The 69,683-nt window shown below is 44.1% G+C and overlaps 5 protein-coding genes across 8 annotated transcripts in view; 3 read left to right on the forward strand and 2 right to left on the reverse strand.

The window, feature by feature from the left end:
• Positions 1-1,644: 1,644 nt before the first annotated feature.
• On the reverse strand, positions 1,645-7,796 carry klhl34 (kelch-like family member 34). Its single transcript, XM_088921455.1, has one exon. The coding sequence runs from the start codon at positions 4,206-4,208 to the stop codon at positions 2,460-2,462; it is 1,749 nt and encodes a 582-aa protein (XP_088777581.1). The 5' UTR covers positions 4,209-7,796; the 3' UTR covers positions 1,645-2,459.
• A 2,047-nt stretch (positions 7,797-9,843) lies between these two features.
• smpx (small muscle protein X-linked) lies at positions 9,844-24,321 on the reverse strand. Of its 3 annotated transcripts, none has more exons than XM_088921457.1 (5): positions 24,071-24,321; positions 17,690-17,751; positions 14,283-14,369; positions 12,982-13,115; positions 9,844-11,896 (listed from the first exon to the last, which is right to left on the reverse strand). In XM_088921457.1, exons 2-4 carry the CDS (start codon positions 17,726-17,728, stop codon positions 12,990-12,992), a joined length of 252 nt encoding a protein of 83 aa, XP_088777583.1. In that variant the 5' UTR covers positions 17,729-17,751; positions 24,071-24,321; the 3' UTR covers positions 9,844-11,896; positions 12,982-12,989. The 3 variants fall into 3 exon arrangements, with proteins under 3 accessions (XP_088777583.1, XP_088777585.1, XP_088777584.1); XM_088921459.1 differs by lacking the exon at positions 24,071-24,321 and adding an exon at positions 23,354-23,481; XM_088921458.1 differs by lacking the exon at positions 24,071-24,321 and adding an exon at positions 22,472-22,759.
• A 2,808-nt stretch (positions 24,322-27,129) lies between these two features.
• mbtps2 (membrane-bound transcription factor peptidase, site 2) lies at positions 27,130-38,858 on the forward strand. Its single transcript, XM_088920929.1, has 11 exons — positions 27,130-27,370; positions 28,108-28,256; positions 28,888-29,026; positions 29,560-29,663; positions 30,428-30,555; positions 31,671-31,789; positions 33,687-33,867; positions 34,499-34,593; positions 36,488-36,683; positions 36,954-37,029; positions 37,593-38,858. The coding sequence occupies exons 1-11, from the start codon at positions 27,296-27,298 to the stop codon at positions 37,813-37,815; spliced, it is 1,485 nt and encodes a 494-aa protein (XP_088777055.1). The 5' UTR covers positions 27,130-27,295; the 3' UTR covers positions 37,816-38,858.
• A 3,534-nt stretch (positions 38,859-42,392) lies between these two features.
• sms (spermine synthase) lies at positions 42,393-62,962 on the forward strand. Its single transcript, XM_088921460.1, has 11 exons — positions 42,393-42,576; positions 47,175-47,295; positions 49,378-49,465; positions 50,368-50,432; positions 51,044-51,219; positions 52,569-52,723; positions 52,991-53,080; positions 53,725-53,839; positions 54,345-54,424; positions 55,756-55,871; positions 58,323-62,962. Exons 1-11 carry the CDS (start codon positions 42,531-42,533, stop codon positions 58,351-58,353), a joined length of 1,083 nt encoding a protein of 360 aa, XP_088777586.1. The 5' UTR covers positions 42,393-42,530; the 3' UTR covers positions 58,354-62,962.
• A 4,043-nt stretch (positions 62,963-67,005) lies between these two features.
• phex (phosphate regulating endopeptidase homolog, X-linked) overlaps positions 67,006-69,683 on the forward strand; it is a 19,949-nt gene continuing 17,271 nt past the window's right edge. For both annotated transcript variants that reach the window (XM_088921461.1, XM_088921462.1), the window contains exons 1-2: positions 67,006-67,473; positions 69,312-69,377. In XM_088921461.1, the coding sequence (XP_088777587.1) occupies positions 67,350-67,473; positions 69,312-69,377 (190 nt within the window). In that variant the 5' untranslated portion in view covers positions 67,006-67,349. The remainder of the gene's footprint in view (positions 67,474-69,311; positions 69,378-69,683) is intronic.

The raw sequence follows: 69,683 nt of genomic DNA on the forward strand, positions 1-69,683 counted from the left end.
ATGAGAATGGTGAAAGCCCATCACACTACTGATGTCATGGTCCACACAATGTGTTGCACATGAGATCACATGGTGCTCTGTAATGTGGGACAGACTATGGATTCTCTGTTGCGTAAAGCAATTGAGCTAGCTAATGCTGATAAAGGTCATTAAACGTATTGTACCTTGTCTTTCATTTCCTTGCACAAGCTGGCCAAGATTGCTGTAGATCAAGATATATTTGTAAGGGCAGGAATAGAGCCTTAGAGCACCATGCAGAGAATGGAACAAATGTAAAGGGCTATAAAGCATGGCTAAAGTCTAGGTTTGTAATTAGAAATTTAACAGTGCCTGTACCCACATGGCTAACATCACTAGGAGTACTGTAAGTACTATTTCGAAGCACTAACTCCTACCTAGGTCCTACCCCCATCCAAGATGTTTGCTCATGATTATATTGCTGCAGACTTTGCCTTTGTAACTAATTCTGCAACATCAAATTATTGCTTTATCATTTCAGTCACTTATTGTATGTTGGTACCTGAATACAACATTTTCCTGACTGTTTTACTGAAGTAGTGCATGTGGATGAGAATACAGAGTAATTTATTAGTCCTGTGTGTGGTGTTTTTCCTGTGCATGTTTTATTCTATTTAAAGGGTGTGCTCCCCATACACACACTCTCCTTGAGGTCCTCTGTACTGCACTTCTGGAATTCTTCCAATAGGTGGCGATAAAACATGCTTAGACACAGCCTGTTTGTTTTCATTCCTTCCTAGAAACAAGGAATAACCATCTAAATAAAACAAGTAAGCTTTTAAGCCTAAAGTTTTCTGAGGGATTATTCTGTTTACATTGTCCTGGAAACCGTTCCAGTCGTTAACATACTGTACAAACAGCCTTGTTTGGGGGGTGCAAAATTTGACTCTCTCACATAAAAAAAATGATTAAAATCTACATTCCTCTGTCAATATATGGCATCACCACTTCAAGTCCTGGAAGTTATGGAAAAGACGTGTGTATCACAGTGTGTTGACGGTGAAGTAGAATATTTGAATTTATGGGTTATAATGACTGCCTTGTGAACCTGCATTCTTGCGAGTATTTTCAGCATGCATTTATGCCTGCTGGGGAGGACAGGATGGCTCTCAGCCACGTTTGGCTTTTTAGACCTGCTTTTGCATGAATTATAGCAACAACAAAAAAGCAAACTATTCCCACATTCGTTTTTTTTCTAGCCTTTTTTAAGGGCTCATACTCTTAAGAAGTGGGCATTTTGGATTTTAGGGGTACGTATAACATGGTGATACCGTCAAGCAGATTTTTATACATTTGAATGGACAGGGGTGGCATTTTCACCTTAATTAAAAATAATATTCTGTATTTTTCTGATATATCACACATGCAGGCATGTCAGCAGGATCACAAAACATTTGGTGTGCATGTAAAGCTTTGAGGAAGACAAAGTAATTTTTGCTCCTGTTTATGGCAAGCAAACTCTAGACATGATTTTCTAAAACTATTCTATTAGGTAGCAAACACTTTATAAGTTTAACAGATGTGTTCCTTTATTTACTTTCCCTCACTGCTCAAAGCCTAAAGATCCACAACTTACCAGTTACTTCAATATTAAGTCACAGTTCATTAGCTCCGTGTGCAATACAATAAAAAAAAAGAAACACACACTACTTGCTGCATCTCCATGCCCCCTACATTCGAAATTTCCTTCTTGAAATCACCCAAGGAGAACACGATCACCCATATCCTCACTCTTTTTCCACGGCTTTATCTTTCCCACGATCAGTCTCTGCATGCACCAGCTTTCTGACTAAAGTTCAGCGGCGAGGCCGAGTTAAAAAAAAAAGAAAAGAAACCAGAATCGTCTTTTTCTGACGAAGAGGGCGTTCTTCCTCCCCGGCAATTCAGAGCCCTGGGTTCAGCGCTCGGAGAAGATGACTTCCTGTCCCAGTCCCTGTCTCCCAGCCAGCTGAGGCGGAGAGCGTGTTGGTTCAATCTGGGCTGTGAGGTTTTGGTCATGGGGGGGAGGGGAGAGGCTGTTTGTTCCCAGTCTTGCACATTTAAAGGTCCTTTGCAACCTCCCCAGTGGTGAACGGGCACTGGAATGAGCAGCATTGCCATTGCTTAGAAGGACTTTTTACTTCCACTGATAAACTTATTTATGGAGTTATGAGACCTTTCTTTGTGGATAGTATTCTTCAGTCATGCATTTTCTCTTGACCCTCCATGAAGGCACGTGTTTCATTCTCTCTCTTCCTACGGCACCCTTTGGAATTTGTTCTCCACTTGGCACAAATCCTTTTTCCCTCCATTTTATTTTCTCCCCTTTCTTCCCATGCAGCAGTGTTAGCCTTTGGAAAGGGAACTACGATCCTGCTACAGTCGCTCAGTTTCTACTTCCCCGTGTTTCATCTACTGAAGCTGAAAGCCGAATAAGCTGTTCCAGTGATGTGGCCTGTCATTTACGGCTCCGTGGGGTCTGGTAGCTGCAGCAGGGCACACTGCGATCCATATAGTGGACGGGGAAGCCTGCATAATTCTGTCCAGCTGTCTTCATCCACATCGTATTCCAGGACACTAGGAGTGGAGACCTCTTGAGCATTGTTCCACTTTTTCCCACCTATCAACAGAATGCTGCCCTCAACCACCACCAATCCATAGGAGAACCTGTCGTTCAGCAGAGGCTTTAACCTGGTCCACTGATTTTCTATTGGATCATATTTTTCAATGTCACAAAAGGGCTCATACATCCCCAAAAATGTATAAATCTTGTCTTTGACTGCTGCCATTTGGTGGCTGAAGCGGGCGATGGACATGGCGGCACATGTCCTCCACTGCCTTTCAAGGATGTTGAACTTGAACACCTGTCTGCTGCTCTCTCTCTGGTTGATGTGCACTCCCCCCGAAATGTAAATGGTGTTCTTGTACATGGTGCAGGCGTGACCATGCATCTTCTGTGGCAGGTCTTCGGCTTTCTGCCACTTGTTTGTCTTGATGTCATAGACCTCCATGGAAGAATGTGGTGATTCAATCCCACTTCTTCCACCAATGGCGAATATTCTGCCATCCACTGCACAGCACGCAAACTGGGCCCTTCTTTCCAACATCCCAGCTGCTTCAGCCCATCTGTTGAAACGGGGATCATATCGGTAAACCTGGTTATTGACTACTGTTGTCACTACTTTTCCGTTTTCGTTGATCTCTATGGCCTCTCCACCCAGCACATACAGAAAGTTCTCAACTACACAAACGCAGTGGTTCTGAACCTTAACCTTGAGCTCTGTGAGGGATCTGAATTTCTTTAGGTAAGGGTCAAATGCCAAGACCTCTCTAACAAGCCCATCCATTTGGGTCGCTCCTCCAACTAGAGCAACATGGGTTCTTTGGCTCCTTAGCGTTGTCTGTGTGCTTTGAATCAGCGGCTGCTGGTGACCCAGGGAGTGGTAGTTCATTGCTTTTAAAATAAGGCTTTTTATAAATGGGGTTTGCAGAGACTCGTGCGTAGAATAAAGGTTAGTTAGCTCCTCTACAGGAATAAGCCCATATCGGATCTTGCTCAGTATCAGATTGCTTTTCACAGCCGAGAGCTTGTTATTCCTCAACCATTCCAGCACTAGAGCTAGGAGTGAGAGCTCTCTTACACCTGGCATTCCCTCTGAGTCCAGCACATCCATCAGGGATTCTGTGTTGAGCTCCAGAAGTCCCACGGAATCCACATTGCAGAGAAGTAACTCCCTGAACTTGCTGCTGATGTACCTGTTGGCAGCAGACAAAGCATCCCCAATGCCGTACTTGGATGCAACATTGGCAAAGAAGCAGCAGTTGTCAAGGGTCAAGTTGCTGATCATGTACTGGCTGCAGAGCTGAATGGCCTCAAGGACCTGCAGGTAGCTGGCTGCCTCTAAGGTGTCCTCCAGAGTGTCAGGAGAAAGCGAGAGCCAGGAGGTGTAGATAAAGTCCAGGATGTGCTGGAGTCCTGCGGCAGAGACGACCTGTAGTTTTATCAGGCTGGCTTTGGACTCTCTCGTGTAATCCTTAAACAGGGACCTGAAGTAGTCGCTGGAGCAAGCGAGGAGACTCCTGTGGGCTGGGAATTCTGTGCCACCAGCCACCAGCACAATATCACACAGCAGCTTGTCAGCCCTCAGTCTCTGATATTGACCGAGGACTGTCTCTCCATGTGTTTTGCTCAGTACCAGAAAATAACTCATGATGCATAGTATCACCGTGGCGCCTACAACCAGCAGCGGAAGAAACGAGACCCGGCAGTACAAAATCAGCAGGAAAATTGCCCTGTGATGGCTTGCTCTCCAAGAAGATTTCAATCACACAGCACCATAGGCGTCTGACAAATTAACAGGATAATTTGAGATGATCAGCTCTTTCACCGACTCCGGCTTTTTTAAGCGTCTGATCCATGTTGGGTGCTGTGACTCAACGCCTCCGCATTGCAGAGCAAATGAGTTGCTTGATGGGTACAAAGCTCAGTTTATCAGTGTCACAGGAAAAAAAAAAAAAGTCCTGTCAGAAGGCTGAGCTTGACGGATCCCTCTCCTGTTTGTTCCTGAGGTAGCATGTTTGCTCTTTTAGTTTCCAGAATCCTCTGGGATGCAGATGCCCTCTGATGAGCTGAAGTTACTACAGTGCCCTTTTACCGGTCCTGTTGGGAGTATCAGGGGATGATCAGATCAGCTCTGTGGGTTTAGAGCACCTTCTCTCTGAACTCACCCAGAGAGTCAATAAGCTGGTTAGTCATCAGTAAAATTTAACTTGCATGCCTGTGACCCTGATGTTTTGGTATCAGGGTAGCTCACAGCTACAGGAATAGAAATAAAAAAATGACCGTTGGGATTAGCGAGCTCGTCTGTCTCCAGAATTTGTACTGCGTAGCACCGAGTCTGAGCGGGAAGCTCCAACAAGCTTCAGGGCAAATAGTTTACAAACTGAAGTGGCATTGTGCTCCTGATTAATCTGTTTTCCTAACTGATGAGGAGGACAGCGGACACGTTTTATGACCTGTCTAGGTTATCAGTGTGACATTGTGAGTTAGATGAATTACCTTCTACAAATAGCACTTGGCTTTAGAGAGGATTTTAAAGAGAAAGCAAGCCAGGAGGGTGAGACCACCCTGTGATGTGGTCGCTGTTGTGTGGGCTGATATTAGGTGAAAATTAAAGGCTGGCTGGTGATTACGATCCCACCCGGCTGACTGCCAGGATTAATCGCATTCCGGCTTAAAGACTTCCCTGATGTTTTTACTCCTGTTTCATGGGACTGAAAGTGCGCAGACAATCCCCTTCATTTGTCCCTTCAAACAATCAATAAAACAGAGGAATTAAAAAGCACCCTACCCCAGTTTCAGCGTTTTATCGGATTTCTTGCAAACATGAAATACAATATAAAAAAAGTTCTCTGGAATGATTGTGTTTCCCTCTTCTAATGTAAAACCGCCAGTTCTGCAGAAAATATATTTTATTGCCGTGCTGTCCTGGAAGTTTCAATCTCAGAACACTCTGTGCTCAGCCTGCATGAGGGTAGCGCCAGTTTCACAGCTCTGCTGAGCATTTTTCCACATTTACCCTGTGCAGTGTTCAAACACTGGGAAAAGAGGTAGGATTTGTATTTTCGGGGGAAATTTTCCATCAGACCACAGAGAGAACTACCTTGATCCAAAGACCTGTTTTAAACTTGAACATTATTATATTGTCCTATGTGTCCCATGCTCACACGAAAAACTCTCTTAGTGAGTAAATGAATTGCCTGAGTGCTGATCTCTCATTGTCCAGGAAGGAGGTGGAGCTGGCAGAGCTGGCTTGTGAAAATCAAGTACAGGGGGGAGCTCTCTGGATGGTGTGCATGTGATATTACTTTTATGTTTTTATACTATTTTTCAAATATTGTTTTTCAGCTTAACTTTCTGCATGCTCTGCACAACTGGATGTTCCTTCAAAGGAGAAAGCAATTTGAGAAGCTCCTTGGATTTTAGATTAGTAATCGTTTAGATGTGAGATGTGAAGAATGCGTGCTTGAAAGAGTGATGACTGCAGCTATCTCTACTTTCCAATATATCGAATTCACCCAGGCTCTCTCTGTTCCAGCACTTATAGATGAGTCTGTCCGCCCTGTCTACCTTAAATAATGCAAAACCACAGGTAGTGGAAAACAAAAATTACCTCTGCCCTTGTCTGCCCCAGTAAACCCAGACACTGCGTGATCCCAAGTAGGAGAGAGTAAATCTGACTCCTTCCTGAGCTTCTACTCTCTCTCCCCTTTGCTCTGAGGTCACCCTGCTCAGGCGCAGTGTTTTCAATGGTTCAGTTAAAGATAGAGCTGTTTACAGGATTAAAATTAGCTGGCCTAGTATTATAAGATAACCACACCAACATTAAAGTCTTACAAAAGTTTACTCTGGTACACTCTGGTAAAGTCAGAGTAAAGAGTAGTAAAGGTGAAAGGGTGTTAACAGCAAATTGGTCAAATTTACAGTAGTCAAATGTCAAAAGGGAAAGGTGGCAGATTACCTTGGCATGGTCACTGAAAGCGCCGGTCTGCGATGCACAGAGAGTGAATCAACACGACGCTGGCAGGATCCCAAGTCACGCAGGCAGGATGTGGTGGTGAAAGTTCGGGCCTTTCAGAGCTGTTTTGGAAGGGTGACCTCAGCCCGTACTAGTGTGACCAGTGACTCGCCCGTTTCCAGAGCAGTGACACTGTGACCTTCCATTTCTCATGCATCCCTCCCGACCTGGACGGGCGTCTAAATATAACGGCAGCTGTTGTCGCCGGAATCGGAGATCTGCTGGAGCCTGGTGTCAAAACCTGACTCGAACCCGCCTCCCGCCCGTGACCTTTTCGAACCTGAGCCGATCACAGTGGCGACCTTTCTGGATTTTATCCAGCTGGACCATCTAGTTTGTGGACATTGGAGGAAGAGAGACAGGTCATTATTGTTCAGCTGGCAGGTACAACAGCAACATTCCTGCCTTTCCCTAGGGAGAATAATTACTATCATGGGAACCAACTATTGCCAGGCAGAGGAAAAAGATGAACAGAAAGATTTCCAGCAAGAGCTCACAGCTCATCTAGCACGGTTGGTTGTTAGGAACATACTGTAAGAACAGTTCTCAATGACCCATCAAGCCTGTTTGGTAGTTAATTGATCACATTCAGCCATTTCTTGCAAGAAGCAGGAAATTGGCTTCAACCACATGGCTGGGGAGCTTGTTCCACACTCCCACCACCCTCTGGGGCAGGGAAGTGTCTCCTGCTCTTGGTTTTAAAAGTTCCCCCGAGTTTCAGAGATGACATTTCAGTAATACACACGTATGACACACTGTTCCTCATGTTTGGACCCCCAGGGTCCTCTTTTCTGAAGGGAAACAGGCCCCCCATGTTCTCCACTGCAGTGAAAGCCTTGAAGCTGGTAATGTATATAAGAAGAGACAAGAAAAATGCAACAAATGGGGCCTAAAAGCATTGGTTGCATTGTTAATGGCACTCAGTACAGAAATAAAGCACGAGCTGTTTCTTGTTATCTCCAATGTGATTCGTTGATTGGAAAAATGAAAATCTACCGTAGGCGAGGATTTAAAAAAAAATACCATAGCTGTATTTTTAGATGCACCTGAAAATTGGAAAATTAGCATAATGATTATAATTACACCTACACGCGCTCAGGCAACGGTAGTTACGTTTCAACAAAAGAACATCACTGCACACCCCTGTCTTTCCTGGTGCACGCTTCATTCTGGCAGTAAAGTTTTAAAAGAGCCATACACACAAAAAAATAAGCAAAATAAAAAAAATATTATTGAAACTAAGATAATTCTTCATTTTATTCATCATTTATTAATTAGGGGCTCATTGATAGGGTGCTCGCTTGGCCTAACTGAAGCCCAAACCTTTTATGTGTTTAAAATGCTAAATCACAATGCCGACAGTACAGTAGGGCCCTGCTGGGTGTGGGTCCGGTACTGTGGCTCTAGTCTGAACCTTGAGTCAAAGAAAACAGGAGATGTGCTTCCTTGCGTGAAAATGTCTGCGAAAAAACCACCAGATGAGTCAGACTGAATACTGCAGAAGCCTGAGAAGTTGGACAGAAGGCTCTGTTAATGAATGGGCCAATTCTCAAATATTTTAGCACTGGCACTCATTTTTGTTCTTACTTTTTGAGAGAACGTTCAAAGGTACAAACCCATCTTCAAATCCGTAATAAAAACCCATTTCTTGTGTTTCTCATCAAGAGTGTAATGAGATGTTGGGCATTCTGCATGCACTATTTGTTTTTCAAACCCCCTTCAATGACTAAAAGTCCCTCATCTCCAGCCTCACCCTGCAAATTTCCATCTCTGGTCCAATCTCAGCCTAGGTGCTGGAGAAACTGGCCTCCTCCCCCCCCAGGGGAACCGGGAGATACCCAGTGCAGGTCCGTACGGAAGAGCTCCTGCTACCGATCGGGGTTAATTCTCATTCCAGAAGGACCAGGATGTGGAGCTGGAGGACGAGCTCGGCCTGACCGGGGATGAATTCAGTGGATATGGCTCTGGAATGTAGCTAAAGGCCTGCCCTGTGAGACACCATTTTATGCATTGCGGTAACACTGGTGTCTCACTGTGTGCGTTGCGGTAGCACTGGTGTCTCACTGTGTGTATTGTGGTAACACTGGTGTCTCACTGTGTGCATTGCGGTAGCACTGGTGTCTCACTGTGTGTATTACGGTAACACTGGTGTCTCACTGTGTGCATTGTGGTAACACTGGTGTCTCACTGTGTGCATTGCGGTAGCACTGGTGTCTCACTGTGTGCATTGTGGTAACACTGGTGTCTCACTGTGTGCATTGTGGTAACACTGGTGTCTCACTGTGTGTATTACGGTAACACTGGTGTCTCACTGTGTGCATTGCAGTAGCACTGGTGTCTCAGTGTGAGCATTGCGGTAACACTGGTGTCTCACTGTGTGCATTGCGGTAGCACTGGTGTCTCAGTGTGAGCATTGCGGTAACACTGGTGTCTCACTGTGTGCATTGCGGTAGCACTGGTGTCTCAGTGTGAGCATTGCGGTAACACTGGTGTCTCACTGTGTGCATTGCGGTAGCACTGGTGTCTCAGTGTGAGCATTGCGGTAACACTGGTGTCTCACTGTGTGCATTGCGGTAGCACTGGTGTCTCAGTGTCGGTCCTTTGTGCTGGCATTCAGGTCCCCAAAACCCAGGGACTCGATCCCACTACATGACAGAGCGGGTAAACAGCTGCAACAAACAAGAAACAAGCGGTTGTTGGGTGGCTCAGAAGGTGCTTTATTAAGGATTTCAGTTATACGGTCCTGATCGTGCCTCGGATCATGCAGGAAGCCCTGCCAAAATATTTAGGGCTTACCAAACGCTTCTCTGCTCTCCCTCGTGAGTCGTGACTCACTCTGCACAGAACGAGCCAGGATTTACAGGGCTTCATGGCTCCGGGCACAGCTGCTCCTCTTCTGCCCTCTCGAAATCCTAGATTTGCTCTCGGCACCAGCCGGCCGCCTCCCACACTCCACTACCCTCTCCGGCTGGTGGAGTTCCTGGGGCCACTGTCCATTCTGATTCCTCCAGGACAAAACCTGCAGTCTCTGGTGCTAAAGACACTGAGGACCCTTGTGGTGCACAATCCGGAGAGCCACGGAGCTCTGGGCTTTGTTTGTTGGGTATATTGTTTGTGAAAGATATCACTGGCAAGGAAAGGTGATCTCTAAACAAGCTAAGACATACTGTTAAATACAGTACAAGATTTTAGAAGACATACAACCAGTGATGTAAACAGAGCGCTCTTTCCAATACTGAACACATACAAATGCACTTGACACAGTTCTCATTGTTGTGAAATTTTATTTTTCCCTTTCATATTACATTAGTTGAGGATGAAACCAATACATTATATACTGTTGTCCTATGGCCCTGGATTAACAAAAAAATAATTCGCTTGCATGCATTAACATCTCGCATGCCTTTGAGGATGAGAGTGAAGGACACTTTTGACTGGACCCAATGCAATAAATCAACTGCTGACAAGCTGTGTGTATTACACAAAGAATGCACTAACCTTGTACATTCTGTATGCAGACTTGGTATTGTGCACGACAAGCGAATAAACTTTACTACCACAGTGAATGGTTATCTCTCGTTCTTTATCAAAGACAATCTGAAAAAGAGGAATCCAGAAAGTTTTGGGTTCAGGGATTTTTTGCCTGTTTCTACAAATGCGCATCATTCAGACTGGGATTAGCGGTGTGGCTGGTGTGTTGGGAATCCGGCATGTCCGAACTGCTGAGAAGAGAGAAAATTCTTCAGAGTGGGACCATGGGAGCTGGTTTCCAAAACCATCAGACAGTTATTTTAAGCTGGTTTCAGTGTTTGCTTGTATTGTAATGAAATTAAGGAGCTATGCGTTGCAGTGAGTGTTTGTGCATTGGTTTGAGTTGTTACTGTACATTCTTTATTATTGTCCTTCTGAAGTGAGACCTTGCAGGCCTTTGATCTTGTGCTTTGATTGGGTTAAAGGTTTGAAAAGGCTGCTGTTTTGAAGGAAAGTTTTCCACGCGAATGTTTGTGTTATCCATTTCCAAATCTCTTGCATGGGTCTTTCCTGAAGATCAGTGAGCCAACTTCAGCTGAAACAGAGTTCACAGTAAAGTGCTCTAATCTTCATTTTTCACTGCCCTCCAAAACTACACTGAACAAAAAGAGTTCGAAAGCTGACATAAAAACGTACTCATTCTTTCTGACATTTTAGTTAACAAACTCTTTTATTATTGCTGAAGCCATCCGGCATCAGTTATTTCAGCACCCCAAAAATATGCGATGTAAAAAGCTTAACTGTACGATTTATTCAAATGAAAGATTTTCCTTTCTTCTAGGATGTGCTGTGCCTAACGTAAAATACATTACAAAAATCATGCACAATAATAATGAAGCATGAAAGCTAAATAGTACAGCAACTTAAACTGTGAAACAACTTAAGCAGTGAAACCGTGCAGGAACAAATAAACTTTACAGAGATACAGTAAGAGTACAAAGAGCATCTTTCATACGTAGAGGTTTAAAAAAAAACAAACAAGCACAAAAAGATCTTGCCTTCAAAAAATATGAACTGCATTAATGCTGAAAAAGACTAAACAAAAAGACTCAAATTCACTGGAGCTTTTTAAGGTATAGTACAAGGTCTTTAAATGACTGCCCAGGCCAAACTGTACCAAGAAGCCCCAGGCTGTTTCAGTGGTCAGTCTTCCAGGGATTGATAAATACTGTACTTTGTCTGATTTAAGTCATCTTTGTGAAGGATCCTGTGATATTTCACTAAAGGATCATCTTTACTCTCACATAACGGGAAATGTAATAACACTAAACATGGATTTAACATGATTGCTTAAGCTTAGACTGTCAGTGTTGAATTTAAATGTTTTTTTGGATCTTGAACTGCTTTTTTTAAGCACGTCCTAAAAACCCCAGCAGATTTCAGCTTGGCTGATCCTCCTTAATTAAATTGTTTCAAGAGCTAGTTGCCACAAATCAATTCTGAGTGGTTGTACTTCCTCATCTTCGTACACTGCTAACTCGAGAATGATTTTGTGTCTCAAAAAATAAACAGAATAACATTTTTTTTACAATACAAAGTTAAGAAAACGCATTTATTTTCTTAGCGGGCTTAAGGTTTGTAACACACATCACCAAGCTCTCAGACACTCGCGTAATTTTGGGCTGCTTTCACTTCAGCCTGTGAAAAGAGTCCATAGAAGTCTCTTCCTCTCCCCAGCCAGCACTCAGCTCCTTAGAAGAGGTTAATACACCTTCATAAAACATGTGAAAAACGCTGCCAGAACAAATCGGAGTCACCCCGAGCCTCCATCCTGCTCTCCCAACCGGGCCCTGGGAGAGACAACAGCGGGAACACAGTGTCACGCAGAGGTCCTGATACACTGTCTCTGTGTCAGCACTTGATCTTTGAAGACCGCAGAGGTCCTCCGTGTCTCCAAGATCTCGCTTGCATTATTTAAACCGATTGTCTGCAGAATTGAACCGAACTACTCAGGGCACAGTTTCCACGCTCGGCTCTAACCCTAGAACCCACTGGATACGCGGTGAAAGGTAATGAGTTTTAGATAAAGGGTAGAAAATGGTCAGTGGTACAAATACCGCGTAATTACAGCAAACTCTGCACACCACTATTTTAATACCGGACTTCAGGAATATCATACTCTCGTACGGGAGTCTTCGACCGTCACGTTAGCGTTAATAATCGCCGCTAGATTACACGCTCATGCTACAAAATAAACGAGGCCTGTAAGATTTATTCAGATGTTGCAGTGGATGGCCCCAGGCATTTCAGAATAACAGGGGAAATCTTACTGCCCCTGCTTAAGATCACCACGAGGTCTGCTGCCCACATCAAGAATATATCGACCGCACAGTGTCGCAGTGCTACCTGTGTGTGCAGTAGCATTTGGCCAAGTCCTTCAGCAGCTGGATAGGAGTTTAACACTGACACCCTGTGGTTGCCGAAGCGCAATGGGAGTAACTAGCAAAGTACGGCGTGAGCCCTGCCTTCGGAACAAAAACAACTTTAGTTCTGTCTCGCAAAAATGGAATTGGCGTTAGCAGTAAAAACGTTAAAAAACCTCAAATGTTAACTGTAAAACCCCGCTGACAGATGTTAACAGCCCTTGTGACAGAGAATGCAGTTAGGAAGCATATGCGATACAGTATAATGTGGCTTTCAAAAGGTTCTTACTCAAATTCCTCTCGCTCCCAGTTGATTCCACCCCCCAGATCTAAATTAATTATGATAAACAAAACACACGCTTCATGAACCCTTTCTTAAGCGCCGTGCCTTAATTAATCGATTAAGCTCTCGCAGTGTCTTGAAGAAAACGGCCGGTTCTGTTCCAGAGCAAGCAAGCAAGCAAGCAACACCAGCCCTTTGAAGAGGAGTGCGGAGCAGCTCGGTACTGTACCTGCGGGCCTAGTCTTTGGTCACCCATCGGAGCTCGCTCTTCGCGGTCTGGATCTCGGACAGGTTGACCGCTGGGCCGGGCAGCTTCACCGCGCCGGGCAGCTGCTTCCTGTCCTCCGGAGAAACCCTGGCGCTCTGTCGGGGAACAAGACTGCTTAATGCCCTGCCTGCAGGGGGCATTTCCCCCGACTTGCCACCAGCGCAGAGCAGAGGAGGGGGGGAGTGGGGGTGCTGCCGCGGAATAAATTTGGGAGTTTTTTTTGTTTGTTTGCTGATGTAAAGGAGGAAGATACAGAGTGTTTTTTTTAAAAAAATTCGGCGATGTCATTGAACCTAGATCCGATGGGTGCAAGGCCAAAACTAGGCATAAACCTTTGCATTTTTAAATCTATTTCTGAGTGTCAGGCAAACAATATGGCGTTGCGGTTTTACAGTGTTTTCGCCTAAACCTCTGCGTGTTCTGTGGTCAATCAGACAACACAGTGTAAGTTATTATTATGATTATTAGCTGACGTATGTTTATAAGCAGCAACGAGTCTCTTCCCCACGGAAGTTCATTTCGGTCATGACGGTCTTTTCTCGAATTCTTTATTTCATGTCAAAACAGGGCTTTATTTAGACCAAGCTTAGGTAAAAAAAAGTAAAAGTAAAAAAGTCTTTATTCTTACTGTCCACACAGAAATGAAACGTGCGCTCTCTGGGGAGGAGACCTTCCTGCTACGCGTGGGTTTTGGCTCTTATTAGGTTTAAGAGTTGAGCCGTCTGCTCAAGGTCTGTAACTTTTGTTGCTCTTGGTGTTTGATTCTGTAGGAATTGTGCTGGCATGAACGCACCTCTGGAGACCCTGGTGCACAGGCGGTCTCTGGAAGGGGTCTTGTACAGACTCTGGGTGGCTGGATCATCCTCCAAAGGGACACAAGTAAACCAAGTGACCTAAACCCTATGTAGGCTGTTGTGCAACATTTCAAACACAACACAACCCCCCCCACACACACACCTTAAAATGCAATCTACTTTGTATGCAACTACAGTACCTTTTATAAATCGGGATTTCTATATTCAGTATTTGAATTTGTATACTGTGATACTCTAGCACAGTTGTTGTAGGTCCAGGAGGTCCTAGGCTGCTGACTTCGGTCAATGTGAGAGGCGCAGGGCCAGGTGCTCGGGTCTGTTCTGAAGTGTACCTTACACAGATGCGCCACGCGGTCGTTCTGCTAACGTCTGCGGCGAAGAAGACTGACTGACAGTGTTACAGGGGAGCAGGCGGGGGGGAGAAGCGGGACTGTCACTGGGTCTCACCTCTTCTGTGTCCACTGACTCCTCTCTCCTCTTCACAGGGTGTCCCGCTCCCGGACGGAGAGCCCCCATCGGGATATTGAGGTTGGCCTGGAACCAGAGAGGACATTCAGCTGCGACTGAGCTGCGGGTCCACGCCCACCCCTTGTGCGGAGCCGGCCTGCGGGGGGAACCTGGCCCCCCAGGAGCAGAGCAGGCGGACGCTCCCTGTGGCCCTAGAGACCTTGTCGACTGAGATAATAGTCCTGTGTCTTAACTACAGTATTTCTAGCAGCACGACTCTCGTCGGGATTGTGGAGTGCCAGGTGTTTCTGGTCCAGTGTTGTTTTCTTTTCAAAGTCCCGTTACTGAAACATCACAGTCTTACCACACGCCATCACCTCCCCCTGATTCTGCCTCTGCAGCCTGTGCGCATCTGTTCAGGCTCAGTCTGCAGTCACTCAAACTGGTTAGTTCATTAGGAGCCTGCTTATCTTCTCCCCTCATTCTGTATAGCGAGTGGCAGCCTTAAAAAAACGAGTTTTTATTTTACCTGAACGGGACACATTATATTTTGTCTCCCACCTTTCTTGTGGTGATTAGTGAAATCGTTTTATGAATCGGAGATATTTGTTACGCAGCTGTTTTTGTGCTTCTTTCAGCTCAACCCCGAAGGTTCGTTCCACTCATGCTTTTGAAGAACACCATTAAAAATGGCCTGTAGACGACTTCCTCGTTTCCTTCAGAGATGGTAGATGAAATAATTCACCAGAAAACTGCTGTAAAAGATGCAATAAGACCGGAGTGACACCCTGACTGCTGCACACAGATCTATTCAGGTGGTTCGAATTGCTTTAGGACTGAATCAGACTCCCGCTGTGCCTTACTGAACCGTCACTCTTCAAAGCGATTCAGAAGCAAGTGCTGAATTTAAAATAGACGTGCTTCTTACGAGCTGGCTTTTATTTCAATTCTTTCTTTGTGGAAAAAAAAATAGTTCGGTTAATAATTGAGTACATATAAAATTGTCTGATAAACCCACGCGAGCCTTCTTATTGAGCTCCGATCTCTCCGGCTGAGAGCTGGACACGAACAGAGTGGTGCTCAGGTGCCACTGTTCTCGGGACAGGGCAGCATCAGTGTTACAGGGCTAGAAGAAGCGTTGAAGGTGACTCGATGGCTGTGTGTTGTCCGAGACCAAGGTGATGGAAATCCTCGTGGAAGGGGGGCTGGTGACGTGCCTTGCCATTCTGCTCTGGCAGTGAGGGATGTTGTCCTTGGGGGATGAAGCTGAGAAACTGTAGTGGCCAGTCTGCCATTGAAATGTCCTGGGATGCAACAGAGTACTGCCTGATATCTGGCTCTTCTCTGGGCTGTCTTAGTATCAGACCTGCTGTCATAGGCGAGCTATCAGGTCCAGAGTGCTTCCAGAGCTGAGTCTACAGTTTCCTGTTAAATGGTATTATTTCCTCGTGAGTTCTTAACGATCTCCTGTCATTTGTAACCATTTGTGCATGCCTGTGTTGGAACTGGTTTTTCTTTTTCCGTCTTACATGTGAACAACTGTTCTGTTTGAGAAGGAAGCGGCCCGGCTGACTTCATCATTGGCTGAATTTGTCCAGGATTCAAGCTGTTGATCAGATCTAAAAAGCCTGCTGTATTCTGGCCCTTGAGGACTAGAGTTACAGTGCAACAGGGCAGCTGAAGAAGACAGAGCAGCGAAAAGGTGTTAAAAGAATAGGATCCAAAACGCTCCAGCTTGAACGTTTCACTTTTACTTTAATAAACATTTGCATTTATTTTCTGCAGTATTTTTTTAAATAGTTAAGTTCTTCTGAATGGAAGTGACACTTCTTTCACATCTAAATTAGCTGGGCAGGCTTCTCCTTACTCTTTCCCCCCTCTTACTAACTAGTGTTAGTGCACTGTCAGAGCAGATGACCTGCTTGGGTATACAGTTTACAGCCTGATTCATTGTACTTTATGTGCCTGTTTATCAAGATTTTCGTTTAAATGTCAGAAATGGATGCATTCTGTAAATACATCAACTGCACACATAAAGGACATTTGGATGCATTGGCGTTATTACAGTAACTATGTCACTTTTGTAAATTTATGATTTATGGTTATTTATAGATCTATATAAACACTTGCTTCCTTTTTAACAAAAATAAATGTTATTGACTTCTGTATGCATGATGGGTGTATAAATACTGTTTGTATTTATGCACATGCTGTATAGTATATTTTAATCATTGTTAATATCTGGTTCAATAATTAATGTAAATTGTTTCAGTCTGGCCTGCTAATTGAAAATTGTACATGTATTTTTAACCCATTAATGCACACTTGAAGATGGATATATGGTTTGCAATAATAAGAAATTATTAATGATGTTACATTGTTGAGCTATAACATATTAGAACAGGGTCTATTTTTGTATGCGTTATATTTATCAGAGTGTTTTAACTTCCTTTTAATACCCCAATGCTAAAATATATTTATTAGTGGAGGAATGCTAACAACTGATCATTTTCATTTAGAAAAAGCAGATTTCTTTGCCATTCCAGAAGAAAATAGAACCGTGAATGTTCTGTATCCATTAAGAGTGTATAAAGTATTTTAACTTTAAGGTTAAAGGTTTATTGTAAAAATGGGAATATGAAGTGTTTTGAAGTTTTTGTCCTGATGTACAAAAATACTTTTACAAATAAATTGTTTCATGTCTAACTGCTTGCACATGAGTTTTGACTGCTTGCACAGGCATTAACAGCATCTGACTTGCATTTCGGTTTTCTGGCTGTGCAGTCATTTGTGAGTACAGTATGTTAGTAACGGAGCAGATTCCTGTCCATTGGCAAATCAAGTGAAAGACAGCTGTTTGCCACTAGAATACCCACGACATTCTTGAACATCTTCTCTGCTGCTTTGATAACCAGGCTTTCAGAGGCATACTTTCAACCCCCAAACTCTTATGCAGCTCAACAAATGACTTGCAAATAATCGCTGCGAGAAACGACATTTATTTCGAACTGAAACAGGTTACAATGTTAATGAGAAACATTTGACTTCCCCTTTTGGGGTTAGAATTTCAGTGTGTAATTTGAACAGATTAGAATACTCTACATATGAAATGAACAGGACGATTCAATATTTGGTTGGATGCAGAAAAGAGCTACAAAAAAGCCCCGAGCCACACTTTTCATACACGCCCTCTTCTGGGGCCTCAGCACACGGTTTGGCAAGGCTCTTCTAGAAGTGTAAAGTATGCTGTATTTTTAGAAAGCCTTCATGACAGTCGATAATAAATGCCGAATAAGGAATTACTAGATAACACTGTTATTCTGTATATACAGTATGCAATGCAACCTGCTCTCCTGTTTCATGCAACTGCTCTGTTGGCTCACGTCAATGAGCTGTGTACCTCTTACCTGCAAGGCTTTGACAGTGGAGGAAGGCTGTTTGGACATTTTGCACAGGGAAGTCCGAAGTCCTGCAATAAAACCAGACAAAATACTAAACCACTGGAGTGTCCCAGGCAGGTCAGTTTAAACGGGGGGGCCCGGTGGGCCATTGTTCCCCGGTCGGGCTCCTCATTCACACAGATAGGCTTTCGGGTTCTCTGTTTCAGAGTTGCTTAGCTACTTCAGCTGAGCTTCAGCGTGCATGACCACATGCACCACTGTCAATAAATCATTCATGGGCAGAGAAGACGATCCTCCACACTGTCGTGTCCTGCAGCCTAAGCCCTGCCAAGCTACTGTAGTTTCAGTCCCCCTGCAGTGCAGGTGAGAGGTGAGCAGGAGGCGTACAGTAGCTGTGCAAACCTGGCCTTAGAGGGTCAGTGTGTCCTTTAGCATCTTCAGCAGCAGAACCTGAAGAGTTGGTGGTCGTAGGGGGGGGTTAAACCGGACCCTGTAATAAATGTTCTGGAGGGATGACAACAGCCATCTTCAATCAGTCTCGGCTGTCAGTAAAAAGCAATCACTTCTGATGTCATTTCCTCTCCTGAAACACTGTAAATACGGCACGTGATCCCCTTCTCTCCCTCGTGTACGTCGTTTTACACCCCACCTGCACCCCCTCTCCCCCTCTGCAGCTGCCCTCACTCTGCAGGGGGGTCCCAGCCTCCTCGTCCCCTGACCAGGAGGTCAGCCCCCAGCCTAGCAGGTTAAGCCACATTTTCACTAAACACTCCTTCCTAGTGAAAGCCAGTACCCAGCTGGTGTAGCCTGTGGACAGCTGTGCTGGAAAGAAAACCTGGAGACACATTGGCGCTCCAGGACCTGGATTGACATAAGGCATAGGAACTTGGCAAGTGTGAAGATAATTTTAGAAACAGGTATGCCTGCTGTCACGCTTCCACCTTCCAACGGGAGCAATCACAGCACATACTGTTCCCTGGTAATCATCTCCTGGAGGTGTGTGTAATAGATACGTTACCTGCGGTAAGTTCAATCTGTAGTTCCTTTACCAGTGTGAGAGGGTTTCAGCCCTTAGTGGTGGCTTAGGATTCATGTAATTTTCCCTTTTAAGAAAGACTGTGGCTTGAGACATCTACAGTATGGGGGATACTGACTTTCCTGAAGCTGGAAAATACACAAACATGCACCATGCATTTTTTCCTCCAAACCTGTTAAACAGTAGACTCAAGTTCTACCATCACGAAAGTGCCAAGAAATAATAATTGTCTGTCCTATACCACATGCGTTTATAAGCCAGAGCAGACAGTAATTTAGATATTCACAGGCTCCTTGTTTGGAATTCTCTGGGTATCCACTTTAACGAGCCCAGTTAAAGGACTCTCTCCCATCAGAGTAAAAATGCTGCATGATGATGAAACATGGAGAAATAAACAAGCCTCTTTCTATTTTTTGCTTTTTTTTCCAGTATGTCCTACAGCCTAACACTTCTTGTAAACATGCAAATTCACTCACAGCAAGAACGCGAGACAGAGCCTGACTGTCTGATGAAAGTCTCTCTTTGTTGTTGGTTTACAAAGGCAAAGGCCATATTCAAATCAACATGGTTGTAGTATGTATATTAGCATCCCCAAAAGAATTTCTGGCAACATCTAGAAACCATACAAAACCATCTCTGTAATGTCTACACTCGCCACCCCTGAAAATACATCATGCGCTGCAGAGTTCTGAGTAATTTGACAATAGTTCAGCAAATGAACTAGAGATATGGGCTGCCCACTGTCTGACCACAGTAGCAAATGCAGCTCAGTTAGATCATTGACAGAGAGGCAAATTATCACCCCACATGGCCGATGTAGTACACATCACAGGCAACTGTAAGACAGGAAATGGCGAAGCGAAAACCAGCTTTCACTCTTTTTCTCTTCCAAGAGGACCCAGTGCTGAGGATTGTAATTAGGAAACTGGTGATACTTTGCAAATGCCATTGCCTTCTAGTTAATAAAAATGGTTTTATGAAGTGGACATCTGTGTACGTTCTTTAAAAATAGTGAGCTTCGAGAGCAATTATTAACTAATGCTTTAGTAAAGGGTAATGGATAATAATATATTAACCGCTAATACACCAGTGTCAAATACTAGTGTTAACGACAAAACTGAGTGTTTGAAAAACCAACCCATAAAAGGATCACAAAATGACTTGTTATTGAACCTTATTATGCAATGCTGCCCTAAGCTTTAATTGTTTCCTAACTGTAATCTGTATGCACTGTGATGTTTAGTCTGAGGGGTTTGTTATCGACTTCTAAAACTGTGAAATTGTTCTAGACACATTTTTAAAGAACTAAGCTTTTTTCTGTTCTGGTGGGATACTAACACTAGATGTATGCCTTGTTAGATCCGTCGTGTTTTCACTCTTGTGACCTCACATTCCATATTTCCGTCTCCCTGATTTTTAACCAATTTACAATGACTACTCCAAGACTTGTGGGATACACAGTAGCACTGCACAAACTCCTAATTTCAAGAGCCACTAGTAGTTTGAATGATGTAAGAAGTATGCATGTTTATCATCAGCCAATAGTCATTAAAATATTGCATTTTGGGAATTATTACTAGTTTTCTGTGTTTCCTCTGGAACCCAAAATGAATTTTGCAGACAAAGACAGATGATCATTCTCTGCACTGTCCCTGCTGGGTTTCCTGTCTTTTTTACCCTCTCGTCAAAGTCAAAACATTTTACAAGCTGGAGTTTTAAGCATGAAGACAGCACTCCTGTTTACATGTGTCTGTTCACAGGTCCAAACTGAGATGTGAAATTTCTCCGTTCGTGTGAGGGCGCAGGGCTGCTGGAGCCTTGCAGCGGTTTGTGCTGTGCCTGTTTTAGCCCAAATTAAGCCCGTCCTCGGCGGAGCAGCAGTGTGAGTGCTCTCCTCATTGGTGTGGGAAGTGTGTCATGCCTCAGTCTGCTGAGACTCTGGCTATGCAATTAAATCCTGACAAAACTTATTACGTGCAATCCCCTGCTGGAACACACAAGTTAGGGATGTGCGTGACTTCACAGACAGGCGGGGGCATTTTTCTGCTTTTCGAGCTGCGTTTGTCGAGGTTTCCTTCTACCTGGCATGCAAGTGACGCTCACCGAGCCGCAGAAGGGACCAAAGTGTCACTAGACCGAGAGCACTGAGTCAGGGCCAGTGGGGTTAATTTATCATCAGCTGAGTGCGGTTTCATTATTGGTAGAAAAAAGAAAAATCTGTGCCATATTTAGTCACAGCTTGTATGGCTATTAAGATTTAATTTGTTTTCTTTAACACAGTAGGTTTGCCGTACACACAAAGAGGAATAAGCAAATAGTTAATCTCAGACGGATTTTAGCAAACAACGCACCAACCTGTTTTTCTTTTACTTTTCTGCAAAGTGTAGCCGGGAAAGCACAAACTGAAAACACACAGCAGGCCTGACTGCTCAGCTCTCTGCTGTATCCAAGGTGCTTTTATTTACACATCAACACCGAGAGCAGTGCCAGGCACCCAGGACACTGCTATATTTATCCTCTTCCCACTCGTTTCAGACACACACTGCCAACACTTTTCATTATTTAAATTCCATGTAAAAGAACGTTAGGGAGAAAAAGACAACAAAAACACCCCAACGTCTGATAACACATTTTTGTTTGTTATTATCAGATAATGGCAAGGAATATGGTGAATGTTATACACCTTATTGATTTTCCTGTCATGCAAAGTATTAAAACATCAATTGTACTTTCAGGTCAGAATGGCACTTGACACAGCAGACACAAGCAACTTTCTAAACTGTGAAAGGTTCTATCAATATTACTACGGTTGGTATTATTCCAGCTGAGGTTCGAGTGGAGAGCTGCCTCTCAGTGTGTTTGCTACAAGTGAAGAAATAATGTTCATTGCATGCTGAAAAATTGCAAGAAAGACAATTTTGGCTGTTTAAGCCTTATTTAACATTTGGCACCCGAAGAATGTTTAACACTCTAAATGTGGTGTGCTGTCTTTGTTCTGTTATTTGTCCCATTATTTCAGTTGTAATCTTTCTGAAAACCTTCTCTGTGAAAGAAAACGTTGTGTCCCTTTATTTTGGATGGTCAGTTGAATGGAATGGTCTAAACACTTTGCTTCTATGAATCAATACACAAAAATAATCGCATTCCGTCTAAGTAAATATTAAATATATTTTTTTCTGCTTGGAAAACTCAGACTCTGCTTTACAATATTGTGAGTATTGATTTGAAATATTTAGAAAATGTTGTTTGTTGTAAAAAAATAATCAACCCACTGTCTGAATCAGCTGGTTGACAGTAACAGTGACTGCTTTCTCTCTGGGAAGTAGATGGAGGAAATGAAGACCGAATGTTTCAAACTGATAATATTACAAAACACACAGTATCCACAAGGAAGAGTCATCACCGAGAATGATCATTTAATCCATTCAAATAAATCTAATGTGAAGGACTAGCTTTTACTTTACAATTGCATGCATCAATCACTATCCTGATTATTTGTCGTGAGTTTTTAGCAGTGTTTAAACGTAAAAAAAAAAGTTCCAATTTTTTAATTTAGCAACATTAAAAAACATTAACAGTAGGTAGTTGGATTAGAAATCAAATTGAACACTATTGTTATCAATGAAAGCAGGTTTCTGAACCTGAAAAATAAGATGCTACCCTTAAAATTCTCAGAGTTAACAGAATCATTTTTACAGTTTGACTACCTTTATCAAGAGTGAGGATGTAAGCTTTTAAATGAGAATTCCCACCTGGATATGAGGATATGAGGAAATCCAGAAACTGATGTGATCAGAATTCCCCCTGGATTGTCCTGAATCGATAAGGCACAGTGCAACTGCAGCCAGTACCAGCAGCCTTTCCCGGGCTCAAGTCAGATTGGAAGTTCTTTGCAAAGGGATTCCTGTCATTACTTACATTTGTCCTTCCCATAAATAGCCTTGGGAACATGGAGGGGCTTATTTTTCCGAAGCCAGAGAGGGACCTCGTTTAGTTAAAGCTCCGCAGGGAGCAGCTCAGATACCAATTCAAGGAGTGTGAGTTCACAGTCCCCAGACTGGAGTAAGGCTCAGCATTCCACCCAGTCACTCACTATACTGGGCACATGTCTTCAGCCAGTGCAGTATCAAAGGTCAAGATAACACTGAGAGCCCTTCCAAGACAACTGCTAAAGTACTGACTATAGCAAATGCACATTTGCATCTAATATTACAACACATAGTGCTAGGATAAATGAGGTTTACATGATAAAAATTTCATTCATTTATTTTCTTCATTAGCAAATAAGACACATTTAACACTTGTGTGTCATTTTTTATAGAAATGTGGACAGCAAGTGCGTCTAAGAAATATTACAGAAGCATCCCCAAATGAAATTACATTCTAGCTACCTACAGTTCCGGTACTGCCACGCTTCATGTATATATTAATATAAAGATTTCAAAGACATTTGTCAAATACACATTCCTTATCTATTAAAAATGTAAAATATTCAAATCTATATATAGCACACTTCCCTGTCGATACATCTATAGGGCTGTCTATCTGTTTTCTCAGTGCTGCAGCTCATGCACCTGTTTAGCCTAATTCTTGTCCTGTTTTTTGTCACAGACTTATATTTTAAAGGCTCCTACCTGTGTCCTGTTAGAAAACCACAGTCATTGTAAGTGTGCAAGGTACTCTTAACAACGTCAGTTTGTTCAGAAAGCCTTCTGTTCCCCTTCTTCATATGGTTGTTGCTTATTAAAAATCTGACCTAATTGAAAATCTGAAAGGAATAGCAGGGGTACGTGGCTCCTGTCCACAGCGAATGATTGGATCTCAGTTTGATGTGTGGCATGTGAAAGAGCTGGTGCCTACGGCATATCATTTTGGGTTTAAATATAGGAAATTGTTTCACTATTTCTCTCCCCATTAGTAAACAAATATTCTTGTCTTGGATTGTTGCATAAATGGAGTTGTTAGTTTATTTGTCAGTGATACTGACTGTGATGCGTTAATAAACACACTAGAACTTTTAGCACCAGAGAAAGGCATTATCTGCCAAGTCATGTTCCGTGCTTGCAATAATAACTGAAGTACTCCCTGGACGAAAACTTATAACCCGTCAACACTGACTAATTAATGGATAGTACAGTACCTCGCTGTTTCATAACCATACATACTACATAACAGTTAAAGAGGCTAAGAAAGAAGAACATCTCATTGAGAGAAACATTTGGCTTTAGGCAGTGAAAAACAATGTAAGTAAAATTAGCTGGTAGCAAATAAAGAAGAGGCACTGCACCTCCCCCCCCCCCCCCCCCCATACACCACTTGAGCCAAAGAATATAGGCTATGGCACCACGTACCCCAGTCTGAAGGCTCAAGCCCTTTAAGGTTCGGAGCACGTCTCCTGGACTGTGCTGTGTTCCCAGAGCTCCACTGCCAAGAAGTCAAGTGAAAGCCAGAGCCTGCGGGTGGATTGTGCTGAGCTGCATATGCAAATACAGATTCCGAGGCTCTGGAAATAACAGCGGCTTCCTCTATTGACCAATGACCAGAAGCGCTGCTCTCCCTTTCCTAGTCATGGCAGACAAGAGCACCCGTGCACCTGTGAATGGTGCTCTACATCAACAGAGCCACAGCTATGCCCATTTCTGTAATATAATCCGAACAGCCAACCTCATCCTTTGAATCATTTCTTTATCTAGCACAACTATCTTATCTAAAGACTAAACTGGCCATGACAATAACCATGTTATCAGAACTGTATGCTCATATTGCCATTGTAGAGACATTAAGTCTATCTTGCACTTCATTTTTTATTTTTTTTATTTTAATAATCAGTGTGCTTTAGTCTTCCAAAGGCAGGGGTTAAACGTATTCTCAAAAGTGTATATTATTTGTTCTGTTCCTCTTATGTATCCTGTAGCAGTTTATATAAATGCTTTTTAAACATCTCATCTTCTGAGTTTTGCCATGCAACTGTCAGTACTGTGGGAAGAAATAACACACACAGGTCTCTGACTCATCTTCCTCCAGTTCACACAGCTGTTTGTTTTGGTGTGTTGGGGCACTGTGGTGGTTGAAGACAGCCTTGTGACTGTTCTGCGAGGGAGCTTGGTCAGTGCAAGAGGAGGCTGTATTATTACTAGATTCAGAATCACATGTTCCTGGGCCTGTCATGCAACCTGACCTTTTGACATGACAAGAGCCTGATGTATCCCATTAATCATCATCTCATTCATCTCATGGAAGAACTCTAAGAGAGCTTTAAAGGAGCTACAGCCAGCATCACAGTATTTCTTGATCACTTAAGAATTAAGAATTATTTTAAGAACGAGCACCTACTGGTGGGCATTAAAGTTTTGGAGTTTAATTTATGACAGAGTGGGAAATACATTAAATGGAACACAAATGTAACACTTGCCTTTTCATTGCCATGCTTTGTTAATAACATTACGGTAACACTATATCATTGAGTTTCTATAAGAACAGTTGCAAACAAGAAGAAGCCAGTCTGCTCATCTAGCCTGTTTGGTGCCTAGTAGCTAACTACTGATCTGAGGATCACCTCCAGCCATTTGTGGAAAAAAGCCAGAGGATTGGTTTCAACAGGGTGGCCCCCACCAACCTTTGGGTATAGCAGTGCTTCTTGTTCTGTTTTAAATGCTCTCCCACGTACTTTCCACTTGTTTCCCCTGGTGCATGTTTCTCGGTTTATTGTACTTAACACCTGAACATGCTCCCAGTCATATTACATTGACACTGGAAAAAAAAACAGTTTCTTTATTTCCATAACAGACTTCATTCCTTCTAACACAGACTTTGAGGCACTCCCCAATCTTTTTTTTTTTTTGGCTTCGTATGGTTCTTGCCATCAGACATTTCTATCCGCCTAAACTTTTTGTACTATTATTAAATGGTTTATGCTGCTGCACAGGTTCTGTGGAATCCCTTTCCAGGACTAGTGGAAGTCGTTGACTCTATCAAACAATAATACTAACAGTACCATATACTCCTGCTGCCACTACTGCTCATTCCTTTACCGGTAAGCGAGGTATCCTGGCAAACCACAGCCTGTTCTGCACCACAGGGCCATATAAAAAGGAACAATTGAAACTAGCCAGCAGTCTTTGAGGAGAAATCAGAATAATGGGTGAAAACAACAGCGAGCGTTCTGGCGCACTGTGGCTGCCGTCGCATCATCCAGGTGGGGCTGCACACTGGTGCAGGTGGAGGGGATCCCCATTACCTGTGAAGCGCTTTTTGAGTGGAGTGTCCAGAAAAGCGCTATATAAGTGTCAGCAATTACAACATGTAGATGGGAAGAACGTGTAAATTCTATACAGACAAGCTAGAGCTTAAAGCTAGAGATTAATAATTAATAATTAATAATTGCTTACATATGATAATCTCATATGATATTTAAGTAGGGTGACCATATTTTGTTTTCTTTTAAATGGACGGGGGGGGATAATCGACACTCGACACATGCCTCCAAAGTAATGAATCTTTATAACTTTTTCTAATAAAAAAATCAATTTAAACTCTCTAGTTTTTTTTATTAAACGTCTTAATTTACAGGGTTGCTATTTCTCTTCCATAATGGCAAATAAGGAAAAAAATATATAGCCCCATTTTAAACAAAGTTTTTTTTTTCATTTTAACAAAACAAAACTCTTAACATCTGAGGAAAAAATGAAGACATCATTAAATTAGGAGACGTCCTCGTTGGTTGCAAAAATGATCAATTTTAACGAAACATTTTGAAATATAATGAAACAAGTTAAACATTGTTATTTCTCATGGCCATAAAAACAGCCACACACACACAAAAACCCTTATCAAGGTACGCTGCGTGTAAATTCAAAACATCTACCGGTAATGCGTGGAACGAAGGAAAATATGTACTGTAGGCCTGTGTTTGTTTACACAGTCCGAGTAACGAGCAGAACACAATCCCGGACAATCTTTGGAATTTTATAAATCCCGGTCGGACCGATATTTTAGGTCTCAAAAAGAGGACATGTCCGGGAAAAAGAGGACGTCTGGTCACCCTAATTTAAGTATTGTGATGGAATCTCTTTGACTTGGCATAACGCACTATGTATAGTTGTGTGGCACTGCTGTCGATGTCACTGCTAAAAGTAATTGTCAAAGTGATACGAACACTTCTGAGTGACACCAGGCTGACGGGCGTGAACATCCCTGGTTATGTACATCTTGAAACGTCGTGTAATCATGTATTAAACCGAACTTTAAAATTAATGTTGTTAATATCACTGGGATTGATACTGATACTGGGAGGAATAAAAACAACGGGAGCTGTTTCGTCAAAGGTTGAATGCAAACACATGATTGCTCATCGATGCTTCTGCCATCTACTGTCTACACTGCGAGTGGCGCCACATCCGGTCTCTAGCTGGGACAGGAGGCGGATGTGACGTTTTGTGTACATCAGGCCTAAAGATTGGTGTCCCTAGTTGTGCGTGTGTTTGCAGTCATTTGGCTGCACACCTCTATTTATTACAATAAAATGCAAAATAAAATATGAAAGACGCTTTAAAGCAGTGACTACGTGCCTCGTCGAAATGATCCCTATCTCGGTGGTGGTGTTTGTGCTGGGAGGGTGGTGTCTGCTTTATCTCGTCGACACTTTACTGAAGGTAAGCGCCTGTGCAAAAAAAACGAGAGAGCTGTGCGATTTGTTTTTTAAATAATTATACCTGCCATTCTTTCAAATGCGAATAAAAGGCGTGACCCGCAGTCGAGAGAGACTTTTCGAAAGATGGTAACTAATTCAGTCTGAAGTTTCACGTACAGTTGTTTGCAAAAGATGTTTGAATCAATCTATCGTTCAGAGGCTGTCAGTGCATTGGGAGCAATATACTTGCTAAATTATGTTACTGCATCGGTTTTCTTCTTTTCTTTTTCGTGATGATGTGATATCAATGAGAGTACGACAGTTTGCGTTGCTGGTTGTCACTATGCGTTTAAGACAGATGTGTATTTCTAAGTGCTTTCAGTCTGAAGCACTGGGATGACCATACAGCTCCTCTGTTATTTTGTAATAAATAAATATAATTGGCTGAGTTTATTGTTTATTGCTTTACCTTTTTTAAGTGAAATGGACATTCAATTAAAAAAGAAACATCCATCTCTCTCTGGTGATTGATATATCATTACCCGAGCTTACTGACATTTAATATTATCAGAAACACTCTCAGCAAAAAAAAAAGTAAATTAAATTTAACATAAAAGTGCAATACTGGAGCAGATATCTGAAGGAGGTGGGTCTGTTTCAGATTGTATTGACCTTAGAGGAGTGGTGTGGAATCAGTTGGTAAGATCATTTTTTTTTAATAGATGGGGTAGTTGAACTCTCCCCTTTTTCTGTCTCCAGTCCTCCAGCAGTGTGAAGACCTCGTATGAAGACTGGCTGTCCTCCAATGGGCTGACTCTGTCCCCCTTCCACATCAGGTGGCAGACTGGCCTATTGAACCACTTCTTTGCCAAGTGGGGAAGATGGAACCCCCAGTTTCTGTACCGTTGGTGAGAGTCGCTGATGAATCATTAATGTCCCCCGGACCGCAGTAAATTTTACTCTAACACAGGGAAATGCAGTGTTTTATTTATTAGAATTGATTCAATTTTATAGAGAACTTATATTTAGAATTCACAGGGTGAAACTTACTTAAAAGGGAGATGTTTGATATTTTCATGATTCTGATGAGCACGTTGGAGGCATTATCTTCACTGTGCAAAGTCCTGAGGAGTGTTGTTGTGTAACACAACCATGTTGATGTTTGCTCAGATTAAGAGTCAGTCCACTGCTAAACTTCCTCATTTCCACAAGGGACGTGCAGATAAGCTGCTTACGCAGGCAACAGGTATATCAACTGCTCAATAGGAGCACTTCCTAAAGGTCACCAAATAGTGCCTTGTAGAAAAAGAAGAAGGAATATATGATGCACGTGGCACTTGCTTTTGAATTTCCTGGCATCTTGTTCTCTGTAGTTGTGTTATTTAGAGTACAAATGCAAGTGACTTAACATTACTGTTGTCTAAATCTCCTTTTCAGCAGTGGGTTAATTCTTGAGTTTTCAGAAGTGTACTGTTGGTAAGTTCTGGGGAGAGGTGGTATAGGTCTGGGCAACGTAAAGCAGTGTTGGTGTCTGTGCAGGTTCAACCTGGGCATGATGTTCGGTGTGGTAGCCATGTTCGGCTCCATCGTCCTCCTGACCAAGACTCTGCTGCAGACTCTGGCTCAGATGCTCTCCGAGAGCCCAGAGGGCTCCAATGAGCAGATGCTGCAGGTGGTGGTAAGGTCATCTTCAGAGAACTCTGGGGGGGAAAAGAGAAATCTAAAGGAAGTGATCTTGGATAAGATATTAAAGATACAGTGCCATAGACCTCGCACAACTGAACGTGGATCTAAAAAACCTCTAAGGTATCAGTTTAAGAATTCCCAGCTCTCTGTACAGTGGATATGCATTAAGATATACATTTACTGGAGAAGTTATTGCTTGGCAACTAGTCTTCTTTAAAGTGAAGTGGCAGAGTCAAGCTAGAAGAACTTTATTCACCCAACCTTACCTATAAATAACTTTGCACTGCTGTTTTACTGCTGAAGTTTGTGCACTCGTAGCAGTGTGTATGTGGCATTAAGATACCAGGACTGACGGAATGCAGAGGGAATATCGGGCCAATGAGTTGACAACCAGAGCTATAAAAGAGGAAAAGGTGAAAGTGGCCAGGGTCCGGGAGCGGGGAAAAGCATTTGCTTGTGATCTGTGCCCTTCCTGGTATTGTTTCTAAATTGTGTTTTGCTTCGTTGCCGTGTCACTATCAACAGGTGCCTGGTGTCAACCTGCCTGTCAGTCAGCTGGCATACTTTTTCGTTGCCATTCTCATCAGTGGTGTCATACATGAGTTTGGCCACGGGGTGGCAGCAATCAGGTAAAAGACCCAGGATTTAATATTCTTTGGAACTGTATTCAGACTGAGCCTGTATTTTAATTTAATGGGTTGTAGTTTGTGATTAGCTGAACAGTTTATGAGCTGCAGTTTAATTTGCATGCCATTGATAATATTTGTGAATTTTCTGTTTTAATTAGGATAACAGCCAGCAGAGTGTAAAACTTTAACTGGATCAATGTTCTGCACAATTGAATTCATGTTTCCCCTGTTAATAGAGGCTGTTTTTTCTTAAGGCTTTATGATTTGGAAACTCTTTATCTCCTTGCTCTGTCTCTAAGGAGATGTTCTGTATAGTTTTTTGTATTCTCTTTTCTCTTGCACATTCAGAATTTTCTGCTTTACTATCGTGTGATGACATAGAACAGGGGTCTCACTTTCTTGGCCTACAGAGCCCGTGTCCAGCAGGTTGTAGAAGAAGCCATTATAATGACCAATTTCCAAATCCCCAGGACAATTTAACTGTGGTCAGTTGAACAGGTGATTTGTTAAATAAAGTCATTTAGAGATTGTTTGGATAAAAAAAATTAAGATTTTTTTCATCAGCTCTCAAACACCAGACTTCTCTTAATTGAACAAATTGCTTGGTTGATCTCAATCTTCAAAATGATCTTTGTTCTTCCTCGCATGTAGAAAACAGGTGATCTAGCTGGTCTTGGGCTCTGGAGGACCATGGTTGTAGACAACAGATGTAAAAAAAACATGTTTTTTTAACGTTTTAATTTCTTTATATTCTGTTTGTTCAGAGAGCAGGTGAGGTTTAATGGCTTTGGGATGTTTATCTTTATCATCTATCCTGGTGCGTTTGTAGACCTCTTTACAACACACCTGCAGCTCATTTCTCCAGTCCAGCAGCTCCGAATATTCTGTGCAGGTATGACTTTACTGCAGCCTTCAGAAGGATCAATTTTAGATTATTAGCAGATGTTACATTAGTAAAATCATATTTTGTAATTCTGGGTACATAGAGCTTTATGATGACTTTAATTAGGATAAAATGTTTTCATGAATGACACAATTGCTTATACAGATTTGAAGCTATAGAAGGATAATATCATATTGCTAATCTACATTTGCATTACTTTAAAATTGTAAGTATGCCTCGTTGATGTGGTTTGCTTTCAGTAAGAAACTTATCCATTGAACCGCTAGCAAATTAGTTCAGACTGTCATTTACTGCAATGGACTGGATCCACCAGAAAGTGGCAGTGTTTGTTCAAGAAACGTGCAGTTTTCCTTTTGGTCAGAAGTCTTGCACAGGAGCAGTTAAAAACTCCCCACAAAGCAAATCAAGACTTGTAAACATCTTCCAGTTTTCTTTGAGGGTAGAATTGCCCTTTTATTCAAGCACCTTTACACTATTTTAGTCTCTCTGGTGTTAAGAGGATTGTTGCGGTCAAAGAAATGTAAGATTCCCTATGTAGATCGATTTGATCTGTTTAAAGGTTTACAAACTGAATGCTCTTGTACTGATGTTACTGATGTGCACGGGATAATTAAATGTGTGCAATAGTAGTTTGACTTTTTACTGACTGTCTTACTTGGCAAACTGAAATATCAGCATTGCTTAATATAAGAACCTGCTGCTTGACAACTCCAGAATGCGGTTATATGGTTGAGTCTTATCTGTTCTTGCAGAGACTTTACTAAAACGTAAACACCCGCTCTCTTGGTTAATCAGTTAATTCCTTGAGCGTCATATGTTTGGTTTAATACCTTTGTGGTCAGCTGTGTCATTGGTTGTTAAAGGGTAGATAATTTGAATTCTCTTTGCCTCTTCCTCCTTTTTGATTCTCTGTGTGTAAATGTGCCCAGAATTTCCTATTGCCCTGTTGCAGATTGCAGACATGTTACCCACGTTCTTGCTGTGAAGCTGTAGCAGAGACCCACTGTGAGGGTCAGGTAGAGGGTTTTGTGCTGGACTGCGTTTCTCCTGACGTGCCTGATTGGCAGAGAGGCTCCTGATAGGGCTGTGTTGCTTCTCTGCAGGGGTATGGCACAACTTCGTCCTGTGTGTGGCTGCGCTGGCCTTCCTCTTCCTCCTGCCCCTCTTCCTCTTTCCGTTCTACTACACAGGGGCCGGCGCTCTCATCACAGAGGTTGTTGAGGTCAGTCCTGTATCATCTGTGACTGTCAGTAAGCATGGGAAGACACAAGGGCTGTGTCGGCAACCTGCGCTGGTTAACTACACTATGTATTCAACCAGACTCTTATCTCGTCTTATGGTCTTGGCATAATTAGATTTTTTATATGTCTTTTCTTGCAAATGGACAAATGTCCTTTTAAGTAAGCAGATAAGACATTTCCTCTCAGGCAAAGCCAGGACATTCCTTTGCAGAAGGACAGTTAGTGAGTCTCTTTTCTGAGATCTTGTTTAATCTGGTTCAGTTCCAGTGTCTGGCCATGTGATCGCCAGCTTCCACACATCTGGTGCCAGCATACAAAAGGCCATGAAATGCAATGTTTCAGATACTCTTTTTTTTAATCCCTAAAATTAGCGAAGAAAGAATCTTATTGTTGGTCATGTTTTCATTCAGGTAACCGGGTGATCCCCTTTTGTTTTGTCACTCATCTGCAGCAAAAAAAATACTTTCACGAACAATAGAAGAAGGCAGGGCTGTCCAGCAGAGACCCTGGTGCTGGAGGGTCAGTGTGTCTGCAGGTTTCTTCCAAAGCAACATGTGAAGAGCTGGGAGACATTGGTCTAATTAAGATAGTAACCAGCTGGTTTAGCTCGTTAAGAGCTGAATCAGACCTGAATAAAACCTGCTGACACATTGGCCCTCTAGGACATGGATTGAACACCACCTGTCTTAAGGCTACAATCAGACATCACTAGAGGGATCACGTTGGGTTCTTATTGTTATGGCTTAGCAGTGTTTTTCTTAATCACAGAGCATAAGGCTCTGTTTGTAAGAGTGTGTGCGTTTTGGCCAAGGTCTTATGATTTAGATATCAAATTAGTAAAGTGTCAAGTAGCATGCACATTTGCTAAGCAGTGCCTAATGTTTGCTGTAAAATAATTTAATCTGTTATCCCTCTAGAATACTTACCCAACTTTGACAGAAATTTCCTGCCTCTTTGTTGGTGAGGTGGTGGGTTACTGATAACAAACATATCGGAGAGAATTTCCCCTTTTCCACCCTGCGTTACTTCAAAAGGTTTCATAACAGCTTCCCAAAAACTCAGCCCTCTTACTTACATGCAACAGAGAAAAACCCAACCACTTTACTCAAAAAGCCTCTTAGCCCTTTGGAGAACTACTTGACAGTTGGTGGTTTATGACCAGATAATCTTAACAGTGCTTTGCTGCTCTTGTAGGCTAGAGCATCAGTTTTTAAACTGTCTGGTCAGGGTCGTGCACTGATCAGAGTGACAGGGCTAGAGGCTTTATAAAGAGGTTTAACTGTGTAGGACATGGAGAAAGTAATCTGCCCATGCTTTATCCTTTATACCCTCTGTCTTAATCACCCAGAGACAGGCTTTGATTTTTAAGTCCACAGCATGTTGGATTGCTCCATGAAAATGACAAGACAAAAAAAAAACATAGTGCCCTTCCTGTTACTCTCGATAGAGTGTTTGCAGATATTTTTCTATTTGTTTATAGACTTGCACAGAGAAGGGAATGTTTTAAATAGCCAGTTCATCCAGAAAGTAGAGATTAAAACAGTGGTGGGCAGGGGAAGGGGGGTTCAGATGTGTAGATTTTATATTTTGGGGAGTTGCTTCCTAATAAGAGGTAGCATTAAAAACAGACTGTTCGGTTTAAATATTCATTCAGAAAAAGTGGTGCAGGAGCAGGAAACTTGATGAGTTCCAGCATCCTTAATTATTTCATTGATAATTTTTTTGATGATTAATTTAACATAAAGGCCATTTAAATGCAGGTTGGATCAATGTGCTGCCAGGTGCCGGGGCTGCCCACGTGTGTTCTAGGGTGCTGTGAAAGTGTTGGGGCCCCCCCGAGTTTCACCCTGATTTTCTGCCCCTCCGGCTCTGCTGCAGGACTCCCCGGCCAGCGGGCCACGCGGGCTGTTCGTGGGCGACCTCGTGACGTGGCTAGAGGACTGCCCCGTGCGCAGCGTGGACGACTGGCACGCCTGCGTCAGGGAGATCTCCCACCGAGCCCAGGCCGGCTACTGCGTCAATGCCGCCATGCTGCAGGACACGCGTGCCAGCGGCAGAGGTGAGGGGGGCGTGTAGGTATACATACACGGCGATCTTAAACATGGGCCTGTTATAGGAAGGAATGTCTCTTTTAAGAGTCCCTCTCAACTTAAGTGGTTTTTGTGCAGGTACAGTGTATGCTACACATCTCCGGTCCTGGAGGATGCAAGGTTTCTGGGTTTCTTTCACCTAAGCCCATAATTATCTAATCAAACTGACTACTTGATTAATTGGACAAGTCAGAGCCTTTCCTCGTTCTTGAGAAAGACCTGTAAAACCTGCTGGACAGCAGCCCAGGGGCACTGGAGATGGGCTGTCTGGATTAACAACTTTGACCTACTTTTTCAGCATCGGTTTCTGAGCTCGATTCTCAACATTGAGTTACCCGTCTGATTGACTGCTTCGGAAAGTGTCCTTTTAATCTTTTTCTGGTTTTTGGAGATATGACCATTATAAACCCAGGAGTTGCTGAGAATGAACCTGCCACATTCCTGACATCTTAGAGCTTTGCACTTCATGAAAAGTGCAAAAAGTACCAGAAACACCTGCTTGACGTATTGTGTTAAAGAATTGTCAACATGTTGCACATGTCTGCCTTGTGCAAGGAATTTGCAGTTCAGCTGCTTTAACTTGGGCCTTTCTTCTCACAGGATACAGGAGGCTGGATGGAACCATTGAGTGCTGCAGCAACAACAGCCTTACTGACATCTGCTTCTCCTACAGCAACAACCTGGAGAGTCGTCTGGTGAGTGAGGGGCTCCCTGCCTTCCCTTCAGCAGTTCACTAAAGTCAGACATGGAAGAAAGCCATAGAAGATATTGCACTGGCTCAGTGGAGAAGACAGGTCCTGAAACGTTTTCCTTTTGGGTAGCGTCTATGAGTTACTGTGCCTTTCGGCCTGTGGAGGGTACAAATCTAAATGTACTGTAGTCCTAAAGCCACAACCATAGAAGTATAGAGCACATCCTTACAATCATAGAAGAATTCATCAGTAGAGAGGAGTCTGAAATGACTGACCTAAGAAAGTACTGTGGGAGCCTTGTTTATTTCTAGGTAACACATTTCCTGTGACCAGAATTACTGCTTTATATGAAATTCCTGTTTCTTAGTTGAGTGAACACACTATTCGATTTTTAGATGCTTTTAACAAAGAATTAAAATCTTAAACAAATTCTGTTTCAAACAAAGTAGAAGTACATGGGTATTGAATGCTGAAATTAAATCTGTCAGCATATCTCTTGTACAACATGTAATGAAAGTAACCAAAAGGTGACATTAGATTATTGGAAGAGGGGAAAAAGGAGACAAACAGGTTCGGGAGCAAGCGATCAGTGTCACCTGTCAGCTGCATGCCCATTACAGATCAGGAAAGGCAGCCAGCCTTAGAACAAACCAACCTTGTTTCATAATAAATCCATCTTGGTCTTTTTAATTAGTAAATAGTAAATCTAATCAGTCTGCGGTAGGTGTAAAGTGATCAATAATTAACACAGAAAACTTAAAAAGCCCCACTTCCAGGACTGCTGTGTTAGCTTAATTCATTTTATCTACTGGAAGGCTTTAAAAACGCAACAAATGCTGTTGGTTGCAATACTCTTTTGTTGCATTTGAATGCCTCTCAGTATATTTTAAGAAAATACTAACCATACTAATTACAGACTTTAAAGATTCACTTTGTATTCATGGGGATAATGGAATATATTGTCTTGGTCAGTCAAGGTCACCTCTACAAATGTCCACCCCCGCACTTTAATACTCAAAGGCATAGCGCAAAAATATCATAGAAACAATTAAATCTAATAATATCTCAGACCTTGACTGAGTGTTGTTTTGTAACACAAAAGCAACGCACAGCATATTGTTCTTGAAACCTTGAACTGTAGCTTTCTTGAGTACAAATTCTGTATCGGTGACCCAGACAGCTGCTGTTTATAGATTTAGATCTAAACATTCAGCCACACTGCTCTGCAGTGGCAGCTGGCATGTTCTTCTCTGCTGGAAAATGTGTTCTTTTGATAAACAGGCTCTCCAGCGCAGTGGTTTACTGCATAACGCCACACCACAGCTATCAGTTGTTGAAACAGGACTTCTTCTAACTGTGCAGCCTCATTTGAGGACCTGTCCTCTTTTTTATGTTACATGTGTGTTCTCAGTTCATGATCTCTTAATTAAATTAATGCGCTCTATTTTAAATCTGTAATCGCAAACATTTTAGGATCTAGGCTGTTCTAAGAGATGTTGGCTTTAGGTAAATAACACATACCTCAGATAAGACAATGCCATTCCAGGACTAGGAATTACTGGACTTTCCAGTTTATTCTATTGGTTGCCTTTGGTGCAGATATCTCTTTAATTATGTAGCTGAATTAATTGTGATGTAATTAAAGAGCTGATTGTGCAGTGGATTGGAAGGCAAGGTTACAGACCAGGGGTAGTCAACCTTGGCTACTTCAGTTCGATGCTGTTGTGTGACTTTGAACTTTCCGATAAATCAATGACTGAACTGATCCTTAATTGATTAACTAACCCTGGTGCTGGAGATCACTTTTGATAATTAACTAGCTGGATTAGCTGGAGCACTGACATGCGCCGGGGGTGGCTGCCACTTGCTTTCAGTGTTTCTCTGCTCTCTGCTGTAGTATGCCTGCCTGCCAGCCAGAAAAACCATTGAATTCAGCCAGACATGTCACACCAACATGGACTGCCAGAAGGACTTCGTACCCAGCCTGTGCGCGGTCCCCTCCTTGGAGAACCAGACCCGGCTCATTCGGGTCAAGCACCAGCCACAGCCGGACATGCTGTTCGTGGGGTACCCCCTGCACCTCCAGTATGCTGGTCAGTAGAGGCTGGTCGTAATGGTCTTGTGTGCCGATCTCTCAGCGTGTACTTAGGTGACAGTCGGTGTTAGTCTTTAAACCATATGTGTAATTTAATCACTTTTGCTGCTTACGGTTCAACATATATTATACAGCATATAACATATACATCTAATAATAATACTATGTTTAATAATAGTTCTGGCTATGTGAGGTATTTAAAAATGTTTTTATCTTGGGGGGAAAAAACCCTTTAAATTGCAAACTAATATCTCCCTCTCTCCTTCAGTGAGTCTTACCAACTTTGTACCAAGATACGGGTTTCTTCATTTTGACCTGCCTGTGGTTATCGAGACGTTTTGCAAGTATCCTTTCAGGAGTTGGTCAACCCATCTGAGGAGGAGGAAGCGCTTTGTCAGTAACCTGCTTCCTCACGAGAACGCCAATGTCCCGATTAGAACGGGCACCCGTGTGCTCTCTGCACGTCTGCGTTGTTGGGAAGACCAATGACACAGAGTCCTCAAAGAGAATAACAGAAATATTCAGGGAGGTCTAAATACATCAGCACAGATTGTCTTTGAAAACTGACCTGAAGCTACTATTACTCATGTGCACTACTGAGGCGGTGCCAGCAGTGTTGAATTTTGTTCTCATGTGCAGTGTAAACATGGCTTTTAGAGAGGCCTGTGGTTTGGGCTGCTGTATTGCAATTCGGTTTGCACTCAGGCAGCTGCATATATTCACTGCTGAGACCAGCTCACTTATGTTGCCTAGCTTAAAGAACCATATCCCCGCCTAGGAGAAAAGAGGGGTGCACCTTGTGTGGTAAACGCACCGAAGTATCCCCATTTCCGATTAGCTAAACACAACAGGCACACGCGTGTCTGACCCCCGGCGATGTTGGATGACCTTGACTGCACCGCCACAGGTACCTGGTGTCTCTCTCGGGTGCGCTGGCCGTGATCAACGCCGTGCCCTGCTTCGCTCTGGATGGCCAGTGGATGCTGCACTCGCTCCTGGAGGCCACCCTGAGCTCCCTCATCCTCGAGAAGCACAACCGGGAGCTGCTGGGCTTCTTCATCCTGCTGGGCGGCAGCGCCCTGCTCGCGTCCAACGTTGCCCTTGGCCTCTGGATGGTGACGGCGCGGTAGCATTCAGGGTGGGGTGGGGAGCATCCAGCCTGCTCCCTTTCTGTTCTGCTGCCCTTGAACAGCAGTTTTACTCTTGATGGTGTGTGACTGCGGCTGAGAGCGGGGACCGACACTACCCAAGCCCTCGCTCGCTCGCTCAGGATAGTAAAGAGCAGGGAGCTCTTCAGCCTGGGAGGCCCATCATTCTGACATTCCCAGCATGCCTCTCAGCCGGCAGACTGGTTCCCACGCCAGCCTTATGCACAGCTCTGCTGAGCTTGATGGTGTCATTCCAGGTCCTTCTCATCACTGTTTAATATAGATTCTGGCGAAAGGCCACCTCCAGCCTGTCTGATCAGAGCCTGAGGAATTCTGAAAAACAGGTCTTTGTTGGAAGGTTTAAATCCCACCTTCCACAAAGGCTGTGATCATGTGCACTGTGTTTTTGTGATTTTACATTTTTATTATTTTATAATGGGGATGATCTGTATCTTCCCGATATTTTTTTTTTTACATTTCCCACCTTTTCTTGTTAGAGTTCTGTCTAGTGAATAAAAGTCATTATTGATGCTGCAGATCATAGACTAACTGTGCCCAGCCACCAGTCTCGTTAGTAATGAAGGAAGCCATGTCTCGCTTAATAACTTTTTAACGATAGTCTGAACCAGAGGTCCAGGACTCAGCTGATGGAGTAACTGTGAAAACAGTTGGGTATTGCCATTCTCCAGTGCTTGCTAAGCATGGATTGATTTTCTTTTTAAATATTCCTGTGATAGTAGTTAACAGTATTTGGATACATGAGCATATTTCCTTTTGGGATCCACTACTAGGAAGAATGTAGTGTTTAAAAACTAGCAAGTCTAATACCAAAGGTTTTTAAAATTAAAATAAACTACAGCAATATTCCTTAAAATAAATCTGTTATGTTTAAAATGGTTATCTATCAAATATTAAATCTGACAGTTAAGGGCATGCGTGATAGTTCCTCTTCTACTTTGTGTTGTGTTAAGAGAACTGAAACGAGCAGTGTTTATTCTGTACAGTAAATTCTCTTTTTTCAAGTATGACCTTGTCTTATTTCACATACAGTTCAACACAGCACAGGATAGAAAGCACCTTTAAATGTTAGTTTGCAGGGGACAGAATACGAAACGGACCTGAGTACTCCTGCCCGAATTCTACATGCATTCTTTTAGCCCAGCATCTAGAAGTGACGGACCATTGAATCAGAAATTACCAAGCAGCAACAGTAAAAGAACGAGAGCAAGATGTTTCTCTGACTGCCTCAGCTTGAAGAACAGGTCCTGCAGTTCCAAAATGCCTCAGCCTATATCGGAGGTCACCAACCCTGGTCCCCGGAGAGCCTCAGTCCAGTTCTTCTTGTAGGTTGCCTTTGTCTAAACACTGCCAACACCTGTAAGGTATTGATGAGTTAACCTAATTAGCCGTTCAATCTGGAGAACTTTGGTCCTTGAGAGTTGAAGAGTGTTGAGATCCAGGCCCCCCGTTATTTTAAAATACATTTAAAATGAAGACTCTTGCATATCTTTAGAAATCGGTGATTTGACGGTAACGTGCAAAAGCTGCAGGACATGGGCTGTCCGGGGCCTGGGTTAGAGCCCCCTGTCCTGTGTGGTTCCACTTGTAGGGTACTCTCGATTGGTTCATTTTCACTTTCCTGTTTAAATAAATAGTGCGCTTTAATGCAAATGAGAAGTTACTGTTCAGTAGGTCTGTTGGTTGTTGTGTCAATAATTAAAGTGCATGTTTTCAACAGTAACATTTTCTGTTGTTCAGTTATACACTGTTAAATAAGGAATGAAAGTGTCTGTTATTGCCTATTATCATCCGTTTTAGTCCCAATTTATGGGAATTCAAGCACCATGTCTGCCCCAGGCTGGATTGAAAACTACACACGGAGCTCAAGCAGGAGTGACTGAGGCCATTTCTTGTTTTATCATGGTTTGTAAGTAAATCTTGAAATTATTTTATATTTGTTGCAAAGTTTTAATCCTGTGCAGAATGCGGAAGCATTTTATTCTCACCCCAGGAAATGTGTTTTCTTTCAATAAAGTGATGCTGTAATTGACTATACAGATAACATCACGTGAACCGAGGTTTTGCTAGAGACCCAAATGGGTGCAAAGCATTTTCATTTGTAGTTGTGGTAGACCATCATAGAAACTTGAACCATTCTACAAAGTATGTCTCCAAAAGCAGTATATACTCTCTTCCTCAGCAAACATGCTATTATTGCTTTTTCACTTTTGCGTTTCCGTAAAAATATTTTTTTTTCCCTAGTTGGACGTTGGTTTCAGACAGAAGACACCTGGGATGAAACGGTCAAATAAAAAACTTCGAGCAAATATTGTTGGCATTTCTCTGAGGGCACTTTGACTGTGTTGCACTGCTCCAGGTACTAATCTGGAGGCACTGACAGGGATCTGTTTCCATTCTGTGAGAGGCTATCCCATATTGTGTGTATGTGAACCCCCTGGGAGAGTCACGCTGGACTGGGGGTAGCCTTGTGATAGTCACAACGGCACGGCCAGGTCCCCTCCTGGGCATCGGTGAGCTATTCCGAGAAAAACACAAAGGCATTCTTTCCCAGCACAGCCCTTCGGATTTGTGCTCATACTTTGATATTTAACATCATGTTTTGTTCTTTGTAGTGGTGCCATGTAGGGGGAAACATACAATATGCAGAATGAGTGACGTCTTCGGAAACGAGGACAGGAATGTTTTTTTAACTCGTGGTTGCAGTTCCTGGGAAACATGGGTGGGAGTGTTACAGTATGAAGGACAGGGTGTGTCTGCACTGGCCTTAGGGGGGCTTATCAGAGTTGTTTCTTTGTGTAAAACCAGGACAAGCATGTGCCTGTTCACTTGTCTCCGAGCGCTAGATGACCACACATCTCCTCAGCTCAACCCACAGATGCTCAATAGGGCACACGTCTAAGTTGAGCGCCCCCAGCATATCTCTCCCATTCCCGTCTTGCAGGAATGTCTTGTGGAAGTCTGCAGGAATGTTGTCTCATCAGGGTGGGGCAGCAGGTGAGGTCCCAGGGCTCGATCAATTTAGCACCATGCAGTCAGGTAGCCATCAACACACAGTTAGGGGAGTTCTGCAGATTCTGGTCTTCTGCACAGGCCGTCGCCACTGGACTGGTCTGTTGTATGCAACAACAAAGCACATGGCTCCACATGCCTGCATTACACTCAGTGATGTCCAACGGTGTGGCCTACACAAAACTTTTATTCATCACTAAACGTATTGACTCAGCTGATGGTGAGTCTGTCCGAGTTCAGACTAGTACCCATGAAAGTCACGAAGGCACTGTTCTCTGAATAAGGGTGGCATGTCGTTGAGTAGAGCCAGGACAAGCATGTGCCTGTGCACAGGTCCTTGAGCCCTAGAAGACCACATTATCCCCATTGCTTTCTGTTTTTTCTTCTTGATTTCTGTCAGGTTTGACATTCAACAGGTTATACAGCGTCACCTCATCATCAGTACCAATTAACTGAATTCTTTCTAAATACCTGCATGCTTAAATAGATACATTGCTTTTGAGGCTCGGTGTGCTGTGTATATCCCATTAGGTCATGTGCCCCATGCACCACCTGCTGTAGTGGTACTCATGATTTGTTGTCCGATAGGAGTTATTTCATTTAAAGAATGAAATGTGACCAAACTGGATGTTCAAGATTCATTTTTGCTTGTGCTTATTCAACAGTATAGTCTTAAAGAGTTCAAAGAAGAGAAGCAAAAAGGATCCCTAGTCTTGGGGAATTCTGCTACGAAGACCGGTTAAGGCGGACAAATCTTTTCGGTCTGAAACACGATCTGATTCAAGTCCTGCATAGAAAAGCCTTAAGGGATATAGTGTTTGCAACACAGGCTTCCAAGTCTGATGGCTCACGCCAAAACTCTGGGCTCTTTTAAAAACTGTCTGGAGGAAATATTACTTTCGATTAGCTATTCAAATATCAAAAGCGCAGGAGTGACCAAATGTCGTCGAGTCCTTTATTGTTGTAGTGTTGGGGGGCATTTACAGTAGTTGTCTTCTTCAGTGACGGTCAGTCAGATTTGAACTCGCCGAGTGTCATTTTTCTACAAGTCACAAAATCCGTAGTGTTTTGAAGGGCACATATTTGTAGTCGCCCAAAACAAATCGGTATCGTATGCAAGGAGGGGAGGGGGGGGGGGGGACAGTGTTGATAACGGTGTTATTCGTGTTGATGAGGTATTCGCATTGTGATTAATTCTTTTTTTTAAAAAGAATATTTGCCTGATATTTCTGCACGTTATTCCTGGTCCTGAGCTCTTGTAAAAAAACAAAACAAAACAAACAAACTTGAATACTCCCGTGCTCCTTAGGCCCTGAACCCGCAACGAAATGACGTGTCCCTGCCGCTGCCTGGATCAGTAAGCTGCCTGGATTCCTCCTGTGGCCGTGGTTACCTGTAATAATTTCGCAGCCATCACCAAGGAAGTGAAGGCTAGCCTAATGCGGCAGTTACCGCCGCAGTCCCCTCCTCCACCGCTGAGACACGCTCACCCGAGCGCACGGCCGGCTCCGTACTCCCTCCCTCTCTCTCTCTCTGTGCCTCCCTCCCTCCCACCCCGAGTCTGTGTGCGAGTGAGCGCACCTCCAGCCTCTCTCCTCTGTCAAACAGGCTCGTTCAACTTCATATCGGCTGCCTACACCAGGCATGGCAGAAGGCTGTCCCTCACTATGGCCGTACGACATTACACCCTCGACTTCTGCCTCTCCGCGCCAGGTAAGCGCAGCTCGCTGAGTGGGGCGAGGAAGCTGCAGGTCAGTCGGCGACTCCACTCGGGCCTCCCTCTCGCTTTCTCTCTCTCTCTCTCTCCTCCCTCCCCACCGTCGCATCTGCTCGACCATTTTCATTGTCCTGCGCTGGTGCTTCATTTCGCCGTCCGCGCTCCGGTGTTGCACGGAAGGCCCCGATAAATATGCCGATGGAGGCTGCGAGTCGGACGGGGCTTCTGCATGCATGCATGCATGCATGCATCTCCCCCCTCCCTCCGCACCCACCCCAGTACGCGTTTGCGCTTCGTAGCCGATTATTTTTGACCTCCTGCTATTGATTATTCGGGCGAGACGGGGAGGGTGTCTCCTGCCAGTGCACGCCAGTCCCGACGCCGAGCGAGATGGACTGTATTCGCCCCCCACACAGACGGCAGCTCCTCTTGCCAGGCGTCGCTGTAGCCGTGATATCAGTGTCACTTATTCTTGGCTGTAGGCGCATGTACAGCGAAAGCGGCGCTAGTCGCGCACGTTGTCTTTATATAGCTAAAACGCACATTGCTCGCCTCTTCAGCTGTGGTCGGCTCTCGGGATTTATCTTCCTTTACCGCTGCTGGGGCTGTAAGGCCAGTTGCTCAGCGCAAACGGAGTGGACACATTTCTCGTGTTCCCGAGTGTTATAAACGAAAATCCCTAGCAGCCTGACATGTCTAATTATTTTTTAAACCGGTTCCGGACTGTGCCAAGAAGGCAGTTTTTTAAAACGCTGCGTTTTAAAGTTGGACCTAAAGGCGTTTTCCATCGTTAAGAACGCCCAGTGTTGTGGAAGAGCCATTCGGATCATCTGCACGGAGATTTCAAGTTCTTGGAGAGAACTGATTAATTAAATAAATGTGCATAATATATTCCGGGCTGGGGAGAATCCTATGACCTCATGTCTGCGCCTGCAGTTGCCCTGTTAGAAGTCCGGAATAATGACCCTCTTGCAAACTTTGTAGGTTGTCATTTTTATATTACCGCTCCATCTTATAGTGTTGGCTGATGGTGCTGCAGAACACTTTATAGTTTACTTTTTTATTTAGAAATGCACTGCAACGTAGTTCTCTTTCCGCGCACTGTAAAAGCAGGCTGGCTCAAAGCAAGCTGTTGTTTGCGCAGACGTCCTGTAATAATCCGGCAGTCCACGGTGCCACCTTGCAGTATTTTTCCATTATAATCATTGTTGAGCAGAAAATCCACAAGGCGCAGATGTCTGCACTCGAGAACTGTGAGTTTGGAGTATCAAGACAAGTGATTAGTGACAAGTGAATTGGTTATTCATAGTTAATTAGTTAATACTTAATTAGTGTTTGTCTGTAGTCATTGGTATTTGGCAAAAACATAGTTTTCTGTAAATAAGGTGATGAATTCTACTTTTTTAGATTGAGAAATAATATAATAATAAGTTTTGAAATATTATTTCATTTGGCATATCCCCTGGAGCTGTGTATTACCTGAGCAAAACAAGCCAGTGGAAGTCCCTGGGCATTAAGTAGGGCAGCACTTGATCACGAGACAGCAGGAACGCACGCTGGAATCGATGTGCTGTCGAGTGTGCATTTTAAAGGTGGGAAAACAAGGAAATGAGCTGTGCTGTTGCTAACTGGCAGACTGATGGGGGTTCACGGCAGCACACACCCTTAATTCCTCCGCAGATTACAGCTCGTATCTTGAACGAAGGGCACCACAGGGCCTAGCTGTTGTGGAAGTATTAAATATTAAAGGAAAGCTGGCGTGTGAGAATCGAACAGCCGCTGGCAGACCTGCTGACTGGCTGTGTTCTCCAGTCACGCTGGAGGCCGCTGCAGCCTGCTCAGTGCGAGGGCCTGTGTACTGACGGCACTGGCGCAGGTCGGACAGCAGTCTGCGTGCCACGACGTGCTTGCCGAGTTCTGTCGCAGTGAAGCGGAGCTCTCCTCTGCTGTAGGGGCGCTTTGTGGCTTTCCCTATACTGCCTGGGAGGAAATATCAGCCAGCTTTGATCTCGGCAGGGATCGGGACAGAGCTTCTCTGCTCCACTCCTCTGGGGGTTCGTAATCCAGCCGGTTTTCGGGGTCCCCTTCAGTTCTGAACGGCCCCTCGCCTGGCAGAGGTGCTAGCTGGATCAGTCCATGCCTCCTCCACAGACCGCCTGCTGGGCGCTGGGCTCTGGGGCCTGAGGGTGCGGGCGAGGAGCACCAGAGACCAGCATGACCACAGCGTCTGATTCATGTGACGGGGCTGCCACTGTGTCTGTTTAGTCATCGTTGAAAGTTCTCCCTTACCTCCTCATCACATCATCATCATCGTCATCATAATGGGCAACATTATGTATATAGCACCTTTCATACATTGAAATGCAGCTCAAAGTGCTTTACAGAACGAACATCAAAATAACATAATAAAAATATCATAGGGCATAAAAAAGATAATGGCAATAGGGAATAAGAATAGGAAGCATAGCTTTTCCTTCTACCTTGCGCGCCCGACTGGGTGACCGAAGTGGGTGTTATGTGAAGCTCGGCCATGGCTGAGGGCGGTAAGTGTGGCTGGTTTCCTACGTGGCAGGAGCAGGTTAAAAAAAACTCTTCCAGCCCACCCCATCGGAGGTCCAGCCAGCTCCGTCCCCGAGGAGCGGACTTCCTTTTCAGTGCTTAACCACCGCGCCACCGTGCTGCCTCCACCCGGAGTCCGTTTCTGTAAGGAAGGGACAGCGTCCCCAGGACGCTGAAGCCCTCTGTTTGACCACGAGAGGCATGCGGCGAACACGGACTCCTCTGCACAGTTGTGTTTGGCTTTATTTCGTTTTGAAAAACAGCCAGCGCTGCTCTGGATCAGGCTGCCTTCCGCTGGTTCTTCTGGGCAGCACTGGATGTGTCGGAGCTGTGCAAATGCCGATACCGTATGTCTCCGAAAGGCAGAGTTGTGAAAGGACACGATCGTCTTGTTTCGATCACACAGCAGGATCTGAAAAACAACGGGAATTGTTTTGGAATACTTCCGCCTTCCTTACAGCCTTAGTTTTGGTCGCCGTGTGTGGGAAGGGGCAGAGCAGCGGTTTCACCAACACAAGCAGCCAGCAGCAACAAGGCTCGTGTTGGCAGGAAACGTGTCGCTTGTTTGCTTGTTTCTTCCAGCCACCTGCTTGGGTATTGTTTCCTCTCCCCTCTGGTTCCTCTGCCGTTGCAATTTTCCCCCCAGGCACCTTCTCCCAAGGACTCTTCAGACTCCCAAGCATATTAATAACTTATTTCTTACTTGTTCGGCTGACATTCTTATCTAAAGCGACTTACCGTTTGCAGCTATGTATACGGCCGCGTGTGTACCAGGAGCAGTTCTGGCGAAGCACCTTGCTGAAGGCTGCAGCAGCGGTGCCTCACCAGCGCTCGGAACCCGAGGCCACGCTGCCGTCTGTATACGTGTCCACAGCTCTGGGGATGCACAGGTCTTTAAAAGCCCAGCTTCCCGGCTTCCCGGGGGCGTCTTCTCCTTTCTCGCTGTACACGCCCGTGTGCCAAGAGCGGTGCTGCGGTCTGGAAGCGATGACCCCAGTCCAGTGCCAACCAGGCCGCCAGTGCTGCAAAACGGAGCAGCTTGGTCACCTTGCCTGTCCTTCTTACAGCCTCTCAAATGCTCCCCGTCTCTCTAAATCCAGCCACGTGCGTGGCGGCAGCAGTGGGATTAGCGGATCAATACAGGGATCCCTAAGGGACACATGGGAACGCGCAGACTCGCTTGTCGTTTATCGATTCAAATTGATTTTTTTTTTGAATGAGACGTGCGCGTGCTTTCTATAAAGGGTGACCTCTTCTTTGGTTTCTGAGCTCCCTTTCGGCTCTCTCTGTTTTCCTTTGCTAGCGTCTGGCCTCAAGGCTGTGCTCCTGCCTTGGTGCGCCTGGCCCTCAGTTCTCTCCTGCCTGCCCTGGCACACTGCCTGTGCCCACAGGTGTTCTGTACCGTCAGCCGTCTTACTTACGGGTCTGATGAGCTGACTTGGAAAAACTTTCTGTTCCAGTTCTGGGTCCGCTCCAGTTTCTTCCTAACTCTGAGCAATGCTTCACTTGGTTCTCCTTAGATCCGCTTTTCAAACCTCCACATAGAGAGTAAAATCATACATCAGCACTTTATAATGACTACTGACAATGCAAGTGGACTATAAACCCTCCAGTGCACCAGTCACTTTAATTTAATACTGCTTTAGATTTTTTTTCTTCTTCTTCTTTATTTTTAATTTTCATTTTTTTATGTAATCTGGTTATATCTAATGGTTTTATGTTACGCTGTGCCTGATGTTTTTGTGCTACTGTTCTTCTTGTTCTATTGTTTAACTGTCATGAGAACACTGAGGCAAAAGCCTAACAACTAGGTTGGTATGGCAATAAAGTTGTTTAAAATCGGTCTTCGGCTGTGGTACAAGACACTGGAGAATTCTGGTTTTATCTATGTGAAAAGCAGTCGGCATTGCATTGCCTTAAAGTGACATGCAGTGTACAGTTTGTGTGCCACATGCCTGTTCAATTCTACCTTCCTGCCTGCGATGATAATGTGTGAGATAAAAACACCTTTTTCCTCTTCGTTGCTCCCTAACAGGTGACTGCGCCACCATCCCCGAGGGACTGCAGTCAGTTTTTCAAGAGCAGGAAATGACAGGAACTGTTCATAACACTGAGGGCCGTGGCTACCTGGCCACATTCGTTGGAAAAAATGGCAGGTACTTTCACTTTCAAGCAGGTCTTTTTTTTTGCTTTGCAGCTGCAAGCAAGTAGAGAGCTGACTCTAGCTGTGGCATACTTATATGTTTGTGCTGCTAAAGGTACTACATAACTCCAGCTGCTCAACTCTCAGGAAGGACATAGCGTGTCCAGAGATATGCTGCAGCACTGCGGCCTAGCCTGTGCTCTGCTCATGGGACCAGTGACGGAGACGTTTTGGAAATGCAAAAGGAGAAGGTGTACAATTCGCCTGTGAATATTTCCTTAGTGACTCTTGAGTTTCCTAATTTTCGGTCATTGAATTGCATGTCCTCCACATTCCAAACAGGGACATCCTAATGGCTGGGTCGATGTCACATGTACGTGCCACTGTGAAGGACCGCGTTCTAGTCCGCACAATCCCGACGCATCCTTTTTTATCGTAGAACAGTAAATCAGCAGCACTGTTAGGTTCGCTTTAAATAAAAGCCCAAAAGGGTTCAGTGTGGTTCATCTGCTGTGACACCCAGGAGAGGGGCCCATGAGGCTGTGACATCATGGGGCTTCACAAGACCTATGTGGTGTCGTGGTTAGGGGGGCAGTTGGCTGGTGAGTCAGTTCTTTATCACGTGGGGGGTGAATAATTAGGGCACAGTCATTGTATTTGCGTAGTTACTCCACCCAGGCCAGAAACTGTCTGAAGCGTACTGTAGATTGCCGTGCGAGAGTAATTGTGAAGGCATAGGCTGTATGTTGTGAGGGCGTCTGTATTGATTCCATCAGAGTTCATTATTGAATACATTTGCTGTGCTGTTTACTTTTCCAGGCAGTCCCAAAAAAAGTTTGTTACTTAAAAAAGCTTTCACAGCAAGGTCAGTGCAATACTGCAGTGTGTACAGTCATTATGGAACTGGGTAAAGTTTATAAGTGGGGAAATTCTGCTATGGAGCTGCTACTTGATCATGTTGAAATGTATTTATTTACCAAAGGTGTAGGTTGTATTTGTTTACCGTTGTTGAATACAGTTACATTTATTCCGTTCTAGATATTGCTCCTACTCCCACAGTGGGGCTGCTACTTTGATTTAGCAAGACAGCAAGCAAGCCATTCTGGAATAGATAAAAAAAAAAATGGGAATTCTGATATTCCACTGAAGTCCTCAACCCGTCAAAAGTGTGGGCAAGACTGTCAAACGTCATAATAAAAAAAGATTTTGTCGAATACGTCGAGCAATGTGGTGCAGGCGGTTTCGATTTGCTGGTCAAGTGTTCCCTATACAGCACCTTGCACTGTGTGAGCTGCAGAGTGCCCCGAGTTAAGCCAGCGTTTTGTTCTGCTATTATAGCAGGGCTTGGCTCTCTGATTTAGGGATTTAGCTATTATTTCCTGTTTTCTCTGTGCAATCAATACATTTGCAGTCTGCTTTGTAGACGGATAAGCCAGAATGAATCACATTTGGAAGCTGCACCTGTTCCGTGTTGTAAACAGTTTATTCTGACCAGATCCATTTGAAAACAATTTCAGCTCACAGCAGGATTTGCAGTCAGTGGCTATTGAGTGAGTAGTGCGTCAGTGTCTGGGGCAGATCTCGACCCAGGGAAACAAACTCTCAGTCCGTTTCAGGGGTTGTGCTTGAGCAGTCAGCTGAATACAGGAAGGCCAAAACAGGAAGCTACAACTCGCTGGGCACGTTGTGTCCGAACGGCAGACATCCTGGCAGTTTAGACGCAGCGACACACATTAGCTAAGCCCCCGAAGCATGTCTGGTTCTACTGCAAGTCATTACTGATTGAATGCCTCTGCCTAAGGCAGGGATAATTAACATTCGGCCAGAGTGAAGGATGCTGTCACACACTGTGAGCTTGTTCCTTCATCTGGAGAGTTTCGCCATTGCCTGTATAATACAATTACGGGGGCAGGCTTGAAACTGTAGTAGGCCAGAATGCAGTTACACTGCAGGGCTGTCATCGTGATCAGTGCAGACGTGCTGCTCAGGATCGTAAAACCCTCTGGAATCTGTGCTGTGTCAGGGGCGGGGGCGGATCTCTGGGTTTGTAAAAGAGGTGGCGTTGCTGTTGAGTGGTTTTTCTGCACCATCGCAGGTTCGCCGTGCTTCGAGTTCACCCACATGGCCTCGTGACTGTGGACCTGCAGAGCTGCGAAGGAGAGGACCAGAGCCAAGTGAAAGATGTAGGTTGTCGTCGTCTGGCTGGAGCCCCTGTACTGTGTGACATAAGAACTGTTTAAACATCTGCGATCTGCTGTACCCAGATCTGCTGTTCTCCCCCAGGCTCATTTTCTGCGGTTGTTTTTGCATTTTATTCTAGTAAAATGTAAAGTTGGGGTGATGATTGAAGTTTTAGTAGAACAGTAGTAACGTTCAATGATGAGCAGTACTTAATCTGGACCATTGTGTGTAACTGTTATTGTTTAGTCTTTGGTCATGCGGCGATTGTCTTGAGTGTCAGTATTGCCAGAGGCACTCCTAGTTTGGCCCTCAGACTCCCTCATTGCTTAATGGAGCTTTTTCACGTTGGCCTTCTCTTGACCCTGGACACCTGGGCGTCTCCTCTTTCTCTGAAACAATATAGGATACGATCTAGGAAAGTTCACATGATACCGCAGCAGGAGGTTTAGCAAACACCGTAGAAGCTGCAAATTAAATTTAAAAAGTTTCGACGTAAAAGTTTAAAGTATTTTCTCAGACAATCGTGGTATAAATTTCCATTATCATCCCAACAGTAGCAAAAGAAACACCGAATGTATCCATTATCTTGATGATACAGACCGTATCTGTGAAATTAATAATGGCGTTTTAACAGTTTTACCAGCAAGCTCTTTAAATTATCTTCTAGAGTTTGTGAGTGACTTCAGCAGCCCCGGAGTTTGATGCTTAAGGCCCTAATTGTAAGAGAGACAGTAAATAGCCATTGTTTAACCCTGTCGTAGTTTTTGTACGATTTGCTGAGCAGCCTCCCAGGTGCTTAGTGCTTGTTCTAAAATTTAAAGGACAGATGTTTCTCTGAGAATAAACATACCTTGAAGCTAATCTCGAATCAATTAATATTCTGTTTTTTTCCCCTCTGATCTAGCTACTGAATGCACTAGAAGAAAAAATGAAAGTTCTTTTGCACAGCAATATAAAGAGGACTAAAAGGTATGAAGTTTGTTATTGACTTATTAAATGTCTCTGTGGGCTTTACGATAGACAGAAAAGACTAGACAGTCCTGTACTGTGATACAGGGATGATAGTGTTTTTAAATGCACCTAACAGGACCAGTCCACATGCTCAGTAGTTTATATATCCTTGGCTAGCTGCTGTGCTTCATCTTTAGTTGGCATAATGAAAAATGTAATCATAAATGTTTGAAAATAGTGATACTCACTCCTCGCCTTGGGAACCATTGTACATTTTTTTTAAATCAAAACAGAATGCCTTCAGCTCCGAGTAGCGGAGAGCACGGCCTTGAATCTTGGTGCAGCGCCTTCACAAGGGCTGCACACACAGTGTGGGAAACTGTTAGTTCCCTGAACCCGGGGAGGAAGTGCGAGTGCTTGGAGTGACAACTGTAGGAAGAGCACAGTGGAGCTTGAGAGTGAGCAGGGCTGTGGATCGTGTCTGGGTCCCTGGGTCCCGTCAGTGATGTGAACTGAGGGTCCGTGATCTCGTGCCGCGACCGGCCCGCCGGGGAGCCCCGCTCGGCGTCTGCTCCTTTCTCCCCGCCGGCTCCGAGCAGCGCCGTGAGCTCCGTGCCTCCTTCCTGCAGGCTGCCGGCCCTGCTCAGGGGGGCGGAGGTCGATCGCTACTGGCCCACGGCAGACGGGAGGCTGGTGGAGTACGACATCGACCAGGTGGTCTATGAGCAAGACTCGCCGTACCAGAACATCAAGATCCTGCACTCCCAGCAGTTCGGCAACATCCTCATCCTGAACGGAGATGTCAGTAAGTGCCCAGGGATATGCAGGGGGAGAGGGGACACACTTCTCGTGCTGTGCTGGTGCCTTAGGCAAGACTGCAAAGAATACCATGATCTGCTGCTTTAATATAAAGGTTTTTACCTTTCTTTCTAAAATATTGTTCCCTGGCAGAACCCCAAAAATTGGGTTTTCCTGAGCTTAAGGTTTTAGTGTTCAGAGGTGAGGGATTACCAGACTCGGCTGGTGGAGGACACTCTGCAGGTTGTTCTGGAGGAATTGGTGCTGACAGGGGAGATAGCATAACAAGAGGCAGCCTAGATCGAGCTGTGACGCAGAGGCAGCTGGTCAGTGGCACAGTTAGGCTGTGCTATTTCTGCCTCTTTTTTGTTGTTTGCAGTTGTATATTTTGTAAAGATGTCTTCATACGCTGAGTCGCTATCCCACTGGGGCCAACACCCTAAGCCCCTCCCTGACTCTGCAACGGCCCGCGTGTGTGACCTTGAAAATAATCATGCAGAGGAGTTTGAATTTTTTCCTCCGTCTAACAACTGTTGTGTGTGAATTTAGGATATTTGTGAAGTGTTTTTCATTTCAGTGGCGTTAGAAAAAACTTCAGCGGTTTTACTTAAAACAAAATAGTATAATTTGGAATTAAAGATTGGTGCTTTCTAATCGAACATGAAGACTGTAAAGTGTAAAGAGACCGAGCCTGTCAGTCCCTCACCTGCTGAAACCAAGCTGGGCTGGTTTCTCACCTCGGCAGGTTAGTGCAGCTCATACCAGCACACTGGGGACTGGAACTGCTTGGCAGGCTATGTTTGAACTGAGGGAGTGAGTCATTCTTCAAAGGTATTATTAGAAGAAAAGGGGATAGGGGAAACTGTTGATAAGAGAAACGGCAGTTATACCGGACCCAAATTACTCAAAGGAATCTTGCTCAGATATTCAGGAACTGCAGGTGTTGTAGCATGGTAACATGCCACTGCCAGAAGTCTTGTATAGACCGGTTCTAAATGTGTTTGAATCTGTTGAGCCATGTTCGCTAATAACACTTTCCCCTGGTGGCCGCAGTGTGAATTGCATTATCATTGTGGTCGCCATGACAATGACCCATGCACAGAGCTCATCCCTGCCTAGCCCCACCAGCAGGCAGTAGTAGCGGATTCTGTAATAAAGACTCATTGTGGACTTTTAGTTTAAAAGGTTGCGTTTTCCCCAGTAATGGCGCAGAACAGCAGCTGTGGTATAAGAGGACACGAGAGATATGGTGGCACTGTTTGTCTCGAGTGGTTTTAATGCCACCTGTCCAGTTTGCGGTTCAGGCCAGCAGGCGCTGTGGGTCAAACGGCCGTGTGTCCTCCTCCTTGTGTCCAGATCTGGCGGAGAGCGACCTGCCCTACACCAGGGCCATCATGGGCAGTGGGAAGGAGGACTACTCTGGCAAGGAGGTCCTGATCCTTGGAGGGGGCGACGGTGGGATCCTGTGTGAGGCTGTCAAACTGAAACCAAAGATGGTCACCATGGTGGAGATATCCTTTATCCAATCGGTTCCCCTAGGGAACCGCTTCAGAGACCGCCGTGTGAAACGAGAGGCCATACGGGCCAGCAGCCCGGAGTTAGTATTTAATTTAGTTTAACTGAGGCTCTCATCCAGCTGTTTCTTGGAGGAATCCTGGGTATCGACTTCAACAGCAGGACCGGGCGGCTTGTTCCACCCTTTGGGTAAAGAGGAGCCTCCAGGAGGCCCATTCGCCTGCGTAGCCCCCCCCCGTATTCTTCCTTAACCAAGTATTCACATTGACCAGATGGTGATCGACGGCTGCAGGCAGCACCTGCGTGGGACGTGTGGGGACGTGCTGGACAGGCTGAAGGGAGACTGTTACGAGGTAAGGCAGTGCAGGGGCCGGGCCGTGTCTCGCCCCCCTCCTGCTCGGACCGGCCTTTCCTGCTTCGCGATGCGAGTGTGATCATTATCGACTGCCACCCCTCCCCCCCAAAAAAAATCTCTGAAGAGTGCCCAGGGCAAACAAACTGTTTATGAACCTAGTAGTTACTTGTGATGGATGGAAAGCTCGTGTTTTTTATTACAGAAACAAACATCGGTACGAAAACGAGAGACCAGTCGTGTAAGGAAAAGTGCGCTCTAATTTGTGACTTGATTTTTGGGAAAACCCTGAGGAATGAAAAGGGTTTTAAAAGACGAAGACGGGTTACTTGATAAATACGAAACGTCAGATATATTCTTCAGGAACGAATCAGTTAGGCAGAGTGCAGTTCTAGGGCATTACACTGTATATTGCTCTTGTTTGTTTGCCGTTTTGGAAACTGGGAATTCTTGAGTGAGAACAGTAGTGTGTCGGGTTACTTGCTTCGTGTGCTGAACTGAAAACATGCCTTTCTGTAGTCCAGGCGGAGAACAGGATCTCTTGTTCCTTTGCAGCCTACGCATGCTGACGCAGCTGCCCACCAGAACCTCTTGAGGAGATGTGCATTCCCAGGACTTTAGTCAGCAAGTCTGTTTTCTTTCCAGGTGTTAGTAGAGGACTGTGTTCCCGTGCTGAAGAAGTTTGCTGAAGAAGGGAAGATGTTTGATTATGTTATTAATGACCTGACGGCAGTACCCATCTCCACAGCTCCAGAGGAAGGTAAAAATTATAATAAAACAGCTCTGAAGGTTAAGACCTACATTTGTCTTCTTTTTTTTTCCCGAACCCAAATGATACATCCATTGTTTGCTTATGAGAAAAATATATAAATGGTATTTATCAACCACTAGATGGCAGTAAAACCCTGCGAATGAGTGGGGAATGGATTTTAAACCGGCATTGCATTCAAGGAGCAAAGGAACAAGTAAAGGCTGTTGTTTCTTTCCTTCTCTCTTCAGCAGGGAATAAACCTTTACCTGTTCCTTTGCAGCCTGCGCCTGCTGACGCAGCTCCCGACCTGAACTATACAAGGAGTCATGTTTGACCAGACTTGAGTTTGAACCTTTGTAGTTTTTTTGCAATACGTAGTAAATAGTAGTGCTGATTTTGCCGAAATCGACAAGATCCTTCAAATGCTAGAGTTGTGGTTCCAAAAGAAGAGCAATGACTGCAAGAAAGCAGGGAGGAAGATTCCCAGTGAGCAGTACTGAACTCTTTATTCCAGATTCCATGTGGGAATTCTTGCGGCTGATCCTAGACCTTTCCATCAAGGTCCTTCAACCCAGCGGGAAGTATTTTACGCAGGTAAGAGACTACTTGCTACTGTGTAGTCATGGTCTTCGGGTTTGGTTGGCTTCCTAGGGTTCAGCAGCTTAAAGGCAGGTATAGTGAGTGGCAAGAACAGGAATTCCCAATGGTGATTGTTAATAATACCGCAGACTGCCCCCTCTCCCAATAGGGAAGGCCAGGAGATAGTGTAGTTTCTTAGCCTGTTCCAAGAGGTCTCATCAAAACGGCCCCGTCAGGGAATCAAATGTGGTTCACGTGTGCATGGAGGGCTACGGTGCTCCCTGGGGTGCAAACGTCGCTGGTGTCCACCAGGGGCAGAGGTGCATCCTCACGGGGCTTGGCGTAAACTCCAATGGACGGTGGTGACACTAGCGCCCTCTAGTGTACACTGCTGCGGTGCACCTTTTCGCGATGCTCTCAGTTAATTGGATGCTTTTAACATGATGAACGCCCTGCACTAGCATAGCCAACACTGGAAAAATCAGTGAGGGGGGCATTGTGCCCATGTATCTGCTTACTGTGACGGGAGCCAGAGGAAATGACACAGAAGGGGTTGTGCTGTGGCAAGAAAGGTGATTTTTCTTATGTTATTTTTATATGTTGGGGCAGCACAGAAGCCATCATATCCCAGCGGAAGTGGTAAATCTGCTGAGTGTAATTTAAAAACGATTTAACTGCAACGTAGGACGTGCGACCTGCCTTTTATTCTCCGGGTTAGACCCATCCAGTCTCCAGTCCAATGATTCCGGTTTCACAAACAGCTCTTGCACAATGCCTTCCTGGGAGAGGAGTGACACATTTATTGTGGAGCTGCAGACAGCCTGCACGGTGAGGAAGTTTGGGAAAATGACCATATGCCATCCTGTTTAAAAAGAGGAGTTAATTATACAGGGAAGGGTTTCTTGCAGGAAGCCTCAGCCTGCTTGGTTCCCTACTCAAACTGGATGTTATTTTTTAATCAACTGTTTTCCTTGGGAAAAGAGCTCATTATAGTCTTAAAAAAAGCTATTAATACCAGAGTCTCCGTTTCCACTCTGGCTCTGTTTAATGGCACAGTACAGGGGGGTGGGCAGTGTGGACTGCACATGCTGGTGTAGCTCTGATCTGATTAACCTGATACACTGCAGCCAGAAGTCCGATTGCCCTTTCCTTCTGCGCTGGCGACACTTTAGAATTTGAGTGCATGGGATAGTCTTTACTTTTTGCTATACTGTGCGTTTGTTGTTCATCTTTAAAACCATTCAATTCTAGTCTTGTTGTGTTGCGACTTCTCCTATTCAGAAAGTGAAAAGAGTTGGGGTTGTTTTTTTTTTTGTGGGGTAAAAAGCTCTTCTCTTGTCCTTCAGGGAAACTGTGCGAATCTGACGGAGGCGCTCTCCCTCTACGAGGAGCAGCTCGGCCGGCTGTGTTGCCCTGTGGAGTTTTCCAAGGAAGTAGTTTGTGTTCCATCGTACATGGAATTGTATCCTTTTGGGGGAAAGAGATCAGAAAGACGGGAGGAGGGGACGTAGCTAAGAAGGTGTTTTTTACTTCCACACAAGTGCCACAGTGCCCTCAAACGGAGAGAGAGGGCAGCTTGAAGCTGTAACCCAGTGGCACTCAGTTCTGGTCTGGTCTAGGAGCACCTCCAGTCTGTTGGGCCCCCAGTCCCCAGAGCTGACTGCTGCCAGTAACTTAGAGTAACCCGGGTCTCCTGGTTTCTGCTCCAGCTAGGTTCTTAATCATAGGCTAATTTATTTCCATTTTCTAATCGAGTTGTCTTTTTAAATTGGCTCTTAGAAAGGTGAATGAGATTTGGGATTAGCCCTGTGTGAGTCTAGTGACTGCCCTTATTTGGGTGCGTGAGCTGAAATACAACCAGGTAGATTTATCCAGAAGGAAAGACACTGACTTTTAATGTGGGAGATATCTGATAGTGTCTTGTCTTCATCACCTGTGTCTGTGCATCATCAATTCATCACCTGTTATGAGCTGTTTAGTCAGAAATAAGGGAGCTACTTCTTAATGAGCAAGTTATTACTCAGGGTGGTGTCATACAATTTCAGTGACACTGTTCCTGTTTTTTTTTTCTGAAGTACAGTATTGACAGCAGCATTAAGTGGCTCCAGCAAGATGCTCCCGTTCTGCACTGAACTGACATTGCAGTCAAGTTTCTGTCAGAATCTTAGCTTTGCCAAGCCCGTTCTTATTTAAACTGTTTTGAAAAACACAACAAAAAAGTGAAACACTTCAGCATAGCCTCCCAACACTGCTCTGAGCTTCCTGCTGGCTGGCTGCTAAAAAAAAAATTGGACAGCTGTGATAGAAGTGCCAGTGAAATAAGGATTCCACAGTGTCAGCAGACTCCATCCCTGACACGGGCACCCTGGGTCCAAGTGCCAATGAGATCCGTATAAATAATTAAGGAGATGAAGACTGAGCGATACCAGGGGAGGAAATTTTACATTTCTTCGACTGTGGTGAGCAGAAAAAAATTAAGCTGTGATGGACAAGACACAAGGGCAGGCTAATGACGGGCTCTGTAACGGTAGCGGTGGATCATATTGAAATTATTTTTACCATAGTGATTAAGGGTAATGGCAGGATACACACCTTCCTGAAGCCAAGTGTTCTATAAACAGAACTGTAATTATTGCGCTTGACATCAGAGTGTTGTCTGTGCAGGGTGTAAGACGTTTCCCTGGGTGCAAATTTGTAACATCCCGGAGAAGGAGAGGAAATGTGACCTGTATATATATACTGAAGCAATCCGAAATAACCCTCAAAGAAAGACAATGCTAAGGAATTATTCTTTGGCATTAGGTTTTACTTTCTGCTACTTCCTTTCAATTCCGATGTGAATTTATCAGTGAACTCAGTGATGCTTCATGAATTTGTAAAGAGATGGAAACTGATCAGCTCAAACTGTTGATTTAGTATCACTGAGCATTGTTAGCTTACAACAAGGATTTTGAACACACCAAGAACACTCCCAGATGTTTTAATACTACACTGCTGGATATGATTAATTATAAACTTTGTTATTTTTGTGTGCTGGAAAATTGTTGTGATGTTTGTCCCCGCAGAAGCGGGGTCACTTGTGCATGAGACTGTGCTATCATTTAGAGACAGAAAGCACAGATTGCAGGCACATCCGTCCACCGAGTGTCATAAAGAAATACTTCTGGTGAGCAGTCGTGTAATGGCAAGTGGAGCTGGGGGATTGGAACCAGGCAGGATCACACCTGGAATGGGCCGCCATGCCCTTGATGACCCACACAGGAACCCTTCTGAGGTTTTGATTACTCATCAGCCTCTAGCCCAGCCACGGTAAATGGCTCAGGCCTATACAAAAAAAAAAGGTTTCAACATCTGTCATTTAGGCTTCTAATGAAAGGCATTTATTGTGTTTCAGCGATGCTGGGGCTATATGTGGCTGTCACTATTGATTTACCAAGGACTGGCTAGATTATCTGACATCTCTGTCAGGGTTTCTAGTGTCTTGCCCTCTAGTTATACTAGATAGATAGATGGTGAAAGACTGAGAACAACTGTTCTTTTGAGCAGCGTTACAGATTTCCCAGCTCATATGTTGATAGTTTTCTTTGCTTTTAATACTGTAACACTGTGCTTTTTTTTGTTAGAGCATTAAAAGCAAAGAAAATGTGCATCCCCCCCCCCGCCCAAAAAAACCCCCAATGTTTTTTAACTGCCTGGAGTTTTCTGCGCGTTGTCCTGTTTTGAGCTCAACTGGCTGATTTGCGTCTTCCCGGCCTCTCCCGGTGCGCAGGGATACCCGAAGGACAGGTCTGGTGCAGCAGCTGAGGGTTCGAGACCCCGCTGTCCTCTTCTGGAGCTTTGCGCTGCCGCGTGATTTTTGAAAAGGAAACGGGGTTTCACATCTGCGCACGTCCTCCTTGACGCCTTCTCTCAGGTGGGTGTTCTACACCGTGTGGAAGAAGTAACTCCAGGTCCGAACTCCAGAGCGCCTCCTGCAGGAAGAACACTGAGGGGAAGCGCGCCTGAAGCCTGAACTCCAGGCGTCCCTTACACTGTAAAGAGACTCAGAAATCCAGTTTGCTGTTTTTTTTCTGTTGTATGTCTACGTGACTATAATAATTGCTGTTATTCCTGTTTTTTTTTTTAAAGTCAGAATTGAAAGGCGAATGTTTGTTTTTTTCGGCCGGGATGGTTAATATTTCTGTGAGATTCTGAAGTCGCAGGTGATTGGTGACTGGAGCCAGAAAACTGCTGATTGCACTGAAACGGAATGTGACCAGGCTCTGCAATTCCAACAACCTCTTCAAAAAGTTCTTCCGATGCTTTTCTTCATGTTTGCTGTCTTCTTTGTAGCACAAGGCTTTGAAAATCACTGTTATGATTGTCATTTTTTGGGGGGGATGGTTGCACTCTACTTTGGTTCTGATTTATGGTGCTTTAAATGTACAGCCAGTGACTTGATATAAACTAGGGCTTCCAGTTCTGTGCTGGCGTTGACCCATGGAAGAGCAGACTGCGTGAAGCTTCGTTAAAAAGGGAAATGGCTCATTTTTTTAAGCTTCATCACTGCTAATTCTTGTTTTCTTTCCCTGCTCTGTCAAGACCTTCCCAGCAAGCGTCACTGGGAATTCTCTCACCCCTGTCCACTTTGCTCCTTGGCTGCAGTGCGGCTCTGCTGTTTGATACAGGCCGCTTTTCGTTCTAACTCTCTCAACAGCTGGTTTGGATAATCTTATTTTCAAGCTGTTCTTGAATTTCCCAATGCAAATGCGTAGTGAGGAGGTAGTTCTTTCTTTAAATTCTGCTACCAGAAGTTCAATTTTAAATGAAAGAACTCCAAATCCGACCTCAGGGTGAATGCTTTTACAGAAATGGTGACAGGACTTGTTCCTGCATGCTAATCCAGTCACGTCAGCTGCAGACCTGATTTCACTGAAGCTCACGCGGCGTAGAGATTGAGTTTAACACCGTTTGTCTTAAAAGGTGCTATTTAACCACCGTTAGTTCCCGACAGGAAGGTAAAACCTGTGAGCTCATAGCCAGGAGCTGGTTCCTTGATCAGTGAGGGATATTATTCATTAACACTACTGTGTGTGTAGGTAACACTGAACACCTTGCAGCAGTGACATCCCCCAGTGTCGGACTCTGCTGTGGCATCACAGCAATCCCAGCAAGGGCAGAGAAGAGTCGACGCTCGACACATGAGGTCCTCACGGTGTCCCGATTGTGTTTTTAGTACCCTGGGGGTGGGCAAATAAGGGTTCTTCTGCAGTAATAGGTATACTGAGGTAAAGGATTTAATAAGATCTGAGGTCTCTAATAAAGCAGCTGGACTCATCTCACACCTTTCCCCGAGAGCCCCCGGATATGGGACAGGGTTTCCTTGCTCCTACTGCTGCTTTTTCCCCAGACCTGCCAGTTCAGTCTGATGTGGATTTCGACCCAACGAGCGAATTCTCAAACTCCTTATCAAGAATCAGTCAGCAGGGGTCTGTAATTAAGGTACCGACGATTTTCCGGAGGGTTGGCTTCTGGTGCTTGGCCACGGCCGTCCAGCAGGGCCGTCTTCTGTGAGCTGCCCTGCTTGTAGGGTGGGAAAGAAAGGGTGAAGTTTGGCTCGGCGGCTCGGCAGCGCGGGGAGCCAAATGGCGAGATTTCCGACTGGGCTGAGACACGTGTGAGCTGTGCGCAGGCCACGCGATGCAAATCAGGATCATACCACTGGTCTCCAGCGCCATAAAACTCTCACCCCCCCCGACAGGTGTCCAATTATTTGTGCGTCACTCTTCCAAAGAAAACTGGTTCAAGGATCTGCCTTCATACTTCATGCTTCCCAAGTCCTTACTCTGAAGAGTTAACTGAAAAAATAATGAGGGTATTTTTCCATTTCCTCTGTGATAAAAAAAGGCTGGAGTCAGTCCTGAGGTTTTTAAGTTGCCCATTATGCCTGTTTTCAAACAGATTTAAACTCCGCCACACGGTCCCTTGAGATTGCTGCCCACTGAACAGCCTCATAATATCTTGACAGCCGTGTGGTTGTTTTCTCCTCCCGCTGCGTCTTTTTCTTGCCTCGGTTCACCAACGGTTTGCCCATTCGAGATGCTGAAAGCAAGGCTGTGTCTGTATGAAACAGAAAAACAGAGGCACACTCTAGGTCCTGTCTGATGATGGAGCGGTGAAGAAGGTGCAGCTGTTGTGTGGAGAATCTTTTCACCTGGGCTTGAGCCATTTTGTGTTCTGTTAGGGAGGCACTTATTAATTCAGCTTGCTCAAAAGGAGATTTTTTTTACCCCAGAAGCTAAATGTTGATGGTTGGTTTCAGTGTTAGGAAAACAACTACAAAAATATTTTTAATTAAAGAAGTGCAATGGGATATCATAGTTTATTTTTATACGGAGGTAATGAGAAAGGTTCAGAGAAAGATGACATGACAGAGTGAGTCAATAAGCTGGAGTCTTCGTGTGCGTGTTTGGCCTGGGGGGAGGGACCCTGCAGGTCCTGTGGTTTACAGAAGTGTCACTACGGTGTATTTTGACGTAGTGTTTGAAATGAGACTTGAAGGGATATGGCTCACAATTTTATTTTAGTTTTTTGTTTTTACTTCATTGCAATTTCACATCTGGTTTGCAGTCTTCTTGGAGAATTCGTCAGCACAGCTAATTGAAGAGTGAGTCTTGTCTAGTCAAATTCTTAGGTCCGAGTATCGTAATGGATTATTCCTCCAGCATTTTACAGCCCTGCTTCGAAACGTTTTTTTTAAAAATTTTAACAGGGTCCTCGGCATCCTGTTTTGTTTGTTGGGGATTAACTCTCAAATTCATTTACGGGCTGTTGACTAAAAACATGATCAAAATATTTTTTTTTAATTTAGAATCACCATTTGTTTTTGTTTTACTTGCTTTGATGTCACCAGTACTGACAGTCTTGAGTGGCACCAGGTACCCAGTCTCGAACCTGTGTTCACAGAGCTCATCCTGGGCCGTCGCTGGTTGAGGCTGAAGTTGCCCAGGTTTGTTTTGCTCTGTTGCTCTGTTTTTTGTTTTTTTTCAACAAAAAAGAGTATATTTGATCCATGCTGCTGTGGATGTTAAAAATAAACCCATCACTGGTCACTGTCTCCTGACATTCTGATGTGTTCAAGTCATATACAGAACATTAGCCCAGTGGTGAAACACCATTAATGTGTTTTAAATATGTGCAGTTTAAGTGTCTACAGGAGGGTATTTTATCAGCGTGAATGGATGTCAAGTTTCTGCTTGAACATAATACTGTACATTTAATATCCACTTAAAAGTGAACAGCCCCATTAATTTGTTTGGAATCCTTTATGTGCCAGGTGTTAAAAACTAACACGTCGAAGAAATGGAGACTTGTAAGTCTCATCAGGATATAACAGTATAATGAAGATGGTGGTAATGTGAAGTACCAGTAATATGTAAAAGCTTATATGAAAGTGAATAATAGGGTGCACCTGTATTTTGGCACTTAAGTGCTTAAAAGTCCCAAGGTTTGAAAATATTATTTATCAGCATGTTGTCATTGATCAAACTGTTTTTTTTGCCTCTGTATCATCCTAGTCTGCATTAAGTGAGTTAAACTTTGCATAGCAGAGATCTTTATGCTGGAGAAGTTTAGATGTTACCTCCTATTATTTCTTACATCTTGAATGATTTTTGGACTTGCTGCAATTTCGAATGCTGACTCGCTGTGCTGTTTTTACGCAATGAAGCAAAAGACCTTCTTAAACGTTCTTATAAAGAAATTGTGAAGAGAGCCATATGAACAGGGCTGGGGGGAGGAGGGGGTGTTGGAGAGACGGAGTCGCTCTGCAGTAAGAGTGAAGGCAGGCAGAAAGGTTTCTGGTGCCGATTCTTCCCTGACCTTCAGTGCAGAGGCTGGTTGTGTGTCCAGCCCTTGGGAGAAATGCTGGGCCCTATTGAGCACCAGACCTCAAGGTGTAAACCAGGGTGAGTCAACCTCGGCACCTGCCATTCCAAGTCATTACAGGGCTTCTCCAAAGTTTAATTCACCTGGGTGCTGAAGATCACTTTGAGCAAAGACTTGCAATGGAATGGAAGTGTCTAGGTTCACTATTTCAGGTGCATATCCCTCACTTTGACTTCCACATCTGGGTGGAAGTTCTTGTGAAAAGCAGTGCAATAAAGGGCCTTTTTCTGTGACTGTTTAAGATCTGTTGAACAAGGCAGTAAAAACTGGCTTTCCACAGGTCTTCTCCAGAATGATTGTTCTTCGCTCTGTCACCTGTTCAGAGAGCTTTCTTGTGAACTGGTTTCCTCTGGAACATGCACAAGACACACACGTATTTACTGTTTTCTCTATAAACTTCTGCTTTTTGCTCTTGCCCCCAGATCAGCAGGATTCCAGTGAAGGCTGTGGCTGACCGCTTTGCTCGTATGTACACTTGCAAATCCATTTGCCCAAACTTTTGTTTGCACTAATGTCTGCTCCCACCAAAGTGTAGAAATGTTTGAGAGTATTTTATCTAGGCACTGAAACCTTGTTGAGCATGCTGTAGGTGCGGTACACTGTTAAATAAACTTACTTTCGTGGCAAGTGGTTGGAATTTGTATTTTTTTTAATAACCTGCCAACATCTTCATAGACTTGCACAGTTCCTAGACTGCTATGAGAATGCCACTGAACTCTTCATGACTCCTGGAGGACTACGTTCTGTTTGGCGGATCAGTTTTGTATTTCCTGTAATTGCTAAGATTAAGATTATGTTAAAACAGCCAGTGAAGCACATGTGTTTCAAAAACCACTGGTTTTATTTATATAGAACATGAATATTGTTCTCTATAATGTTCAGAAGGTTAAACTGGTTTCTTGTTTATCTAAATGGAGCACTCAGCCTGTATATCTGCAATGTGTGTGTGTGGTTTTATGTATACAAACGCACCCAGTTTTTGGGCTAAAAAAAAATGTAATACTGCTCAATCATTTCCAGATGGAAAGAAATGTGGTCTTGTCAAACCCTGTGCTTGTATCGGTTAAGTGACAGATCCATTAGTCACGTTAACCACCACAGCAATCACTCGGCACCCCAAAAAAAGAAGGGGGAAGTTTCTTGAAATGCCAGACTCCCTCACCACTCCAGAAGTTCACAGTAACTGGAAATAACAGGACAAATAAGGGTTTTCCATCATCGAATCTATAGATATTTTTGCAGAAGTGAAGAGGCTGAAAAAGTCTTGTCAAGGCAGCTTGGCCTTCAAAATTTCCCTTTATGCTTCCGGAAGGTGGAAATAGTGGGAGAAATTAAATTCATCATTATCCCATGTATCAGAATAAATGGAAATACATCTAGAATCTGTGCTTGTCCTTTACATCTGCAATTTTCATCAGTTTTTTTTTTGAGGGGACCAATCTGCAAGACAAAGCTTGCTGTAGTGGTTGCAGATTCTGTCGTCGTAGGTATAACCTTTCACAGGGACAGCTGTGTATTAATGAGACTGTGAAACGTCCCTCAATGCAGTGTGCTCTACTAGTGGTTCCTGAAGGCTTTCTTAGAAGTGGGTTTTACTTTGCGTGAAAGGAGCAGATTATAGACTGCCTTCTGCTTTGATCAGTGATTTCCTGTCAAAATTAAATTGTGACCCATGATTTGCAACACAACTTACATCAGAACAAAAGACGTTAAATAAAAACATCTTGCTTGTCAAAACTCCTCGAAAAGACTGCTGTTCTTAATTTGTTGTGAATAAACGTGCGGAAAAGGCCGAGATGGAAAATGTAACCAGTAACAGTTTTTCGAAAATGTTTTTCACAGCTCTCACAAATAGAGTTGGATTTATTTGAAGTCAGATTCTACCTCGACATCTGGATTTTGCAAACCTGGAAAAATGGGATTCAATAACTTAACACAAACCAGCTTTTGCGTTATCTGAGCCCAATGTTTATAGGGTGACGTATCGGTTAGAGTGACTAAGTGATATACTGTGTAGCTTAATTCAATGCAATATTATTGAAAATAGTTTACAAAGTAAAGGGGACCTTTTAGCGCATTTAGAACTCATTTGGATTTTAGGAACAAATTAATCCAAGTGTCTCATCCATATGTTTCTTGAAAGAATCCAAGTCATCAACTTCAAAGCTTCAACATCATGACTGGGCAGCTTGTTCCAGAATGGAGGTTAAAATGGGGTCCTGACTGCTTGGTCTTTAAAGATCCCCTTGCACTGTCTGAGCAATGTCATTAGCCCCAGCATCCTGGTTAAATTCCACCGGAGTCTTTTCCGGTCTGAGTTCCCCAACATTCCCCCTTAATTCAATTGCCAAAGTAACGTCTGGGTCCTCCCTCATGATCTGTTGAGTGGTGCTGTGTGTCATCCAGGTGGGACTGCACTCCAGATAGTCCCCTCCTATAAAACTCTCTGGGGTCCTTTGGAATGAACTGTGGTATGTAAAGGCAAGGAATTAAATTCTCCCACTGAATCACATGCCACCTATGAAGATTTTATGTTCCCTGTGGTCTGCGTACAGTATGTTTTTTTTTCCAGCTCATTGAAACATTCACTGCTCGTTTACCCGTCCAACACCACCTTCCTAGATGGCTGAAAGGTGATGTTTGAAATGAAATGATGACCAGTGACAAGCTGGCTCACTTGGACGGGCTGATCCAAGCTGTTCCTCTCTCTGAGGGGCTGCAGTGGACTGGTGTTGCGTCCAGGGGGAGAGGGGCCACTTGCTCTCCCTCCCTCCTTGCTCCTGCCTAGGTTTTGCAGAGACGAACACCAGGACCCAGGGAGCATCAGTGGGCGGCTCAGTTTGGGTGAGGGGGCATGCGCGTGTGTGTGTGTGTGTGTGTGTGTGTGTGTGTGTGTGTGTGTGTGCGTGAGCGTGTGCAGTAAAATCACATGTTGCTGGTGGCTGGCTCCTGCCTCACGCTCTGCACACAGGAATTGCTGTTATCTGCACCACAGGCGCAGACGCTGCCAGCCCGGCAGGGATTTCAATGTAAATCACTGATAGGGGAACATTCAACAAAAAGGCTTAATTAAATTGCTGAAAGGAAAGAGAAATCTAGCAGATGCATGGTGGAAATATGCAAAAGGCCTCCCATCTGAAGAGGCAAAGGCTCTTGTTGTTTGAAGATACCATTCTCTCTAGCCAGACAGATGATTTGCTCATACAACTGCAGCCAGATTGTGCTGCCTTTTATAAGTCTGCAGTTTGCCTTTGGCCCTCAGTCACACCCCTGTTAAAAGCCAGTGGGTAAGTGGAAATACATAGCATTTGGATATGGACTGCAGATCAGCCTGCTTGGATGAGACAAAAGTAAATTCCTGTCCAGTTCTATCACACAACATCCCTGTCCACTTTCTGACCAGGAAGGGCATGACATTTTCAGAGTCAGATAAGGACCCAAGAACACCCACTTTAGAATACTGTACTACCAGTATTAGTTGGTGAAAATGATCTGGATTTAAGATGTTTGGGTTTGAAATCTTTGTCTTTGAAAGATGTTGGGTTAGCACTCTTTAAATTGCACAACTTGCAGTGAGACAGAGGTTCAGGGTTGAGTTAATGGTGGCATCTAATCATCAATTTCACTTTTGTGTATCATCTCCAGCCCTTACCATTTTATAATGGATTATGCTACTGCAGGTCAGGAGAGTCAAAACTAATCTGGGCTCAGGAAGTGAAACTTGTGTACAGTAGGTAATTTAGGGGAGAAAAAATGTTTTTGAAAGTGAAGATCAAGGTCAATTCATCAGCCCTTCCACTCCCAGCCTGTGAGCTGACTGCAATCGATGGCGCAGATACATTCTGCAGACTGTGAAAATATTATTTTCAGCACTTTTTATATGAATCCCTTAAACAATCCTAAATACAACTTAGTGGCTGTTTAAGCACACGACTTTAATGGGCTACAGGTTAGTATCTGCACATTGTGGTTTGTTATTTGTAAAATGACACTAAAAAAATCCTCTCGCATTCACCTTTTGTCTTTTCAGTACAACCTTTGCAGACTAGAATTCAGTTCCTAGGCTCCCAGATTACTGTCAAATACTGCATAGAGAAGACAATACAGCCAAAATAAAAAAAAAACATCTTTCTATGCTATTTGTTACAGGTCAGGTGTAATGGTTTACACAAGCACTCAAAAAACACTCAAGATGTGTGCATTTCTTTTGCTTAAGAGTAAGTGTCCTCAAAATAGCTGCTTCATAAGTTTTTTAAAAAGGTTGCTTCATTATGTTGCTTCTCTGTTTCCTCAGTAGTCAAAAACACGAGCACCGCGTCCATTTTTTTTGCTTCTTAAGTATAGTGTCCTCAAAATAGCAGCTGCTTTTTTTAAAATGCTTAAACGTGTTTTTGTGCATGAGTGGAACATATCATCCCGCCCTGTTCTGGTGCAGGTACCTGGATATAAAGCCTGACGTCCTGCTAGCCAGGGGAAGAGAGAGAGAGGGAACGGCCCAACTCCGACAGAAGAGCTCTAGACCGTTTAATTACAGCACACTTAAATACTGCTTGGTTTTTTCTTCTGTCTTCAAGGACTGCCCTTTTTTTTTACATATATATCCTAGTGAGTGATCCCCTGCGTTCCTCCTGCCAGTCTTTCTGGAATATCTGAGCTAGTGTGGCAGAGAGCACTTGGTACAGCACAGTAAATCACAGGGATGTCCTCCAGAGGGCCCGGGTTACAAGCAAACATCTCTGCCCTCCTCTGAGTCTGTCCCAGTGGCTGTGTGTGACTGGAAGGCAGCTGGGAGTGAGCCCTCGCTGCTGTCAGAGTTTTAGTTATTCTCTGAAATATTGCTCATTTGTCAGACGGGTGACGACGGCTTTTTTTTTCCTGGCGGAAAGAGAGGGAGGGGAGGCGAGGTAGCTGAAGATACTTCACTGACCAAGTAGCTGAGCCGACTCCATTCAGAGTTTCTTGTTTTCCCTTCTTCCTTGTCTCGCTTGAGCCAAAAAGTCTTCACTCGGCCACCATGGAGATGGAACGGCTGGGCAATCCTGGGCCCAAGGCGGCCCCGAAGTCCAACAAGCTGCTAAAGGCAATGCTGGCCGTCTTCGTGTGCCTGTCTCTGGTCCTGCTGGCTGTGATCATCCTCGGTAAGTTTCCCAAGCCTTCTCAATGGCACATGGATATTTGTTTGCCTTAACTGCCATTTACACATGCCTGTGTGTGTTTAAACTGACAACATGCATTTGTGGGTACTGCACTTATACCTTTGCCCAAAGAGTTAAAATTCCAAACATATGAGCATGCCCAGTGTCTAGTATACAAACTTAATAAAATGTAACAGATTGAGTGTTGTGGAGTGCCATCTGCTTGGGTTTGCAGCCTGGATTAAAATGTTGTTTTTTTTTATGTAATTCAGACTAGGGTATTGTATCTCAGTTATTCGTCTCTTATTCCGCAGAAAACAGGCTCAAGGCAACTTCATTAAGTACCTGCAGGTGAAAGGCACATCTTGCGTTATAGTTCTGAAATCACATCTCTATAGTTCTGTTGCACTGATTGACAATGACACAGATGTGGGGTAAAAGGGAAATAAATAATATATTTTTGCTCTGCAAAGTCTAAATGATGAATGTGAAGGAGTCCTTCAATTAAAAGTGCGTGCCCACTCAAAAGAAGTTAGACGCATCCATAAGAACAGGATCAGGAAGGCAGTCAGAAGTAATACGCTGTCTCCAGCTTGCGTTAACGAGTCCAGGCAATAACACTAATCACATGTTACCTGAATCTCTCTATCGCAGAACCACTGCCAAAGAAAAAAGCATTAAAGTAAGCAAGTAAGAAAGCAAACATTTTATTATGCAGCTATGGAAACGGGCATAAGTATGTATTCATTTCCATTCAATTTTTTTTGTTTGAAAACAGAAGGCTGCAGCGTGTTGGTTTTCAGCTGGTGAAAATTCGAGCTGCGTTCTGCCTGGCCTCTCTGGCGAGCTGGGATTCAGTGCGGCACTGCTGTTTATGTTGATGTGAAAAGTGTTTTGAGACAGCAGTTGTGTGTCTGTGACAACGTGTGGGGCTTATGCCCTGCAGCTACTGTACTAAACACAGCAAATCAACAGCACAGAAACCAAAAAAAATCTGTAATTACATACATTGCTGAGTGGCTTAATTTGCAAAACATAAGGTGACAAGCCTGCTTTATGGTGCCAGCACAGCAACTCTGAGTTTGTTAATGTGGTCTGTGCACAGCGGGTCTCAGCAGCTGTTTCAGCAGGTTGGTGACATTTAAACTTCGACAACTGTGAGTTCCTTGAGATCCTCTGGAAGGAGTGACCTCAGTGTAGGCCAAGAGTACAAGATCTCTGGAATGGTGAGAGTCACAGCTCGCATGGCAGAGAGGGTCCTCAAGGCTGACCAGTCGACCTCCGATTTAAGTAATTTAGTGGAGAAGTGCCTTACAAACAGGATACCTACTGAGTCCTTCCACAAGCTGCCTTGGCCCATTGGAAGGGTACATGGGACACTCTACCGAGAGCAAAAATAGCAGGCATGGGGAAAATGTGCTACAGTATCTGGTACTGCGGTCGTGTGTGTCCTGCTGGGCTTAATACAGGAGACTAGTACTTCTAACACAGGCGTCGGGATGCTCAGGGAAATGTAAATTCCATTTAGTTGAAGGAGTCTCATGTTAATATGTTAATAAATCTTGATTTGCAATGTCAGTGATGTTATGATCTCTAGGTAGGGTTTCGTTATATGATTACATGAGCTAAAATCAAATTACAGGGGGGTTAATAAAGCATACTCTAGATCTGGTCCTTGAGGAGCAAAACAGAAAATTGCAGAATCTGGGTCTTCAAAATGCTCTGTTGCGAGAAGAAGGAAGCCTCTTTTAATTTTTTTTACTCTTTTTGCTCTGTGAAGTGTTCAGGAAAGATCATTGTAACCTTCTGAACCTCAGCAGTACATTGTTTTCTTTCTCTAGCGTCTCGAGGCTCAATAAACCTTCAATCTGAAGAGTACTGCTCGACACTGGAGTGCATTGAAGCTGGTATGGACTTTCTCTTTCTTTCTCTGTCACAAAGTTTGTCTAATTACACCAGCGGCACTTGGTCCGAAAAATCGTACTCCTTAAGCCTTCTTTCTTTTCCCATGAATTATGGTCGTTTCCTTCAAGCGTAGAGCCGGTTATTTATTTCTTATACAGGAAGGAATGAATTGAAGGTTCGCATTGCACTTAAGTGCTGTGCAGACTGGTCAGTCGGAGTCAAGGTGGTTACTCTTCTGCATGGCTGAAGTAAAGAGAGCTGGGCTCAGATCCTGCTGCAGGCCTTTGTTTTAGTTGTTAGGCTAAGTT

Source organism: Atractosteus spatula, chromosome 7 (assembly GCF_055471065.1).
Source record: "Atractosteus spatula isolate fAtrSpa1 chromosome 7, fAtrSpa1.hap1, whole genome shotgun sequence".
Taxonomy (NCBI): Eukaryota; Metazoa; Chordata; class Actinopteri; order Semionotiformes; family Lepisosteidae; genus Atractosteus; species Atractosteus spatula.

What these genes read in the sequence shown, in the direction of transcription:
- smpx (XM_088921457.1), bottom strand. Translation starts at nt 17,728, where the DNA reads ATGTCCAAACAGCCTTCCTCCACTGTCAAAGCCTTGCAG. An exon ending in CCACTGTCAAAGCCTTGCAG is followed by an intron (nt 14,370 to 17,689) that starts GTAAGAGGTACA and finishes CTCTGGTTCCAG; the next exon opens with GCCAACCTCAATATCCCGAT. An exon ending in AGTCAGTGGACACAGAAGAG is followed by an intron (nt 13,116 to 14,282) that starts GTGAGACCCAGT and finishes GTTCCCCGACAG; the next exon opens with AGCGCCAGGGTTTCTCCGGA.
- klhl34 (XM_088921455.1), bottom strand. Translation starts at nt 4,208, where the DNA reads ATGAGTTATTTTCTGGTACTGAGCAAAACACATGGAGAGACAGTCCTC.
- sms (XM_088921460.1), top strand. Translation starts at nt 42,531, where the DNA reads ATGGCCGTACGACATTACACCCTCGACTTCTGCCTCTCCGCGCCAG. An exon ending in CTTCTGCCTCTCCGCGCCAG is followed by an intron (nt 42,577 to 47,174) that starts GTAAGCGCAGCT and finishes GCTCCCTAACAG; the next exon opens with GTGACTGCGCCACCATCCCC. An exon ending in TGAAGGGAGACTGTTACGAG is followed by an intron (nt 53,081 to 53,724) that starts GTAAGGCAGTGC and finishes TTTTCTTTCCAG; the next exon opens with GTGTTAGTAGAGGACTGTGT.
- mbtps2 (XM_088920929.1), top strand. Translation starts at nt 27,296, where the DNA reads ATGATCCCTATCTCGGTGGTGGTGTTTGTGCTGGGAGGGTGGTGTCTG. An exon ending in GCTCCGAATATTCTGTGCAG is followed by an intron (nt 30,556 to 31,670) that starts GTATGACTTTAC and finishes GCTTCTCTGCAG; the next exon opens with GGGTATGGCACAACTTCGTC. An exon ending in GTTATCGAGACGTTTTGCAA is followed by an intron (nt 37,030 to 37,592) that starts GTATCCTTTCAG and finishes GCACCGCCACAG; the next exon opens with GTACCTGGTGTCTCTCTCGG.